This window comes from Salmo salar, chromosome 15 (genome assembly GCF_965601325.2).
Source record: "Salmo salar chromosome 15, fSalSal1, whole genome shotgun sequence".
Lineage (NCBI taxonomy): Eukaryota > Metazoa > Chordata > Actinopteri > Salmoniformes > Salmonidae > Salmo > Salmo salar.
In genome coordinates, this window is record NC_138305.1 from 73,832,553 (window position 1) to 73,901,937 (window position 69,385).

General features: G+C 43.2%; 2 protein-coding genes across 2 annotated transcripts; both read left to right on the forward strand.

Moving 5' to 3' along the window:
* Positions 1-6,711: 6,711 nt before the first annotated feature.
* LOC106572240 (immunoglobulin superfamily member 21) lies at positions 6,712-31,170 on the forward strand. The gene is made up of 10 exons (XM_014146260.3): positions 6,712-7,057; positions 10,749-10,861; positions 11,347-11,468; positions 11,654-11,772; positions 12,132-12,247; positions 22,094-22,634; positions 27,146-27,246; positions 27,618-27,810; positions 27,902-27,940; positions 28,041-31,170. Exons 1-10 carry the CDS (start codon positions 7,003-7,005, stop codon positions 28,118-28,120), a joined length of 1,479 nt encoding a protein of 492 aa, XP_014001735.1. The 5' UTR covers positions 6,712-7,002; the 3' UTR covers positions 28,121-31,170.
* A 549-nt stretch (positions 31,171-31,719) lies between these two features.
* LOC106572239 (short-chain dehydrogenase/reductase 3) lies at positions 31,720-38,201 on the forward strand. Its single transcript, XM_014146259.3, has 6 exons — positions 31,720-32,348; positions 33,645-33,791; positions 34,530-34,649; positions 35,248-35,486; positions 35,828-35,953; positions 36,197-38,201. Exons 1-6 carry the CDS (start codon positions 32,097-32,099, stop codon positions 36,279-36,281), a joined length of 969 nt encoding a protein of 322 aa, XP_014001734.1. The 5' UTR covers positions 31,720-32,096; the 3' UTR covers positions 36,282-38,201.
* The last annotated feature ends 31,184 nt before the right edge of the window (positions 38,202-69,385 follow it).

The window sequence follows — 69,385 nt, forward strand, 5'->3', positions numbered from 1 at the left end:
ATGATGGAGCCCTGTCCCACCGAAGAGGATTCGGAAGAGAACGCTGCTGCAAAGAACACAGCCAGCTCTGGCAACACCATCTGTGTAGGCCTGCAGGATGGTTAGTGAGTCATCATGTACACTGTAGTACAAACAAAAATGGCAGACTTTTTTATGCTGCACCTTATGGATTTGTTTATCCACTATTCCCCATCAAGGAACCAACAAATCAGGAAAAACGTGTCAGGCTTAACATTAAGTATTCAGCTCATTGTGGCATGTATTGTTCATAGCAATGCTAGTAGAAACCGGAACGTAGCAGCACAAGTGACCACACACAACTCTATCAGTAGAATTCATGTTTGCTCATGTTATTGTCATTGTCATGTACCTAATATTTAAATGCCCTTGAGGTCACCCTATTTCTCATTATCTCCATTTCCCAGCATCCATGTGTATTTTAGTGTGGAAACTGCCACCCAGTGCCTTCTGACCTTCTCCCACCCAGACAGTTGTCCAGTTCTGTGCCTGAAACACTCTGCCTCTTTCCTGTGCGCTTGGCTGGGGTACGGAAAAGTTGCCGTTTACGCTCGGAAGAGTATAATCATACCATTATATAACCATACCACCAATTATACCACCAGTATAACCATTTTCTCGTATAATCAAGGTAATCAATGACAGGTTACAAACAAACATAAAAATTAACATGATGGGTCTATTGCAATGAGCATTGGCCAGTGTACTAACACAAGGTCATCTCTGGTTAAACCATACATTTTATTTTTGTTTGTTTTCGTTTATTTAACTAGGCAAGTCAGATAAGAACACATTCTTATTTACAATGACGGCCTACCAGAAGGCAAAAGGCGGGACTGGGGCTGGGATAATTGTTTTTGTTTTGTTTTTTAAATATAGGACAAAACACACATCACGACAAGACAGACACCACAACACTACATAAAGAGAGACCTAAGACAACAACATAGCATGGCAGCAACACATGATAACACAGCATGGTAGCAACACAACATGACAACAACATGATAGAGTCTTTGAATGAAGAGATGGAGATAAAGCGGTCCAGTTTGAGTGTTTTTTGCAGCTCGTTCCAGGCGCTAGCTGCGGCGAACTGAAAAGATGTGTGTGCTTTGGGCGCTAAACTCACCCGCACAGGTGATCTCAATTGTAACCATCAATTGGCCACGATTTAACACTCCCTAAAGCGGATGTGACTGTGGGCAGTGGCCCCATCCACACCCTCCTAATCCTGGAGAACACTTTGTGAGCCAGTTGTGCCAACTTCATCACAGTCATCCAGGGCTCCAGCCTCCACCTCCAGGTGGGCAAAACACATCCTTCTATACACCCTCATTTACACAGGGCTGAAGGAAAGGGGGAGAGATAGGAAAAGAATAGAGACTATGGCCTTTTCTCAATTAGATTTGCTCAATTCCTTCGTCCTCGCTCCTCTGTTCTCTCCCGCCTCCTTTTGAAAAAGGTCAAAGGTAATCAAGGAGAGGCGGCAAGGAGAGTGAACTTGGACGAAAATGCGCTTGTATGAAATGAGAAGGTTCTTCTCCACTTGCGTCATCAGGCAAATTACATTTACAGGGGTGGATCCCAAAATAAATGTGTAAAGTGATGAAAACTAATTAGGTTATTTGTGCAAGACATTTCATAGATAAAAGGGCAAGTAACATATTGTTTTTAAATGTGTGCATGCTTTTCTCCTCCAACAATACAACAGCTGATTCAAAGGGGGTGTGGCAGATATCAAAACTCCTCTGCGGTAGGATACACTTGTGCTTCTTTGCCAAAAGGAGGCTATCGAGGAGGGGAGGACCATCTTTCGTTTTCCTGCTAACGAAGTGACACACTCCTCGACCACTTATCGGTTTCCGTATGACAGAGGAGAGAGGACGGAGAAGAGAGGATGGAGGACAGACTTTTGCCCAAATGAGAAAAGGCCTATATGACCCTGGGAAGGATAGGTTTTAATACTGTATGATACTGTAGCTAGTATGAAGAAGAGACATGCATTGACAACCTCACACAACCTCTCCTCTCTGTCTCTCAATCATAACACCTCTCTTTCTCACTCACTCTGTCACTCACTCACTCTGTCTTACTCATTCTTACCCCCCCTTGAGGTTCGAGGCATACCTAGAGCACCTACACGAGATCACTAACACTTCATGATGACAGAGGTGAGTGCTACGGGACAATAGTCATTTAGTTCAGTTACCTTTGCATTCTTATGTACATGAACAATGGTGGCCATCTTGAAGCATGTGGGGACAGCAGACTGGGAAAGGGAGAGATTGAACATGTTCGTAAACACACCTGCCAGCTGGTCTGCGCATGCTCTGAGGACACAGCTAGGGATGCCGTCTGAGCCGGCAGCCTTGCGAGGGTTAACACGTTTAAATGTCTTACTCATGTTGGCCACGGAGAAGGAGAGTGGGCCGTGTCGATGGCACTGTGTTATCTTCAAAGTGGGCATAGAACGTGTTAAGCTTGTCCGGAAGCAAGACGTCGGTGTCCGCAACGTGGCTGGTTTTTCATTTGTAGTCCATGATTGTCTGTAGATCCTGCCACATACGTCTCGTGTGTGAGCCGTTGCATTGTGACATTTTGTCTCTATACTGACGTTTTGCCTGTTTGATTGCCTTACGGAGGGAATGACTACTCTGTATTCTTCCATTTTCCCAGTCACCTATCCATGTCATGCGGATGTACACGGCCGTGACTACATTCAAAGTAAATTCTCTTGGGAGATAATATGGTCTGCATTTGATTGTAAGGGTATTCTAGGTCGGGTGAACAAAAGGACTTGAGTTCCTGTATGTTATCACAATTACACCATAAGTCGCTAATCATGAAACATACACCCCCGCCCTTCTTCTTCCCGGAGAGATGTTTATTCCTGTCGTCGCTATGAACTGAGAATCCAGATGGCTGGACCGACTCCAACAGTATATCCTGAGAGAGCCATGTTTCCGTGAAACAGAGTATGTTACAATCCCTGATGTCTCTGGAAAGAAACCCTTGCCCTGATCTCATCAACTTTGTTATCCAGGGACTGAACATTAGCGAGTAATATACTCGGAAGTGGTGGATGGTGTGCGCGCCTCCTAAGTTGGCGCTGTTTTGGGTTCGGCCTCTGGAATCAGTTCAATTGCCCTGGGTGGTGCGGAAAAACGATCCGCTTTACAACAAGTCATATTCCTTGTTGTAATGCTGGTAGTGCTGGTGAGTTACCGCCACTCTGATATCCAATAGTTCTTCCCGGCTGTATGTAATAAGACATAACATTTTCTGGGCTAACAATGTAAGAAATAATACATAAAAAAAATACTGCAAAGTTTCCTAAGAACAATAAGCGAGTCCTCTACTGATGTAAGTTAGTGTGTGTGTGTGTGTGTGTGTGTGTGTGTGTGTGTGTGTGTGTGTGTGTGTGTGTGTGTGTGTGTGTAATATCAAATCAAATCAAATCAAATTTATTTATATAGCCCTTCGTACATCAGCTGATATCTCAAAGTGCTGTACAGAAACCCAGCCTAAAACCCCAAACAGCATGCAATGCATGTGAAAGAAGCACGGTGGCTAGGAAAAACTCCCTAGGAAAAACTCCCTAGAAAGGCCAAAAACCTAGGAAGAAACCTAGAGAGGAACCAGGCTATGAGGGGTGGCCAGTCCTCTTCTGGCTGTGCCGGGTGGATATTATAACAGAACATGGTCAAGATGTTAAAATGTTCATAAATGACCAGCATGGTCAAATAATAATAATCATTGTAGTTGTCGAGGGTGCAACAAGCACGTCCGGTGAACAGGTCAGGGTTCCATAGCCGCAGGCAGAACAGTTGAAACTGGAGCAGCAGCACGGCCAGGTGGACTGGGGACAGCAAGGAGTCATCATGCCAGGTAGTCCTGAGGCATGGTCCTAGGGCTCAGGTCCTCCGAAAGAAAGAAAGAAAGAGAGAATTAGAGAGAGCATATTTAAATTCACACAGGACACCGGATAAGACAAGAGAAATACTCCAGATGTAACAGACTGACCCCTCCCATGGACGGCATGGAAGAACACTAGTACGCCAGTGACTAAGCCCCTGTAATAGGGTTAGAGGCAGAGAATCCTAGTGGAGAGAGGGGAACCGGCAAGGCAGAGACAGCAAGGGCGGTTCGTTGCTCCAGCCTTTCCGTTCACCTTCACACTCCTGGGCCAGACTATACTTAATCATAGGACCTACTGAAGAGATAAGTCTTCAGTAAAGACTTAACGGTTGAGACTGAGTCTGCGTCTCTCACATGGGTAGGCAGACCATTCCATAAAAATTGAGCTCTATAGGAGAAAGCCCTACCTCCAGCCGTTTGCTTAGAAATTCTAGGGACAATTAGGAGGCCTGCGTCTTGTGACCGTAGCGTATGTGTAGGTATGTACGGCAGGACCAAATCGGAAAGATAGGTAGGAGCAAGCCCATGTAATGCTTTGTAGGTTAGCAGTAAAACCTTGAAATCAGCCCTTGCCTTAACAGGAAGCCAGTGTAGGGAGGCTAGCACTGGAGTAATATGATCACATTTTTTGGTTCTAGTCAGGATTCTAGCAGCCGTATTTAGCACAAACTGAAGTTTATTTAGTGCTTTATCCGGGTAGCCGGAAAGTAGAGCATTGCAGTAGTCCAGCCTAGAAGTAACAAAAGCATGGATACATTTTTCTGCGTCATTTTTGGACAGAAAGTTTCTGATTTTTGCAATGTTACGTAGATGGAAAAAAGCTGTCCTTGAAACAGTCTTGATATGTTCTTCAAAAGAGAGATCAGGGTCCAGAGTAACGCCGAGGTCCTTCACAGTTTTATTTGAGACGACTGTACAACCATCCAGATTAATTGTCAGATTCAACAGAAGATCTCTTTGTTTCTTGGGACCTAGAACAAGCATCTCTGTTTTGTCCGAGTTTAAAAGTAGAAAGTTTGCAGCCATCCACTTCTTTATGTCTGAAACACAGGCTTCTAGCGAGGGCAATTTTGGGGCTTCACCATGTTTCATTGAAATGTACAGCTGTGTGTCGTCCGCATAGCAGTGAAATTTAACATTATGTTTTCGAATGACATCCCCAAGAGGTAAAATATATAGTGAAAACAATAGTGGTCCTAAAACGGAACCTTGAGGAACACCGAAATTTACAATTGATTTGTCAGAGGACAAACCATTCACAGAGACAAACTGATATCTTTCCGACAGATAAGATCTAAACCAGGCCAGAACTTGTCCATGTAGACCAATTTGGGTTTCCAATCTCTAAAAGGCTTTGTACATTGTAAGGATTTTCAGAGCTCTCATAAACAGATATACACTATGGTACATTCCTCTACTACCTTGGTGGTTAGATCTCTGGATGGAGTCTAGTGGTGTGCTGCTGCTTCAAACTGTCTGACATGTTTCAGGCCCTGGGGCCACGTCGTAGTCCCATCTGAGGGAACTCTAAACTCTTAACATGCACTCTTCCAACCAGATGCTGCTTCAGTCTGGCAGATCTAGACCAGGAGGTCTTGTCAAATGTGATTTGAGGAGGCTCACCCAATATGACTTTGTATATCTTTTAAGCGTGTTCTTAGAAAAGGGATAATTGACAATTAATTGAAAAGTGACAGTTATGAACATAAGATTGGATTTGCTTGTTGTCTTTCTAATTCACTCATTTCGCCAATGTATCATGTGTTTTGCTAACACAGAACACGACAGCTAGTGGTATTGTATAGGCAGGGTGTATGGGGGCATGTGTATAAATGACTTATAAACCATTTACAACCCCTTAATTACTGCAGTGGGCTAAATCATTGTGATTCTTGGTAGTCTTAAAAAAAGTATACACCTCACACACATATTTATGGGCTTAAAAAAAAGAGTCAGATATAGAGTTGAAATGTATTGAATTTTTAGTTTACATCCCAATATTACACTTTGTATACATCACAGAAGACTGAAATATAACAACACTGTTTGACATAGAAAGATCGGATTTGTCCGTTTTTTTTTTTTACAATAAGCTTTATTAATTATGAAATTATGAAAAATATTAATACAATTCCACCCATGAGGCCAAAGAGGGCGCTTTTGGTGATTGACTGCAGGACAGGGGTACAGTGTACATTAATGGAAAGTGTTACCAGTGAACTTAATGTAAATGATATGTACAGCACACCACTGATATGTATCCCACTTTTGGGAGAAAGGGAATTCGACATATACAATTTGTTATAAATCAACTTGATGATCAACATACTCTGTGTAATAATGTCCTGTCCTTTTATTCTGCGAGAATTGTTTTAAATGTCCTGGTTTCCATTTCAATAAACACACTGTTTATTGAAGGAACTTATTTGAAGGTACTTATTGGACAGTGCGTTTTACAGTATGTCACGTTGTTATTGGAATAAATAGTTCATGGTCTTCAAGCTCTTCATTTTTGCTAATTTGGGATTTTTGCAAACTCAGTGAATGACTTTGGGGAGGTAGTTGAGGTACAAGCTAATATACTGTTATCTTGGACAGAGCGGCTACATGCCTTTTTCCCCTCATCGTATGTCCCTATTTTATACTGTAGCCAACGTTTTATTTAATTGCCTGCAAATAGATAATCGAATGAATAATGAGCTATTTTGCCTATATTTCATAGCACTAACATAGGGCAACTGTCTGTCTCCTGATAGGATTTGGCGCGCCTATCTGTTCTTGTGTGCGCGCTCTTAAACGTGTGGCGTGTGTTGAGAGAGTTCATTCAAATCTGTTCCTTTTTTTAATCCTCTGACTATTCAGGAGTTAATAACGGGAAGAGGACATATTTTTCTCACTGCTCGCTTGACAGAAACAGAAAAGTAGGTCTACGTTCCGGTGCAGAATGAAGCGTTCCGAAAGGGCACCCGACCCCGTGCCGCAGATACGGTGGATGACACATTATCGGTGATTTTTTGCCTAAAAGTAGATGGAATGTAAACTTGACCTCACACACTAACGGGGAAGATGAGTTGTGCTTTTTCTCAATGTCTCATCGTATATATTTTGGATTTAGCAGTTGGTAAGTCTGTTTTTTATACTCTAAGGAGCATTTTGTTCTTATTAGCTAAAACGTTTTTATTTTATTTTTAAAGCTCAATGCAGTAGACTATTTCACCTAAATATATATATATATATATATATATATATATATATACCCACATACAGTACATATATAGATACACATATATATATACTCTGAACAAAAATATAAAACACAACATGTAAAGTGCTGGTCCCATGTTTCATTAACTGAAATAAAAAAATCCCAGAAATGTTCCATACACAGAAAAAGCTTATTTCTCTCAAATGTTGTGCACAAATGTGTTTACATCCCTGTTAGTGAGCATTTTTCCTTTGCCAAGATAATCCATCCACCTGACAGTAGCGGCATATCAAGAAGCTGATTAAACAGCAAGATCATTACAATTGTGCTGGCGACAATAAAAGGTCACTTTAAAATGTGCAGTTTTGTCACACAACACAATGCCACAGATGTCTCAAGTTGAGGGAGCGTGGTGACTGCAGGAATGTCCACCAGAGCTGTTGCCAGAGAATGTAATGTTCATTTTCTTTACCATAAGCTTCCTCTAACGTTGTTTTAGAGAATTTGGCATTACATCCAACTAGCCTCACAACCGCAGACCACATGTAACCACGCCAGCTCAGGACCTCCACATCCGGTTTCCTATCTGAGGGGGGGGGGGTCTGGTGGGGGTGCTGAGGAGTATTTATTTCTGTAATAAAGCCCTTCTGTTGTCCATTTTTTTGTTGTTGATTGGCTGGGCCTGGCTCCCCAGTGGGTGGGCCTATGCCCTCCAAAACCCACCCATGGCTGCACCCCTGCCCAGTCATGTGAAATCTTTGAAATGGTTGCATGTTGCGTTTATATTTTTGTTCAGTATATATATATATATATATATATATATATATATATATATATATATATATATATATATACACACATGCAGACAGACACATACTTATGTGATAGGCTATAGCTCTAAACCCTGCAGAATTAACTTTCCAATGATTATAGGGTGTAGATGTTCTTTGATTACATGTTTGAAACTCATTACACAGTAGCCTAGATTGCTGCAAACAGTGTCAAGTCATTGACAGCCATCCAAAAGGATTAGTTGAAGATCTTTGTCCTTGAGGAGATTTGCTTCAGTGTCTGTACATTGAGTGCTCATATTAATACATGTTTGATGTAAACGATAGTTGCCTGCTGCCAGTGAGGACATGATGTCACAATCCTAGTTACTCAATCCAGATTTTTGATTGATTATCTGAGGGATAAAGGCTGTTTGTTTGGCTGACCCATTTTACAGGTAATCTGTCCTCTAAAATGATTAAATTGCACTGCCCCAAGGCTCTAGGCCCTAATACAATGCCAGCAACCAAAACACTGAGGATATGTATTATTTCAAGCATCTGTGTGTGTGTGTGTGTGTGTGTGTGTGTGTGTGTGTGTGTGTGTGTGTGTGTGTGTGTGTGTGTGTGTGTGTGTGTGTGTGTGTGTGTGTGTGTGTGTGTGTGTGTGTGTGTGTGTGTGTGTGTCTGGGTCTTTAGTCTTGCTTGCCAGACGAATGGCACTCCACCTCCAGCGGCTAGTGAGATCAACTTGGTCTGTGAGTGGGAGAGAGTAAGTGAGAGATAGTCATCTCCTTGCTGCCTTTCTGTCTGTGCTTTATTCACCCCCCCCCCTCCCCCCCCCCCCCCCCCCTTCCCATTTGCAGTAGCTGAGTTAATGCTTGTAGGGATCAACCGCACTATGCCTTGAGTGAGCCCATTTTCAGAAGAATCAAGACTCACAACAACGCCAGGCTCTAATTCTCTGATCACCATATAATCTAATACGACCCTGATTTGGATTGTAGATTTTTAGTGGAATGGCCGCTTTAAGAAATGTCGACGGACATCATAAAAACACCTGAGTTTAAAAAAAATGTGCCTTCACCTACAGGACTCACGCTTACAGAGTTCAGTGTCAGCTTTCTTTGCTCCAAGGAGCTGCTGTTTATTTTTTATGTTTTTAATGTGAGTATGTAGCACAAGACCCTCCAGCCCTCTCCTCCCATCCATGTAGTATCTGGAGCAGGACGCAGAGCGATGTGCCGAATGGCTGGGTCTGTAGATGAAAAGCTGGGGGATTAGCGGGAAAAACATGGTGAAAAATAATCCACCATGATGTCAGGGTGTAGAGGCCAAGGTGGGAGGGAGGGGCTGGAATGCTACACTGGCATTATTATATAACACCGTGGCTACGTTTACACAGGCAGCCCAATTCTGATCTTTAAATTTTTTTCACTAATTAGTCTTTTGACCAACCAGATCAGCTCTATCTGATGTGAAAGGACCAATTAGTGGGATAAAAAAAATCTGAATTGGGCTCCCTGTGTAAAAGCAGCCTATTTGGTCTTTTGACCAATCACATCAGATCGTTTCACATCAGATCTTTTTTCAGAGATTATCTGATTGGTCAAAAGACCAATTAGTGAAAAAAGTATCAGAATTGTGCTGCCTGTCTAAACGCAGCCTACAACACTCACAATATTTACTTAATGTAAAGCTAGTTGAGATTCTTTCTGCCACAGAATGTGCTTATGAAAGTGCAAATGAAAACATATCATTCATTAGTGTATAAATTCTCAGAGAATGAGGTCGCTACTAGGTTTCTGTGGCCTCAGATGCCTGTGCAGGATAGAGATAGAGATTAGTGCTTCTAAGCACTATATCCTCTCTTGACTTGTTTAGGAGACAGGTTGGCTTTTAATTCATCATTCTGACCTTTTTACAGAGCCACAGCACTTAGCACACACTAAGACCACACCAATGGAAGAAAAAGAGTACCATCAACATGCACTAGTGGTGCCACTGCTTTTAACATGCATCCTTTGTCCCCTCTCTTGTCCACATTCTGATTGTGCCAACCATTTAGACAGGTGTAGATGATTAAGAGATGCAGTATGATCTGATTGTGATCAGATCTTCCTGACCACCTCCGGAGGTAGTCAGGCACGCATTGTGTCTGGATATCTTACAAGTGTAGACAGATCTGGACAGTGAAACCATTTAAATCATCAATATACCGCCCTATAAAATCATTGACAGGTGTTACCATTGACAATATGTCTTCAAATAAATTATATTTTGAAAGAAAAGCTGTGAAATAATTTGCATACAGGGAGGGACCATGAAATTTGGTCACAATGCGGACACAGTGGACGGATAAGAAACATTTTAATACCATGTGAAGACACATTTCTGAAAATGTGTGTAAAATCAACACTGCAATTAATGAATGAACAAGCCAATAATTCATCATTAAAGTAAAGGGGAAAAAAGTGTGTACATTATATTGCTATCCCAACCTGTAATTGCCCTCATGAGACAAAATAGATGATGCTTTGGCCACATTACCTTGATAATGCACTATTAATAATCCATTACAGCTAGCCGGTAAGGTTTGATTCCCAATGCTACAGAGAGAGGGAGGTATGGTCATTTGAGAAGTATAGTAACAATCTTTGATTTTGCCATTAGGAATCATAAAGTTGTTCTATTCTATGTCTAATGAATGCCTATAGCATGTTTTGCGCTGGTCTATGCTATGGGTTTCATAGAAGGGAGTGGACTATACATTGTGGGGAGAAATGTGTGTGGAAATGTGTGTAACAGATATTTTACTTATTGTCTTTGAATCACAGGCTATTTAACGGTCACTCTTGAGTCCCTCCCTCCCATTGTCATTGGAGACACGGTGACACTCAAGTGCAATTTCAGGACAGATGGCAACCTGCGAGAGATTGTGTGGTTTCGGGTGAGTAGGGTTGCCTTGGTTTCCCTGAATGAACCGTGTGGTTGTTTGCAACAGCACATATCTTGTGTTTACTTCCATGAGATGCTTTTGACTAGACCGACATTGTTATCTACTGTTTTCCATTGACACTTCAATTAAAACACTGACACACGCATCAAAGCTTTGTTCAGAAGAGACAGAGCGTTAGATACAATACATAACAAGCTATCTGACTTCTGAAGAGCTACTAGGTTTGATAAGGTTTGTTAAATTATTATTATTATTATTATTATTATTATAAGCTCCTTGTGAAAATTCACTTCAAATTCCCATTAACTCCCCACTGTGAAATTCATATCTAACTAAACTGATAAAAGAAGAGGCTTCAAAGCTCTCTGGGCTTCATGAATTGGAAAATAATAACTGTGTGCATTGATAGTTTTGTATAGAAAGCTTGTTTATTATTGACATGCCCAGGGTGTGTGATGTATTCTTTAACTTTCTAGGTGACAGAGGGTGGCAGTGCCAAACAGAAGATCTTCACCTACGATGCCATGTTCAACAGCAACTTCTCCCATATGGAGGATTTCCGCAGACGAGAAGACCTGGTCTACCAATCAACTGTCCGGTAAGCTTGACCAGTAGTCTGCAGCCTCAAGAAAAAGAGCATTGGTCAGTGTTTTCACTTGCAAGTGTAGGCTTATCTTGCCTTTTTTATTTGATCTTATAAAGGCTTTGAGTGCATGGAAAAGTGCTGTAAAACTCCTATCTTGTACTTGTGTTATCTTCCTGGGTTTGCTGTTGTGTTGCCAGGCTCCCTGAGGTGCAGATGGAAGATGATGGACCATATGAGTGCCATGTGGGGATCTACGACAAAGCCTCTAGAGACAGGGTGGTCTTAGCCTCAGGCACCATTGTGCTCACTGTCATGGGTACAATTTAAGAGAATTCATGTTATATAAATATGATCATGTGGTATTGGATAGGATTTTGTGGATGGAAGATTTTGTAGCCTTTGTCCTGCATCCACGATTCTTTTGCGTTTTAGCAGTTTTCATTACCACCGCTACTAGCATTTCTATCACCTGCCTCCCTCTACTGTTGAGATATAGGAAATGCACAGAAGACTACTTTCTGTCATCAAGTACAGACATGAAAAACATGTTTTAGTTAAGTTGCCCTTTGGAACATACTGGGGGGGGGGGGGGGTAACTGAAAATACTAGACAAAATTTGCCTATATGTGGATGGTTTTGTCGTTTTAGTACCAGGCTCCTTCTTTTCCTCCATAGTGCCTCCTAAATCCATTTCTGTAGTGGCAGCAGACTGCCCGGCCCCCTTCAATCGCTATGAGGCCCAGAACTTCACTCTAATCTGCATCGTCATGGGAGGAAAGCCAGCCCCTATGGTGAGTTTGCCCACATGCTAGCTGAGGAACGCTCAACTCCGTTCTCTTCTTATATCGAGGCAGAGTTGAGTTTTGATAACTGGTACCGCGATTTGCTAGCAACAACATTGACCCCCATCAGTCAATTCTTGTAAAAATTTAAATTCTGAAAACACTTACTTGTACCTATTGTAATGAAACAGCAGGGAGCAGGTCTCGAACTCTCGACCTTCTAGCCCGAAGTCCAGCGCGCTATCGACTGTGCCACAAAAGCATGCTCAAGCGGTAGAGTCGATATCCGCGTGATATCCGCGCTTATAAACCCAGGGTCGTTACACTATGTTTGTCCTTTACAGCTGGGGAGGCGCTCAAGATGGTGGCATAGGAGGTCGTAAAATGTCTAGCTGAGGAACAATTTCAGGGTTTCTCACAAAGTTTATAAATGTAGACTGCAGTTGCAAAACTAAATAAATATATATAGCCATACCGTGTAGCTATTTTGAATAAGTTTAATTAATCAAGCCATTTAAATATTTTGACGATTTCCAACGAACAAGTTAGCTACTGTAGTTATCGAAAAGTTTCAGCTAGCAGCATGGAGTCAGGACATAACCAAATTGTTCCTGAGATAATGGATGTTGCGACTTTCAAGGAGAAAAAGGAACTGCTGAAACTCATTCAAATGGTTGTAGTGTAGAAAAGGGGGGTGAATGTGATTCATACCCGAATACCCCAACCAAGGAGCAACTTTCAAAGAGGCAGAGAAGTGAACCATCATCAATGAGCCAGCTACAGGACAACATTGTCCGCATCCTCACGGCTAACATCAAATAGAGCGCAGATGACATCATGGACTTTGTGAAAAAGAACACTTTCACCATCGTTAACCTGAAGAAAGCGATTGATTACCATGCTGAGGAAGTAAATACTCTGAAGCAGCAGTACGCAACACTGAAAACTCAGGTTGCAAAGCAGGAGATGAAATTCACAGAAATAGAGTCAAAGGTTAACGAGACTGGCCGGTACAGTCAGAGATGGAATCTTCAAATTTATGGAATCGCAAAAAGAGAACATCAAAGCAAAGGTGAAGGACTTTTGCAGGTCAACAGTCCCAGAGGCCAAGTGGAAGGTTGTTGCAGCTTTGCAACCTGCGTTTTCAGTGTTGTGTACTGCTGCTTCAGAGTATTTACTTCCCCAGATGGTGCCGGAGAAGAAGGCAGACGTTTTACGTGCCCCCAGCAAATTGTGCTTTTTGTTCGTTTATTTGCGTTGTTTGTAACATATTTTTTTACTTATTTTGTACATAATGTTGCCGCTACCGTCTCTTATGACCGAAAATAACTTCTAAACATCAGGACTGTGATTACTCACCAAGGTCCTTTTTTTCCTTTCATGACTCTGACGAGCCCGACGCAAAGGTTATACTGCTTCCTCGGGAACAGGCCCTGATCCCTGTGATCTGCGTGAAGAGAAGGTGGAGAAAGAGAGGCCGAAGGTCGGGCTGCCTTCTGAGAATTCGTAGGTGATCGAATAAACCCCCACTTCCCTCCAATTATGCTAGAAAACGTGCAATCTTTGGAGAATAAAATTGACGAGTTACGCAGAAGATTAAACTACCAACGGGACATTAAAAATGAATAACATCTTATGCTTCACGGAGTCGTGGCTGAACGACAACAATATCAACATACAGCTGGATGGTATACAATGTACCGGCAGGATAGAACAGCGGCATCTGGTAAGACAAGGGGCGGTGGTCTATGTACTTTTGTAAACAACAGCTGGTGCACGATATCTAAGGAGGTCTAGAGCTATTGCTCACCTGGGGTAGAGTATCTCATGATAAGCTGTAGACCACACTACCTACCAAGAGAGTTTTCATCTGTATTCTTTGTAGCTGTTTAAATATCACCACAGTCAGAGGCTGGCACTAAGACAGCATTGAATGAGCTGTATTCCGCCATAAGCAAACAAGAAAACACTCACCCAGATGTGGCGCTCCTAGTAGCCGGGGACTTTATTGCAGGGAAACTTAAATATTTTTTACCAAATTTCTATCAACATGTTAAATGTGCAACCAGAGGAAAAATAACTCTGGCCCACCTATACTACACACACAGAGACGCATACAAAGCATAATTTTATCCTCCTGATTCCTGCTTACAAGCTAAAATTAAAGCAGGAAGCACCAGTGACTAGATCAATAAAAAGTGGTCAGAGGAAGCAGATGCTGAGCTACAGGACTGTTTTGCTAGCACAGACTAGAATATGTTCCCGGATTACTCCGATGGCATTGAGGAGTACACCACATCAGTCATTGGCTTCATCAACAAGTGCATCGATGACGTTGTCCCCACAGTGCCTGTACGTACATACCCCAACCAGAAGCCATTGATTACAGGCAGCATCCGCACTGAGCTAAAGGCTAGAGCTGCCGCTTTCAAGGAGCGGGACTCTAACCCAGAAGCTTATAAGAAATCCCGCTATGCCCTCCAACCAACCATCAAACAGGCAAAGCGTCAATACAGGATTAAGATCGAGTCGTACTACACCGGCTCTGACGCTCGTCGGATGTGGCAGGGTTTGCAAACCATTACCGACTACAAAGGGAAGCACAGCTGAAAACTGCCCAGTGACACGAGCCTACCAGGCGAGCTAAACTACTTATATGCTCACTTCGAGACAAATAACACTGAAACATGAATGAGAGCACCAGCTGTTCCAGAAGACTGTGTGATCACGCTCTCCGCAGCCGATGTGAGTAAGACCTTTAAACAGGTCAACATTCACAAGGTCGCAGGTCCAGACGGATTACCAGGATGTGTACTGCGAGCTTGCGCAAACCTACTGGCAAGTGTCTTCACTGACATTTTCAACCTCTCCCTGTCCAAGTCTGTAATACCAACATGTTTCAAGCAGACCACCATAGTCCCTGTGCCTAAGAACACTAATGTAACCTGCCTAATTGACTACCAACTCGTAGCACTCACGTCTGTATCCATGAAGTGCTTTGAAAGGCTGGTCATGGCTCACATCAACACCATCATCCCAGAAACCCTAGACCCACTCCAATTTGCATGCCGCCCCAACAGATCCACAGTTGATGCAATCTCTATTGCACTCCACAATGCCCTTTCCCACTAAGGACCCTGGGACTAAACACTTCCCTCTGCAACTGGATCCTGGACTTCCTGACGGGCTTCCCCCAGGTGGTAAGGGTAGATAACAACACATCCGCCACGCTGATCCTCAACACGGGGGCCCCTCAGGGGTGCGCGCTCAGTCCCCTCCTGTACTCCCTGTTCACTCATGACTGCATGGCCAGGCACGACTCCAACACCGTCATTAAATTTGCCGATGACACAACAGTGTTAGGCCTGATCACCGACAATAACGAGATAGCCTATAGGGAGGAGGTCAGAGACCTGGCCGTGTGGTGCCAGGACAACAACCTCTCTCTCAATGTGATCAAGACAAAGGAGATGATTGTGGACTACAGGAAAAAGAGGACCTAGCACGCCCCCATTCTCATTGACGGGGCTGCAGTGAAGCAGGTTGAGAGCTTCAAGTTCCTTGGTGTCCACATCACCAACAAACTAACATGGTCCAAGCACACCAAGTCAGTCGTGAAGAGGGCAGGACAATACCGATTCCCCCTCAGGAAACTGAAAAGATTTGGCATGGGTCCTCAGATCCTTAATAGGTTCTACAGCTGCACCATTGAGAGCATCCTGACTGGTTGCATCAATACCTGGTATGGCAACTTCTCAGCCTCCGACTGCAAGGCACTACAGAGGGTAGTGCGAACGGCCCAGTACATCACTGGGGCCAAGCTTTCTGCCACCCAGGACCTCTATACCAGGCGGTGTCAGAGGAAGGCCCTAAAATTGTCAAAGACTCCAGAAACCCTATTCATAGACTGTTCTCTCTGCCACCGCACGGCAAGCGGTACCGGAGCACCAAGTCTAGGTCCAAGAGGCTTCTAAACAGCTTCTACCCTCAAGCCATAAGACTCCTGAACATCTAGTCAAATGGCTACCCAGACTATTTGCAGTGCTCCACCCACTCTCACCCCATCTTTACACCGCTGCTACTCTCTGTTGTCATCTATGCATAGTCACTTTAATAACTCTACCTACATGTACATCCTACCTCAACTAACCGGTGCCCCCGCACATTGACTCTGTATCGGCACTCCCTTGTATATAGTCTCACTATTGTTATTTTACTGCTGCTCTTTAATTACTTGTTACTTTTATCTCTTATTCTTATCCATATTTTTTTTTAAACTGCATTGTTGGTTAGGGGCTCGTAAGTAAGCATTTCACAGTAAGGTCTACCTGTTGTATTGGGCGCATGTGACTAATAAAATTTGATTCGTATTAGATATTAGAACCATGAGTGTGTTATGAATACGTTTGGAAGTTACTGGGAACTGATGAATTTTGATTTAAGGGTTTTGGCTTTTTCAAAGGGGAAAGAAATGACTTGTGACAAGAGAGAGAAAGAATATAACATCATAAAGGGAATAATGGATTATACAACAACAACAAAAATGATCTAACTAATCAGGAATTACTGGAGCTATCATCACTGCAAATGCAGTTACTGTATCTACGAGGAAAAGGCCCGGGGAGCGTTTGTAAGATCAAGACAAAAATGGATGAAAGAGGGAGAGAAAAATGCAAAATATTTCATTAATTTAGAAAAAAGGGCAGGCGAAATGTCTTCCGTATGTAAATGAATGATCAATAATTCTCCCAATGAAAATCCAAAAGAAATCTCTCAGTTTGTTGCCCAGTTTTATCAGAATATTTATACATCAGCCCAGTCAACTTCCAATATGGATTCTTTCTTAGACAATGTATCAAACACTGCTCAGAAGATAGATCATGATTTCAGGGATATTTGTGATGATTAGTTATCAAAATTGAGATAAAATATTGTATTTTAAAGCCTTAAGGACAATAGATCCCCTGGAAAGTATGGTTTAACAAGCAAGTTCTATAAAACATTCAATGATCGATTGATTTCTTTCATTTGTGCTATGTTCCAAGAAAAAGGGGAGTTACCGGCTTCCTTAAAGCACAGTGTAATTACTTTGATTCCCAAACCTAATAAGGATTAGCCTGTTGAATAATGATGGAAAGTTATTTGTCAATGTATTTGCTAAGAGGTTGAAACATGGCTTACATCATATAATTGATGAAGAACACTATGGTTTTATGCATGGCTGACACATTAGTAGTAACCTCAGTTTGATCTTAGATATGATTGACTATAATGACCTCATCCTTGATAGTTTTCGCATGTTTGTTGATTTTTATAAAGCTTTTGACACTGTAGCATATGAGTTTATGTTCAAAGCAATATGTTTTATTGGGTTTGGTTTAGTGACTTTTTTTTTAAGCAGTCCAAACTTTATACAGTAGTTGTACTAGCTCTGTGAAATTATCTCACTGGACATCCCAAATATTTTATATTGGGCATGGCATTAGGCAGGGCTGGCCAATTAGCCCATTTGTATTTTAATTGGTTACTCAAATTATGGCTCTTCATATAAAGAAAGGCAATTTTCAAGGTATTTCAGCAGGAATTTAATCTATGTCAACTGGCTGATATCACCATATTTTTGAGAGACCGGAATTAGTTTTCTAAAGCAGTTTCCTGTATTGAAGAGTTTCAGGTTTGAAAATGTATATCAATAAGTCAGTCTTATTTCCACTCAAGGACTGTGTTTTACAGGAAGTATATGGTATCCCAGTTAAAGATAAGGTAACTTATCTTGGAATTGTTGTATGCAAGGATGAAAAACAAAGGAGTAATTTAAACTTTAACCCAATTATTGAGAAAACAAAGAAGAAATTGAAACTCTGGTTACTGAGAGATATTTCATAATATGGTCAGGTTTCATTGTCCAAAGCTGACGGGTTATCCAGGTCGGTTTATGTCTCTCTATCACTTGACTTACCCCCTAAAATTGAGGACTTAGATAAGATTCTTTATCATTTTATTTGGAGGAACAAGCCTCACTATCTTTGGAAAGATATTCTCAGTAATACCCAAGCACAAGGAGGTCTTGAGGTTTTTGATTTCAATACTCTAAATACAGTTGAAGTCGGAAGTTTACATACACTTAGGTTGGAGTCATTAAAACTCGTTTTTCAACCACTCCACAAATTATAGTTTTGGCAAGTCGGTTAGGACATCTACTGTGTGCATGACACAAGTCATTTTTCCAACAATAGTTTACAGACAGATTATTTCACTTATAATTCACTGTATCACAATTCCAGTGGGTCAGAAGTTTACATACACTAAGTTGACTGTGCCTTTAAACAGCTTGGAAAATTCCAGAAAATGATATCATGGCTTTAGAAGCTTCTGATAGGCTAATTGACATCATTTGAGTCAATTGGAGGTGTACCTGTGGATGTATTTCAAGGCGTACCTTCAAACTCAGTGCCTCTTTGCTTGACATCATGGGAAAATCAAAAGAAATCAGCCAAGACCTCAGAAAAAAAATTGTAGACCTCCACAAGTCTGGTTCATCCTTGGGAGCAATTTCCAAATGCCTGAAGATACCACGTTCATCTGTACAAACAATAGTACGCAAGTATAAACACCATGGAACCACGCATACCGCTCAGGAAGGAGACGTGTTCTGTCTCCTAGAGATGAATGTACTTTGGTGCGAAAAGTGCAAATCAATCCCAGAACAACAGCAAAGGACCTTGTGAAGATGCTGGAGGAAATAGGTACAAAAGTATCTATATCCACAGTAAAACGAGTCCTATATCGACATAACCTGAAAGGCCGCTCAGCAAGGAAGAAGCCATTGCTACAAAATCGGCATTAAAAAAGCCAGACTATGGTTTGCAACTGCACATGGGGACAAAGATCGTACTTTTAGGAGAAATGTCCCCTGGTCTGATGAAGAACAGAACTGTTTGGCCATAATGACCATCGTTATGTTTGGAGGAAAAAGGGGGAGGCTTGCAAGCCGAAGAATACCATCCCAACCGTGAAGCACGGGGGTGGCAGCATCATGTTGTGGGGGTGCTTTGCTGCAGGAGGGACTAGTGCACTACACAAAATAGATGGCATCATGAGTACGAAAAATTATGTGGATATATTGAAGCAACATCTCAAGACATCAGTCAGGAAGTTAAAGCTTGATCGCAAATGGGTCTTCCAAATGGACAGTGACCCCAAGCATACTTCCAAAGTTGTGGCAAAATGGTTTAAGGACAACAAAGTCAAGGTATTGGAGTGGCCATCACAAATCCTGACCTCAATCCTGTAGAACATTTGTGGGCAGAACTGAAAAAGCTTGTGCGAGCAAAGAGGTCTACAAACCTGACTCAGTTACACTAGCTCTGTCAGGAGGAATGGGCCAAAATTCCCCCAACTTATTGTGGGAAGCTTGTGGAAGACTACCCGAAACGTTTGACCCAAGTTAAACAATTTAAAGGCAATGCTACCAAGTACTAATTGAGTGTATGTAAACTTCTGACCCACTGGGAATGTGATGAAAGAAATAAAAGCTGAAATAAATCATTCTCTCTACTATTATTCTGACATCTCACGTTCTTACAATAAAGTGGTGATTCTAACTGACCTAAGACAGGGAATATTTACTAGGATTAAATGTCAGGAATTGTGAAAACTGAGTTTAAATGCATTTGGCTAAGGTGTATGTAAACTTCCGACTTCAACTGTAGTACTTTCAAAATAAATAGGACTCTGAAGTATATTAAGAACCAGAACAGTATTTGGAATGTCTTCCCTAAGTAGTTATTTGACTCTGTTGGTAGTTTAGAATTTCTGCTTCGGTGTAATTTTGATGTTGATAAAATCCCTGTAGAATTGGCCGAATTCCATAATCAGGCACTTTTAGCTTGGATGTTATCAAATAAACATACATTTTACCCAGACAGATACTTTCTATGAAACAATCAAAGATATTTTTAAATTCTATGTCTCTATTTTTGTAACTGATTTGGGAATAAAATAATTTTGGTTGACTAGTTACTGAATGAGGATGATATCTCTCATATGGAGAATTTGTTGCTAAATGTATAATTCCAATAACCCGGAAAAAATATGCAATTCTTTTTGATGCGATTCCAATGGGGGGGTTTGTTATACTTTTTTTATTCCTCTGTGGTTGATGTAAGTAGATTTAAATGAAAATAATATATTAATTAGCAAAATTAACATCCTCAAAGATAAATGTTGTAATAAACAGATTAGGAATATTGTCTGTGATACTACATTTCCCTCAGCAAGATATTATTAATCTATGGTGATATACAATGGCGGAAAGCATGGGAAATTCCTAACAATTATTGTATCATTAACAAGGTAAAGGAAGTTTCATTTAAAATGTTACATAGAATTTATCCTGTGAAACATGTTTTAGAAAGATGTAAGCTGAATATTGACTATAATTGTGATTTCTGTGGAATGGAGTGTCACGACTTCTACCGAAGTCCATGCCCCTCCTTATTCGGGCGGTGCTCGGCGGTCGACGTCACCGGTCTTCTAGCCATCATTGATCAGTTTTTCATTTTCCATTGGTTTTGTCTTGTCTTCCTACACACCTGGTTCCAATCCCATTCATTACATGTTGTGTATTTAACCCTCTGTTTCCCCTCATGTCCTTGTCAGTGATTGTTCGTATGTTATGTACTCGTGTATTTTGTATCGGTGTGCGACGGGTTATTTTTACCCATGTTATTTTTGTATGTTGGTTTTGGAGTTCGTTTTTTGTTAATAAAACTACTCCAGTTTAACCAAGTTGGTTTCTCCTGCGCCTGACTTCCCTGCCACCTACACACACGACTATGACATGAGGAAGGATACCATTTTTTATTTGTTCTTTAACTGTATTTATACTAGATCTTTTGGGATTGACATAAAGAACTTTGTTACAAAGAAAACATGACCGTTTGTACAACTTAATGGTTTTGATATAATTTATTTAAGAAATTCTGACGTTGATAAATTCAACTGCTAATAATATTAGGTAGATGTAATACTCACACATGCAAATAAGCTAATTCAAAATGTTCGTTTTTTTTACTTTATAAATGAATTTCAACAATATGGCACTACTTAACTAAAATGGAAAACAAAAAGGCAATTAAAACTTGTATTTATGAATACGATTTCTTTGTTTAGGATTCCTGGCCATGTAAAAAGTTTATGTATGCTTGTGACATTGTAAAAAGTTTGTATATATGCTTGTTTGCATGTGACTATTCCTCTTTTGTTTGTTGATATTTGTTTGTTAATATAAATAAAAATGTCCTCATTGCATGTGGCTCCTTGGGACATCCTAACCTTACCTTAACTGTAACCATAACCTTACCTAACCCTAACCTAAACTCTTACCTTAACCACTTAAAATGGCAACTTCAATGGGGTAGGGACTTCCCAAGGATACTGGATAGCACAGATCTAATTTAATCTCAGTTTAAGTAGTACGAGCAATGAGGAAAAAGTTAATGGTTGTATTTGCTAAATGTTTTTATTAAAAGTTTGAATTTCAGGACCCCGCAAAAGGGCCGCAGTTTTAAAGGATGAACATAGGTACAGGTAAGCGTTTTCATAATTGACATTTTTACAAGAATCGACTTATGGTGGATCAATGTTGTTGCTAGCAAATCCCGTGACCAGTTATCAAAACTCAACTCCGCCTCGATATAAAAGAAGAGTTGAGAGTTCCTCGGCTACCCACATGCAAACTACCCAAAAGTACTCCTACTAGAATATATTTTGAAGTAAGAACACTCACTGCACTGTTGAAATGATTAGTGTTCTTGGTTGTTACGGGCTCTTATGATGTCGTTCTCCTCTCAGGTGTACTTCAAGCGTGACAGCGAGCTGATCGAGGTGTTCCCCTCTATTATGGAGGGTGGTGGGGGCCAGTCCCAGGGAAGGGGCCTGGCAGGTCTACGGGGCTCTAGGCCCCTGATCAGCAGAGATCTGGATGACACCAAGCTGAAGAAGTCCCTCTCCCTGCTGGACCAGGACCAGGGGAAGCCCCCCCGTCTGGACCATGACACCCCTGGGACCAGAGGGACAGGGAAGACAGGAGGGGCCGGGGAGGAACCAGGGGCCCTGGGGGAGCCTGGCGATGTGGAGGGGTCTGAGCCCAGCCCCACCACCACGGAGGTGATCCCAGAGACGGTGGTAAGCCGGGAGTTCCCCCGCTGGGTGCAGAGCACAGACCCGCTCTACTACTTCCAGCACAGGCGGCAGGTCTCCAGCGATGGCACCATGGAGGTCAGAGCCATGCTCACCTGGAGCCTCAACCCCCAACTGGACAACGACGCCCTGTTCAGCTGCGAGGTCAAGCATCCAGCTCTGTCCATGCCAATGCAGGCTGAGGTCACTCTGTGTGGGTACCAGACCAGAGCATGCCCTTCCACTTTTTACCTTCCTCAGATACCATGCTCCCAAACCGGTTTGACCATGAAAATCAGCTGAATACCAAATACAATGTCTCCTTGAAAACAGAAAGAATATGTAGGGGATAATCAACGAGGGACTATGCGTTCAATGGAAAATAATGAAAGACGTGGAAGGTGTGTTCCACGACTTGCACGGAGTTGCATTATTTTACAGAGAACGCATAGAGCCCAGAGTTGATTATCCCTTTTATACAATGGCTATAATTTAATAAATTTGCCGCTAGAATGTGTTCAACATCCACTGAAGTAGCTAGCATTACAAGTTTACTAGACAGCTACAGTAGTTACTGTGGTAACCAAACAAACAGACTTGCCAGTTTAACTAATCAAATCATCTGTCCTAGCTTGCCGTTATGAAAATCTAATTCAACAATACCAATGCTTTCAATTCGACTTTTGCTTTCAAAAGCAGCTCAAATTTACAGTGGGCTCCAAAATTACTGGCACCCTTGACTGGCAATGCACAAACAATACTTTAAAAAATATAAACAATATAATTAGAGAGATAAACTCAAAATACCAACATGTGAGAAATACTGTACTTTATTAATGTTTCAATGGAACCAATCAAAATAATTTATTGATTTAATTAAAAATCAGTGTCCTCCAAATCAAGGTTTCACAATTAATGGCACCCTTAAAGACTTTTGTAAATAACATTTACTAAATTAAACCACAAATTAAATTCCACTTATTTAAGTTTATCTAAGTCTTAAGGAACTATATTGAGCCATTACATCACTTCCTGTTTCACTAGGGTATAAAAATTAGGTAACACACATGCATTACCAGTAATTTTTGAGCCCACTGTAGAACATGTAAGAATGAACTATTGCCATTGAATTATACGGTGCAAATATACTGTGTAGGGAAATAATGCACACTCTAGAATGCCCTTCAAGCCAATCAGAAATAAGTGTTCAACAACGCCATGGTATAATTAAGCAATAAGGCCCAGGGTCTGTATCTAGGCACTCTGCGTTGCGTCGCGTTAAGAACAGCCCTTAGCAGTGGTATATTGGCTATATACCACAAACCCCCGAGGTGCTTTATTGCTATTATAAACTGGTTAACAACGTAATTGGAACAGTAAAAAGTATTTTTTTAATCATACCCGTAGTATACCATGGCTTTCAGACAATCAGCATTCAGGGCTCGAACCACCCGGTTTATATTCCAAAATAATATATTTCCAAAATATTAGTTAAAGTTCAAATGCACTATAGGTTTACATTTTTTCCTGAATGAATGGAAAATGTCCATGGTGTCTGAAAACTCTGAATTTAGAGAATACGGCATCTGAAAACTCAAAATTTAGGGAATATGGCTCCCGTGTGGCGCAATTAGATTCCGGGCTTTATCAAAACGGACGGCAATAATTAAGAATCCCATAGAGCGGCGCACAATTGGCCCAGCGCCGTCCGGGTTAGGGTTTGGCCGGGGTAGGCCGTCATTGTAAATAAGAATTTGTTCTTAACTGACTTGCCCAGATAAATAAAGGTTAAATATATATATATATATATATATATATATATATATATATATATATATATATATATATATACACACACAACCCTACTCAGAGATAATGCATTCAGTAATGGCAGAAAACAATCACTTACCAGCCCAAAGCATCAGCTAACTACAGGAATATACAGTACTCATATGCTTTAGCTCAGGATCCAGCAGCAGCCAGCGACTATTTAGAGGCAGTGACTCACGTAATGAGGATGATCCTTAATGGAGTATTTGTTCAGAGCATCCATTAGTTCTCCTTAGAAACGTATTAGAAATCTCACTGCAGATCAGCTATTTTTTTACACCGTTACATATGTAATCACATAAGCACACACACACCTACCCACACTATGTTCTGTATGCAGTACAGCCACAGGCATCAGTTTATGATGAATGCATGGCAAACCTCATATCAGTAAGTATGAGTGGATTACTAGATATAGTGGAGGTTTTTCATCATCAAAAACAGCTATTCCAAGACTGTCATGCTCATATACAAAATGGACTCATAGGCTGAAAGCTTTGTGCACGGTATACAGAAAATATATACTGAACAAAAATATGAGCGCAACATGTAAAGTGTCACATGTTTCATAAGCTGAAATAAAATATCCTCAAAAATTTCCATATGCACATAAAGCTTATTTCTCTCAAATTTTGTGCACAAATTTGCCTACATCCCTGTTAGTGAGCATTTCTCCTTGGCCAAGATAATTCATCCACCTGACAGGTGTGGCATATCAAAAAGCTGATTAACTTCGGGCTAGACGTGCAGCTTGCGACACACCTCGACAACATCCGGTGAAATTGCAGAGCGCAAATTCAAAAATACTACATTCGTAATATTAAACATTCATGAAGATACAAGTGTCTTACATAATTTAAAAGCTTAACTTCTTGTTAATCCAGCCACTTTGTCAGATTTAAAAAAGGCTTTACAGCGAAAGCATACCATGCGATTATCTGAGGACAGTGCCCCGCATACAAAAGCATTAAAAACATTTTCCAACCAAGCAGATGCATTGTGAAAGTCAGAAATAGCGATAAAATAAATCCCTTACCTTTGAAGATCTTCATCTGGTTGCAATCACAAGGGTCCCAGTTACATAACAAATGGTCCTTTTGTTCGATAAAGTCCTTCTATATATTCATTCAATAATCCACCTGTTTCCCCTCGTTCAAAATGCATACAAAATGAATCCCAAACGTTACCAATAAACTTGGTCCAAACATGTCAAACAACATTCCTAATCAATCCTCAGGTACCCTAATATGTAAATAAACGATTTAAGACGGAAAATAGTATATTCAATACCGGAGATAAATAACCAAGTGCACGCCCTCACTGGAGCGCGTCACAAACATTTTCCAACCAAGCAGATGCATCACGGAAGTCAGAAATAGCGATAAAATAAATCGTTTACCTTTGAAGAACTTCATCTTTTTGCAATCCCAAAGGTCCAGTTACACAATGAATGGTCATTTTGTTCGATAAAGTCCTTCTTTATATCTCAAAAATGTCTGTTTATTTGGCGCGTTTGATTCAGAAATACACCTGTTCCAACTCGCCCAACATGCCTACAAAGGAATCTAAAAAGTTACCTGTAAACTTGGTCCAAACATTTCAAACAACGTTTCTAATCCAACCTCAGATACCCTAATATGTAAATAATCGATCAAATTTAAGATGGAATAAACTGTTTTCAATACCGGAGAAAAACAACGAGGAGTGCGCACTCATTAGCACCCACCAAAAGACTAGAGTCCTGCTGAGTGACACTTAGAAAGAATACGAATACTTAAAGACTGTTGACATCTAGTGGAAGCCATAGGAACTGCAATCTGGGTCCTAATAATTAGGCTTTCCCATAGAAAAGCATTGAAAAGTCCAATGACCACAAAAATAATGTTTCCTGGATGGATGGTCCTCGGGGTTTCGCCTGCCAAATCAGTTCTGTTATACTCACAGACATTATTCTAACAGTTTTAGAAACTTTTGAGTGTTTTCTATCCAATACTACCATGTGCATATCCTAGCTTCTGGGCCTAACATGCAGTTTACTTTGGGCACCTCAGTCATCCAAACTTCCCGAATACTGCCCCCTAGATTTAAAAAGTTAAACAGCATGATCTTTACACAAGTGCACCTTGTGCTGGAGACATTGAAAGGCCACTCTAAAATGTGCAGTTTTGTCACACAACATAATGCCACAGAGGTCTCACGTTTTGAGGGTGCTCGCAATTGGCATGCTGACTTCAAGAATGTACACCAGAGCTGTTGTCAGAGAATTGAATGTTAATTTCTCCACCATAAGCCACCTCCAACGTCATTTTAGAGAATTTGGCAGTACGTCCAACCGGCCTCACAACCACAGACCACGTGTAACCACGCCAGCCCAGGACCTCCACATCCGGCTTCTTCACCTGCGGAATCGTCTAAGACCAGCCTGATAAACTGACAGCTGATAAAACTGAGGAGTATTTCTGTCTGTAATAAAGCCCTTTTGTGTGGAAAAAGTAATTTTGATTTGCTGGGCCTGTCTCCCAAGTAGGTGGGCCTATGCCCTCCCAGGCCCACCCATGGCTGTGCCCTTGCCCAGTCATGAAATCCATAGATTAGGGCCTAATTTATTTATTTCCTTATATGAACTGTAACTCGTTGAAATTATTGCATCTTGCGTTTATATTTTTGTTCAGTATAGATGACTTGCTGCATTTATTCTTTTGTAAATCGTTTTTGACAAATAAGGGAAAAAAATAAAAGTGATTTGTTACTGACTGCAGTGACTGTAAGCCACTGTGGATAAGAGTGTCTGCTAAATGACCAAAATGTAAATGTGACAATTTTGTTAAAATATTAAGGATTAGATCAGATAAAAAAATATGTAACATTGATTGTTTGTATTTTATTTCCCTTTAGCTGCTCCCAGGGGCCCCAAACTCTCCATGTCGCCTGGTAAGGCTAAAGTAGGAGACACTGTCCGCATTACAGTTCAGGGCCTCCAGATCTCTTCCACGGGGGTGAGTACATGAGAAGTGCTATTTGCACCAATAAGTGCATTCAACTGTAGTAGGAAAGAACCACATATCACAATCATTGAAAGCGAACCTTCTTCAAATATATAACACTTCACCAACAGGTGTCGCTCTATGACTATAGAATACAGCTAACTGGTAGATACATTTGGATGAAAGTCATTCAGCGTGTTTGATGGGATCAGTTTGAGTATGGCGGGCTGGCAAGGCACATAATCGATAATCTTGATCACAGAGTAATTATTTGGGATGCAAGGTGATTTGTGCATCAGTGATTATGTGTAGTCCGGCTGTAATGTAGTCAATCTCATGCACACATTATTTACAAAGGATGCTTTTCCCCATGCACTCTTCAGAATATGGTGTTCCCCGAGCCACTGTTCACCTGGACCAGGGTGGGAGGTCATTTGCTGGACGGGAGAGAGGACCATAATGGGAGGGAGCTGGTGCTTGAGAGAGTACCGGCCGAGCTCAACGGCTCCATGTTCCGATGCACTGCCCAGAACCCTCTGGGATCCACTGACACACACACGCGGCTCATCGTGTTTGGTGTGTGTGTTCTCTATGTCAAGGGTTCTCTATGTCAAGTTACCCCCTCTCCTCATCCATATGACTTACTTTATTTTCTCTGTTTTTACAGAAAACCCCAGACTTAAGAAGGGGAGACAACATTTTGTTGGTATGCATAGAGGGAATGGACAAAAGGAAACTCAATTCTTTGCAAGGTCAACGTAAGTCATTCTACTAAAGATGAAGTAACACTTATTTATTTCTATTAGCAGATGCAGCCTATTGCAATGAGGCACTGGAGCTGACCACCATGCTGTTAATGTTAGCCGTGACATGGGAGATGACGTGAACAGCAAAATGGACCCCTGCCCTTCTCCAGTCTCACTAGTCTCTTGAGCCTCTCCTCTGTCACTCACTTCCCCATCTGCAGTTTATTTTTTAATTTTTTTAATTTCACCTTTATTTAACCAGGTAGGCTAGTTGGGAACAAGTTCTCATTTGCAACTGCGACCTGGCCAAAATAAAGCATAGCAATTCGACACATACAACAACACAGAGTTACACATGGAATAAACAAAACATACAGTCAATAATACAGTAGAACAAAAGAAAACAAAAAGTCTATATACAGTGAGTGCAAATGAGGTAAGTTAAGGCAATAAATAGGCCATGGTGGCGAAGTAACTACAATACAGCAATTAAACACTGGAATGGTAGATGTGCAGAAGATGAATGTGCAAGTAGAGACACTGGGGTGCAAAGGAGCAAGATAAATAAATAAATACAGTATGGGGATGCGGTAAGTAGATAGATGGGCTGTTTACAGATGGGCTATGTACAGGTGCAGTGATCTGTGAGCTGCTCTGACAGCTGGTGCTTAAAGCTAGTGAGGGAGATATGAGTCTCCAGCTTCAGAGATTTTTGCAGTTTGTTCCAGTCATTGGCAGCAGAGAACCGGAAGGAAAGACGACCAAAGGAAGAATTGGCTTTGGGGGTGACCAGTGAGATATACCTGCTGGAGCGCCTGCTACGAGTGGGTGCTGCTATGGTGACCAGCGAGCTGAGACAAGGCGGGGCTCCACCCAGCAGAGACCTGTAGATAACCTGTAGCCAGTGGGTTTGGCAACGAGTATGAAGCGAGGGCCAACCAACGAGAGAGTACAGGTCGCAATGGTGGGTAGTGTATGTGGCTTTGGTGACAAAACGGATGGCACCGTGACAGACCGCATCCAGTTTGCTGAGTAGAGTGTTGGAGGCTATTTTATAGATGACATCACCGAAGTCGAGGATCGGTAGGATGGTCAGTTCCACGAGGGTGTGTTTAGCAGCATGAGTGAAGGATGCTTTGTTGCGATATAGGAAGCCGATTCTAGATTCAATTTTGGATTGGAGATGCTTAATGTGAGGAGAGTTTACATTCTAGCCAGACACCCAGGTATTTGTAGTTGTCCACGTATTCTAAGTCAGAGCCGTCCAGAGTAGTGATGCTGGACGGGCGAGCAGGTGCGGGCAGTGATCGATTGAATAGCATGCACTTAGTTTTACTTGCGTTTAAGAGCAGTTGGAGGCCACGGAAGGAGAGTTGTATGGCATTGAAGCTCGTCTGGAGGTTAGTTAACACAGTGTCCAAAGAGGTGCCAGAAGTATACAGAATGGTGTCGTCTGCGTAGAGGTGGATCAGAGAATCACCAGCAGCAAGAGCAACATCATTGATGTATACAGAGAAGAGAGTCGGCCCAAGAATTGAACCCTGTGGCACACCCATAGAGATTGCCAGAGGTCTGGACAACAGGCCCTCCGATTTGACACACTGAACTCTATCATAGAAGTAGTTGGTAAACCAGGCGAGGCAATCATTTGAGAAACCAAAGCTGTCGAGTCTGCCAATAAGAATATGGTGATTGACAGAGTCGAAAGCCTTGGCCAGGTCGATGAATACGGCTGCACAGTAATGTCTCTTATCGACGGCGGTTATGATGTCGTTTAGGACCTTGAGCGTAGCTGAGGTGCACCCATGACCAGCTCTGAAACCAGATTCATAGCGTAGAAGGTACGGTGGGATTCGAAATGGTCGGTAATCTGTTTGTTAACTTGGCTTTGGAAGACCTTAGACAGACAGGGTAGGATAGATATAGGTCTGTAGCAGTTTGGGTCAAGAGTGTCACCCCCTTTGAAGAGGGGGATGACCGCGGCAGCTTTCCAATCTTTGGGAATCTCAGACGATACGAAAGAGAGGTTGAACAGGCTAGTAATAGGGGTTGCAACAATTTCGGCAGATAATTTTAGAAAGAGAGGGTCCAGATTGTCTAGCCCGGCTGATTTGTATGGGTCCAGATATTGCCGCTCTTTCAGAACGTCAGCTATCTGGATTTGGGTGAAGGAGAAATGGTGGGGGCTTTGGCGGGTTGCTGTGGAGGGTGCCGGGCAGTTGACCGGGGTAGGGGTAGCCAGGTGGAAAGCATGGCCAGCCATAGAGAAATGCTTATTGAAATTCTCAATTATAGTGGATTTATCGGTGGTAACAGTGTTTCCTAGCCTCAGAGCAGTGGGCAGCTGGGAGGAGGTGCTCTTATTCTCCATGGACTTTACAGTGTCCCAGAACTTTTTTGAGTTAGTACTACAGGATGCAAATTTCTGTTTGAAAAAGCTAGCCTTAGCTTTTCTAACTGCCTGTGTATATTTGTTCCTAACTTCCCTGAAAAGTTGCATATCCCGGGGGCTATTCGATGCTAATGCAGAACGCCACCGGATGTTTTTGTGCTGGTCAAGGGCAGACAGGTCTGGAGTGAACCAAGGACTATATCTATTCCTAGTTTTGAGTGGGGCATGCTTATTTAAGATGGTGAGGAAGGCACTTTTAAAGAATAGCCAGGCATCATCTACTGACGGGATGAGGTCAATGTCATTCCAGGATACCCCGGCCAGGTCAATTAGAAAGGCCTGCTCGCAGAAGTGTTTTAGGGAGCGTTTGACAGTGATGAGGGGTGGTCGTTTGGTCGCATACCCATTACGGATGCAGGCAGTGATCGCTGAGATCCAGCTACTGTTGCTGAAGCCCTGTTCACTTTTCATAAAAGCAGCTTAGGAAAATAAAAACATTCATTCTACATACATTCTAACTTTCTAAGCTTTTATGTTGTCATTCTGCCTGCCTAACTGCTTCTTCCCTTTTGTTTTTTTCAACATCCTATGACCCACCATCACAGTGGTTATGTTTTATGGTAGACCCCAACCTGTGTTAGAGGTAATTTTAACCGAGTTTATGTGGGCTGGCCCGCATTAGATGCTTTTTCCCCATCTCCCTGTTATTTGAAGGTCAGAACACATACAATATGACATGTTTTTGACATATCTTGGACAGCAAGTCCTTGGATAAAATAAATGTTTGGTTGGAAGAAATGTCCTTGAAATGTATTTTTGTTCAGAGTCATAGATAAAGAGCGATATGTTTTTTCTCTCGATTTGCTGAAATGCTTGCAATTCTTTTAAGAGAAATGTACAGTCTGCGGTAATGGTCCCTACTTCAATACACAGCCCAGTTTCTTTTACCGACACCAAATCTGAGTCAAGGTGCCAATGTGACCAAACAGGTATTGTTTGAATATGTGCTGTCCTGGGAATAGAGATATATGATGGAACTTGAGCCTACAATCAGATGAGAGTTCAAAATGATCTCATGTTGAATATTGTCACCTTAAAACACGATCTTTATGGCATTACTGATGTATCACCAGAGTAATCAAACACAAGGCAATTTCAATTATAGGCTACAGATAACACATAGGCTACTTCTATATAGTTATGACAGCCTATTGGCAATTCATAACATAAAGATAGTGGTGGTTGTAAACTTGATCATGTAACCCCTGTACCCTGCAATTCATACTTTTTCCCCATGCGACTTTCTTCTCTCGCAGCTCTCTTGGGGGTGGAGAGAAGTAAAATGAGCAACAGCCGTTAACGCACAGTTAAATCGGAGGGACTTTAATCTCCAACAACTGTCAATCAACATTAATGGACTATATAAAGCCGTATTATCGTCATACCGGTAGTCAGACAGTGCTGGGATTGAAAAGGCTGAGCATAGTCGAAGTCGTAAAATCCAAATTGTGTTGGTTGGCGCACGCAATGTTGGCATTGGCTCTCAATGTCAGCTATTGTCACTGCATGTTCGTACTGTGCCTATTATAACAAAGACTTATGTGTCAACCTCTGATATTCAAACTCGAGTGATGATAATTCTGTCGTAGAGGGGTAGTGTTATGGAGAAGACTTAAAATTCCAACATCTGGCATCCACGCACTTTGGGAAGGTGTGCATTGCCTATGTGGATACTCCAATTGTATTCTCAGAAAAGGGCATCTTTATACCTCAAAGTCGTAATGGAACTAAATAACTTGGGACACGCTTTGCTTTTCCCGTTCCACATCCTCTTCTGCATATTAAAAGCATGCTTTGGGTTGTTGCTCCCGAGCAGACGGAAGGACCTACGTGGAGAGGTGGTGCTGATCACCGGCGGTGGACGGGGCATCGGTCGGCATTTGGGGAAAGAGTTCGCAAAACATGGGGCAAAAAAGGTAAACAATCACTGTGCGCTATTATGCATTTGTGCGTCATTACGCATATCATCAATATGATAAACGCACAATTAAAAAGCAATCCACTGCCAAATAGTCATATCCACCACTGTAGCGTGCTCACATTTTGTACAGCTTGTATGTTATCTTATTTAAAAAAAAATAGAATATGAACAAGACTCCATTAACATTTTACCTCATGTGAAAGTTGGGGAGAAGAAATAGTTGTTTGGAGATGTTTTATTATTTATGTTCTATTTGATTCAAGCATAACGTCAAAATCTATTGTATTGTTGTATAACTTATAGTATAGCTTCAGTTCTATTAAAAACTTGAGTCAATCAGTCACTCTCGGTGTGTTTGTTTTCCATGTGAAATGTAATTGGGAAAGCACAAGTACTCACTAAAGTAGGCTAGTGGAACGGAGCCTGAACTCCTCTCGCCCCCTAGCTGACCTGGGGGATGTATGATGTGTAGTGTGTTCCCTTCCCCATTCATTTTATTGTAAAGGCACACAAACACAGGTGTTTCCTCAGTCCCTGTGCTTTACAATGGGTTGATGACAGGTTGGGCGGTTGGCTCCGTAGTGCTACAATGATATTTGACTTTTTAACCTCAACTCTAGCCTCTCTGGGTCCCCAGTGACTGTTGAAGAAAGTTCACTGACAGGGTAGTGGAAGGCACAGTTCGGTTCAGTGAAAATATTCCTTTTATCACCGAAGCATTTGTCATTGTTGTAAAATGATCTGATGGTTATCTCTGTCTGTCCGTGTGTCCGTGTGAGAGTCTGGTGAATGTGTATGTGCGTGCGTGTCTGTCTGCGTTTGTGTGCATGCGCGCGTGTCTTGCATGTGTTTGTGTGTGTAGTGGGGCCAGTAGCTAGACATCCAAGGTTATCAGTGTACAGGGGCCCCTCTGGGGACGGATATTAGATCTTTTGTCTTTGGTTTTCACTCCAAAACTGAAAATCAATGAACTTGTGTCTGCTCAAAATCTCTAGCCAATGCCTCCTCCATGAGCAATTCAAGATATAGCACTTTGCAATGCACAGCAATCTCAAACAGATGGGAAAGATGTTAACGTAATAGAATATAACTTCATACCTTGAATCTACTGTAGGCTACCTGAGCACTGGTTTAAGAAATTCATGCAATGATCATTAATCTACAAAAAAAAACATTTTTCTTGCCGCCCAGAAAGCATATGTGTTTATTTGTGATTCCTACAAGATGACACAAGTCCAAATATGCGTTCCCAGTCTCAGGCCAATAGACTGTTCTTTTTTACCCTTGTCAGGTGATCCTGTGGGGCCGCACTGAGAGGTGTCTGAAGGAGACCTGCGAGGAGATCTCTCTCACCACCGGAGTCGAGTGCCACTACTTCCTGTGTGACGTGGCCAATCGCGAGGAGGTGTACAAGCAGGCCAAGGTGGTCCGAGAGAAGGTACAGTAGAGATAACCTCCGAGATACTGTAGCCCCACCCAAATGAACAACACAGTTCCTATGTCAATTTAGATAACAAACACATGACTGTGTTAAAAATGGTCTACAGTCCAACCAGTCTTTCGAAGGTTGCCTTTGGGATCTCTTCCACTGTACAGTGTTTCACAGGGATATATGATGTATCAGCTTCAAGAGATTCTCTGGTACTTTTGTATACTTTTTAGCCAGTAGTTCTGAAAGTAGAGCTCATAAGACAAAAGTAGTCCCTGAAAATTGCATACTACGTCACGTATGTGCAGATATATGCACCACGTCATGGCTCTCTCTCTCGCTCTGCTATGTGTACATCTTCCTACCTGTCACTCAAATGGCGAGGGCTAGAACTCAATTTTCTAGGGGGCTGGCCCACGTGAGGGAAAATGTAGGGAAAATGGCACAGCTTCCAAAAAAACAGTCGCTTTCAAACTAGGGATTTCGTGGCTAATTGAGGTAAGACAGCAATTCGGCTTATAGATAATGCATGTATGAACTACACATTGACACATTCAGCCCAAAGCTGGAGGTTTAAAAAAACACTTAGTCACCAAAGTTCCAGAGCATGTCTTTAACTTAACAAGGATTAAAATAAGACATAATTGTCACTCACTTATCAGTCTTGCAATTTAATACGAAGGGAAACAAAGTAATAAAACAAAGAGGTAAGCCTTTTAACAGAATATGTTTATTTTTGTCTCTTAGGTAGGCGACGTCACCATTCTGGTGAATAACGCAGCAGTGGTTCATGGGAAGAGTCTGATGGACAGTGACGATGATGCCCTGATGAAGACTCAACACATCAACACACTGGGCCAGTTCTGGGTGAGTGTTGAAAAATAGATTTCCTTTAGATAAGTATATTGATACAGGAAAGTACTAATTCGTTATGGCTTGTATTATGTATTGAAGCATTTTATGAATTTTGATTTGTTTCAGTTATTTGAAATATAAGGGTTATCTTTCTACATATGTTGATACCACAATGTATGAAGGGGAGAAGTTATGTTTTTAGTACTCTATCTACTACCTATCTATTACTGGTCTCAATATGACTCCCTGTTGAAATAAAGGTTAAATAAAAATAATTAAGAAAGAATCAAAAGATCTGAAATCAAATGCTGGTACCTGAGAAGGCTTGCTGACACTGTTAAAAGGATCTCATGATGTTGGAGTTTGTCTTCTGATTTGCTCTGATGGGATGTGGAACAGGTTCGGTTCCCCAATTCCCTCTGAGTGCTGCAACTCCTCTCTTATTCTTGCGAATTCCTGAAGGTAGGAAGGGAACTCATTTTGAGAGAAGCGTGAATGAACAGCTTGGGAATAGTGAGTGGAGCAGAACAATGGGCAGACGGTCACATTTCTCTCTGCCTCTCTCGCTCGAACTCTCTTTCTCTCTCTCTCCCCCTCTCCCTCTCTCCAGACCACCAAAGCTTTCCTACCCCGCATTCTGGAACTTTGTCATGGCCACGTGGTGTGCATCAACTCCATTCTGTCCCTGTCCTCCATCCCGGGGGCCATAGATTATTGCACCTCCAAGGCATCGTCCCTGGCCTTCATGGAGAGCCTGACCCTGGGCCTGCTGAACTGCCCCGGGGTGGGCTGCACCACCGTGCTCCCCTTCCACACCAACACAGACATGTTTCAGGGCATGAGAGTCAGGTGAGTGTGCCTACCATGGGATACCATACATTGGAACTACCACACAATGAGTCTACTATACATTGGAACTACCATATATTGAGTCTACCATATATGGCATTCTAGTTGTTTTACAGTGGGTCAGCCAGTAAGCACAGTCAGCACACAGAATTGACACATGGACTGAGATAGAGGTTCCATAGAAAGCAATGGATGGAATGTCTACACGGACCAATCCCATTCACACATCAATAACAGGAAGAATGAATCAATATTCTGAAAGAAATTCACCAATATGACTTACAGGGTTAAATAAAAGTGAGAGTGTGAAGGTAAAGTGTTGTGATGTGTTCATCCCCCAGGTTCCCTCAGCTCTTCCCACCGCTGAATCCTGAGCTGGTGGCCCAGCGGACGGTGGACGCAGTCCGGACCAACACGCCGTTCGTCTACTTACCATGGACAATGCACGCTCTCGTTATCCTCAAGAGGTAGGGGAACCGAATCCCAGGCACGACACCAGAGTAGCCGACTACTAAGTTAGATAGATGAGGCGGTGACACTGGGTCTTCTGAGTGCCAACAACTGTGTTAGCCCTCTGAGCTAAAGCCCTAGGGATAAGCTTGGGGAGCTAACACAAGTCTTCAGGTCTCAGATAAAGTTAGTCTTCATCTAAGTGTGGTTCAAGGATCTACCTCTGTTAGATAAACATGCTCCATTCTCTTCTCCAACAGCCTCCTGCCTCAGGCGGCCCTGGAGGAGATCCATCGCTTCTCAGGGTGCTACACCTGCATGGACACCTTCAAGGGACGGACATAGGAATGGAGGCCAGGCACGAGTACTGCCCTGGTCGTTCTTGAATTGCGATGGCATTCGCGTCACTTGCCTTTGCAACCATGAAAAACACATTTAAAATTACATAGTTACACATTATAAATGTTTTTGTATATATTGAACTGTTTATAAATGGTAAAACATAATGCAAGTCCTTTATCCTGCAGAACTGTAGGTTTAGGCATTGTTTAAAGTACTTAGGGTAAGCAAATTGGCTTGTCCCACTAGTGATGTGTAGAATTGTAGTGTTTTAGAGATACTGTATCTATCTATTATTTTGAATGCTAGAAAGTGAACTAAACTATTTAATATATTGTATAGATCAATTAAAACAAAGGCTATTTAAATACCTATTTTCTTCACTAGTATAACGTGTCCCTCAGTTTCATGTCATTGGTGTTATCGCCTTGAAAATCACGCATTACAAAGATCAACAAGGACTCCAGTGGCAAACTGTTATCGGGGAAGGGTCTATATTAAAGAGAACTCTTAGCTAATCACACCATTTTAGTATGTCATAAATTGAAGGATTCCATTGTGTCTAAATCCAGTGTCAGCTGGTATTTAAAGGGAAAAAACATTGTGAGCAAAATAATTAATCATATTACTTTTAAAGGATTGTTCACTTTAGATTTAAGCATTTGTGGCCTCCATGTTAGAAAATCCGTATTCACCTAAAATGTCTCATTGGTGTTACCATCATTGGTGTTAATAATCCAACTGGTGGCACAATGTTAACCTAATGGTAAAACATTTTTAAAGTCATTAAGCTACCATATTAGTTTATTTAGAATGGGAAAATGTACCCAAATACATAAACTAGAAAAATGAAGTTAATTTTCTCCAATGCCATGCACAAATGCCACTGTAATTCAAGAATTACCTGCTCATCTGCACATCAGAAGCATTAACCTCGTGGCTTGGCACTAAGAACTACACAACAGCTTCCCATCTAAAAATGAAATTACAGTTGCTAATGGTAATGTATACAGGGCCTTCAGAAAGTATTGATGCCCTTGACTTATTCAACAATTTGATGTTTTACAGTCTGAATTCAAAATGGATTAAATCCCAAAATTATCTCTCACGCATCTACACACTACTCCATAATGACAAAGTGAAAACATGTTTGAAAATGTATTGAAAATTAAATAAGTATTCACACCCCTGAGTCAATACATCACCTTTGGCAGTGATTACAGCTGTGCGGCATTCTGGGTAAGTCTCCAAAAGCTTTGAACACCGGGATTGTAAAATATTCGCACATTATTCTTAAAAAAATTCTTCAAGCTCTGTCAAGTTGGTTGTTGATCGCTAGACAGCCATTTTCAAGTCTTGCCATAGATGTTCAAGCCGATTTAAGTCAATACTGTAACTAGGCCACTCAGGAACATTCAATGTCATCTTGGTAAGCCACTCTAGTGTATATTTGGCCTTGTGTTTTATGTTATTGTCTTGCTGAAAGGTGAATTTGTCCCCCAGTGTCTGTGGAAAGGCAGACTGAACCAGGTTTTCCTCTAGGATTTTGACTGTGCTTAGCTCTATTTAGTTTATTTTTATCCTAAAAACTCTGTAGTCCTTGCCGATGACAAGCATACCCATAACATGATGCAGCCGCCACCATGATTGAAAATATGAAGAGTGGTACTCAGTGATGTGTTGGATTTGCCCCAAACATAATGCTTTGTATTCATTCATTTGCCACATTTTTTGCAGTTTTACTTTAGTGCCTTATTGTAAACAGGATGTATATTTTGGAATATTTTTTATCCTGTACAGGCTTTCATCTTTTCATTCTGTCATTTAGGTTAGTATTGTGGAGAAACTACAATGTTGTTGATCCATCCTGGCTTCTCCTATCACAGCTATTAAACCGTTTAAGTCACCATTGCACTCATGATAAAATCCCTGAGCGGTTTCTGTCCTCTCTGACAACTGAGTTAGGAAGGACGTCTGTATCTTTGTAGAGACTCCGTGTATTGATACACCATTCAAAGTTCAATGTCTGCTTTTTTTAAAAAACCTCCTTGATCTTTGTGGTTGAATCTGTGTTTGAAATTCACTGCTCGACTGAGAGACCTTACAGATAATTGTCTGTGTGGGGTACAGAGAGGAGGTAGTCATTCAAAAATCATGTTCAACACTATTATTGCCTACAGAGTTAGTCCATGCAATTTATGTGACTTGTTAAGCAAATTTTTACTCCTGAACATACTTAGGCTTGCCTTAACAAAAACAGAATTCCCATGTTGACAATAGGGGGTATTGTGTGTAGGCCAGTAACACAAAATCTCAATTTAATCAATTTAAAATCCAGGCTGTAACACAAGATGTTGAAAAAAGTCAAGGGTATGAATAATTTCTAAAGGCACTGGTTGTCATAAAGGGTCTCTCTACCTCTATTGATCTCTGGGTAATTAGTAAAAAAAATGTGTTACTTTCCCCTCAGTTCTTTTATTTTAATTTAAACCTTATTTTACCAGGTAAGTTGACTGAGAACATATTTATTTACAGCAACGACCTGGGGAATAGTTACAGGGGAGACGAAGGAGGATGAATGAGCCAATTGGAAGCTGGGGATGATTAGGTGGCTATGATTTTACATTTTAGATTTTAGTCATTTAGCAGACGCTCTTATCCAGAGCGACTTACAAATTGGTGCATTCACCTATAATATCCAGTGGAACAACCACTTTACAATAGTGCATCTAAATCTTACTTTATCCTATCCTAGGTATTCCTTAAAGAGGTGGGGTTTCAGGTGTCTCCGGAAGGTGGTGATTGACTCCGCTGTCCTGGCGTCGTGAGGGAGCTTGTTCCACCATTGGGGTGCCAGAGCAGCGAACAGTTTTGACTGGGCTGAGCGGGAACTGTGCTTCCTCAGAGGTAGGGAGGCGAGCAGGCCAGAGGTGGATGAACGGAGTGCCCTTGTTTGGGTGTAGGGCCTGATCAGAGTCTGAAGGTACCGAGGTGCCGTTCCCCTCACAGCTCCGTAGGCAAGCACCATGGTCTTGTAGCGGATGCGAGCTTCGACTGGAAGCCAGTGGAGAGAGCGGAGGAGCGGGGTGACGTGAGAGAACTTGGGAAGGTTGAACACCAGACGGGCTGCGGCGTTCTGGATGAGTTGTAGGGGTTTAATGGCACAGGCAGGGAGCCCAGCCAACAGCGAGTTGCAATAATCCAGACGGGAGATGACAAGTGCCTGGATTAGGACCTGCGCCGCTTCCTGTGTGAGGCAGGGTCGTACTCTGCGAATGTTGTAGAGCATGAACCTACAGGATCGGGTCACCGCCTTGATGTTGGTGGAGAACGACAGGGTGTTGTCCAGGGTCACGCCAAGGCTCTTAGCACTCTGGGAGGAGGACACAAGGGAGTTGTCAACCGTGATGGCGAGATCATGGAACGGGCAGTCCTTCCCCGGGAGGAAGAGCAGCTCCGTCTTGCCGAGGTTCAGCTTGAGGTGGTGATCCGTCATCCACACTGATATGTCTGCCAGACATGCAGAGATGCGATTCGCCACCTGGTTGTCAGAAGGGGGAAAGGAGAAGATTAATTGTGTGTCATCTGCATAGCAATGATATGAGAGACCATGTGAGGATATGACAGAGCCAAGTGACTTGGTGTATAGCGAGAATAGGAGTGGGCCAAGAACAGAGCCCTGGGGGACACCAGTGGTGAGAGCACGTGGTGCGGAGACAGATTCTCGCCACGCCACCTGGTAGGAGCGACCTGTCAGGTAGGACGCAATCCAAGCGTGCGCGGTGCCGGAGATGCCCAGCTCGGAGAGGGTGGAGAGGAGGATCTGATGGTTCACGGTATCAAAGGCAGCAGATAGGTCTAGAAGGATGAGAGCAGAGGAGAGAGAGTTAGCTTTAGCAGTGCGGAGAGCCTCCGTGACACAGAGAAGAGCAGTCTCAGTTGAATGCCCAGTCTTGAAACCTGACTGATTAGGATCAAGAAGGTCATTCTGAGAGAGATAGCAAGAGAGCTGGCCAAGCACGGCGCGTTCAAGAGTTTTGGAGAGAAAGGAAAGAAGGGATACTGGCCTGTAGTTGTTGACATCGGAGGGATCGAGTGTAGGTTTTTTCAGAAGGGGTGCAACTCTCGCTCTCTTGAAGACGGAAGGGACGTAGCCAGCGGTCAAGGATGCGTTGATGAGCGAGGTGAGGTAGGGGAGAAGGTCTCCGGAAATGGTCTGGAGAAGAGAGGAGGGGATAGGGTCAAGTGGGCAGGTTGTTGGGCGGCCGGCCGTCACAAGACGCGAGATTTCATCTGGAGAGAGAGGGGAGAAAGAGGTCAAAGCACAGGGTAGGGCAGTGTGAGCAGGACCAGCAGTGTGAGCAGGACCAGCAGGATCGGATGTCGTCAACCTTCTTTTCAAAATGGTTGACGAAGTCATCCGCAGAGAGGGAGGAGGGGGGGGGGGGGCAGGGGGAGGAGGATTCAGGAGGGAGGAGAAGGTAGCAAAGAGCTTCCTAGGGTTAGAGGCAGATGCTTGGAGTTTAGAGTGGTAGAAAGTGGCTTTAGCAGCAGAGACAGAAGAGGAAAATGTAGAGAGGAGGGAGTGAAAGGATGCCAGGTCCGCAGGGAGGCGAGTTTTCCTCCATTTCCGCTCGGCTGCCCGGAGCCCTGTTCTGTGAGCTCGCAGTGAGTCGTCGAGCCACGGAGCAGGAGGGGAGGACCGAGCCGGCCTGGAGGATAGGGGACAGAGGAAATCAAAGGATGCAGAAAGGGAGGAGAGGAGGGTTGAGTAGGCAGAATCAGGAGATAGGTTGGAGAAGGATTGAGCAGAGGGAAGAGATGATAGGATGGAAGAGGAGAGAGTAGCGGGAGAGAGAGAGCGAAGGTTGGGACGGCGCAATACCATCCGAGTAGGGGGAGAGTGAGAAGTGTTGGATGAGAGCGAGAGGGAAAAGGATACAAGGTAGTGGTCGGAGACTTGGAGGGGAGTTGCAATGAGATTAGTGGAAGAACAGCATCTAGTAAAGATGAGGTCAAGCGTATTGCCTGCCTTGTGAGTAGGGGGGGAAGGTGAGAGGGTGAGGTCGAAAGAGGAGAGGAGTGGAAAGAAGGAGGCAGAGAGGAATGAGTCGAAGGTAGTCGTGGGGAGGTTAAAGTCACCCAGAACTGTGAGAGGTGAGCCATCCTCAGGAAAGGAACTTATCAAGGCGTCAAGCTCATTGATGAACTCTCCAAGGGAACCTGGAGGGCGATAAATGATAAGGATGTTAAGCTTGAAAGGGCTGGTAACTGTGACAGCATGGAATTCAAATGAGGAGATAGACAGATGGGTCAGGGGAGAAAGAGAGAATGTCCACTTGGGAGAGATGAGGATTCCAGTGCCACCACCCCGCTGGCTCGATGCTCTAGGGGTATGCGAGAACACGTAGGCAGACGAGGAGAGAGCAGTAGGAGTAGCAGTGTTATCTGTGGTGATCCATGTTTCCGTCAGCGCCAGGAAGTCTAGGGACTGGAGGGTAGCATAGGCTGAGATGAACTCAGCCTTGTTGGCCGCAGACCGGCAGTTCCAGAGGCTGCCGGAGACCTGGAACTCCACGTGGGTCGTGCGCGCTGGGACCACCAGGTTAGAGTGGCAGCGGCCACGCGGTGTGGAGCGTTTGTATGGCCTGTGCAGAGGAGAGAGAACAGGGATAGGCAGACACATAGTAGACAAGCTACAGAAGAGGCTACGCTAATGCAAATGAGATTGGAGTGACAAGTGGACTACACGTCTCGAATGTTCAGGAAGTTAAGCTTACGTTGCAAAAATGTTATTGACTAAAATGACACAGTACTGCTGGCTGGTGGAGTAGGCTAGCTAGCAGTGGCTGCGTTGTTGACTTTGAACGTGTAGCTGGCTAGGTAACCTCGGTAGTTTCAGTACTACACCTTGTCATGATACAAAGCAACTTTGTAGCTAGCTAGCTAACATAACACTAATCAAGACGTTCCTTGTAGTGTATTTAGTTTCAACAATGCTGCTCGTCGGTAATAGTTGGCTAGGTTAGGAAAAATGGCGTCGCGGGGGACGGAAATAGCTGGCTAGCTAACCTCGATGGCTGGCTAGCTAACAATTATCAATTAACAATTATCAAGCTATGACAAAGACAACTAGGTAGCTAGCTAGGTAACACTGCACTAGTCATGATGGTATGACAGACAGATTGGGAATTTATCCAGGACACCAGGGTTTACACCCCCACTCTTACAATAAGTGCCATGGGATCTTTAATGACCTCAGAGAGTCAGGACACCCATTTAACATCCCAACAAACAACAGCACCCTACACAGGACAATGTCCCCAATCACCGCTTTGGGGCATTGGAATCTTTTATTTTTTTTGACTGGATGAAAGAGTGCTTCCTACTGGCCCTCCAACACCACTTGGTCTCCCATCCAGGGACTGACCAGGACCAACCCTGCTTAGCTTATGAGGCAAACCAGCAGTGGGGATGCAGGTTCTCCCCTATTGTGTAAAATTCTGTATTAAATACTTATTATACATGTATTATTGTGTGATGTGTGTGCGTGTAGCTCGATCCAGTCTTCTCCGTGTGCTTGTTCATGTTCTGCCAAAGCCTCCAGCCATCTCATGGTCAACATTCCTGTGCTGCAGCCCTGCCAATTGTGAGCTCATTGTTCGCTTTGTTAGGGTTGTCATAACACTTTCTCAGCTCCAAAGGAAAGTGTACCGGAGAAGCTCCTTCCATTGGAAGACCCATGGTTTAAGGGGGACACAGGCAATACAATCAACATTTTGAGAATCATCATTCATCTGACAAACAGGAAAAAATCTATTTGATCCTATACTGTACCTACTGAACACACTTACTGGTACCCGCTTTCTTCATCTTTCCCTCTCAGCTCCATCTTTTAATCTTCTTTAGTGCGGTTAAAATCTGGAACACAGAGACCAATATTATAAATTTTTCTACGTTCTGTTAATAACTTGCCTTGCTAAGTAAGGGCAGTCATTCAGGTTAAGTTTTAGTGGTTATTGTGGTTAGCGTTCAGGTGTAGATATTGAACATTCAAACTTACGCACAATGACGTATCCAAATCTTGTTCAAAGAACTCTCGAGAGCAAAAAACGGTCAAAGTTATTTGATAAAACAAATTCACTTGGTCATATTTATGTGCACAAATGCAGGGGAGGCTCATCCATTACTATAATACTACTTTGGCCAATTAGATACAAAAGTGATAAGGTGATTGTTTGTTTTAGACTAGTAACGTTTCAGAATGTAATGGGCCAACCTCTGAGTGTGTGTTGGAGAAGACCGGTCAAATCTCAGGGGGCGAGTTCATAGCAAGGTTAGCCAAACAACAGATGTATTTGAGGAGGTGGTTGGACAGACTGAAGATTCCCTCTGTACTGAACTCTTCACCCTGAGGCCTTGGAAGGCAGGCAGCTCTCTTGAGTGGAGGCTCAGGTGGACGAGAGGTGCATCAATTACCAATCTTTAACATTCACAAAATTCTTGTCCGACTTGTGAAACTAGAGGAGAAGTGGGATGCTGCAGCATGCAAGGAAGGGAGCAAACAGCATACACCATGGCACATGACAGACAATGCACCAATAAAAAATGTCCATCCTCCTAGTTAGGCTTTAGATACATTGACTTGGGTTCTTCTAAAGTTGGTGCCGCTGCCCTCTGTAAAGAGAGAGAGATTTTACTTGCCACTACCTCATTTCTCTCTTGATGCAAATGAATTGTGAAACCCCTCCATTACTACCAATTACCTCGGTATGCAAAGGCTTCTCGCAGGCTTTATGTGAGCGAGCGAGGCACTGAACTCAGGGCCTCTCTCTCTCTCCGTAACATAGGTTCTCTTACAACATTCATATAACATTCATCTGATATTCCAATGTAATGAAAATTCATCCGCGTAATTGTCCAAGCTCTATTTGTATACATTTTCATAATCACATGGCTTCTGGAATCAGACAGACTTCAGAGCCTGCATCCAATCATTGCTCAAACACACTGAAACCCTGGCCATGGATTTGATTGAGCTGGCTTTAAAAGACTTCAGCAACTCCAGCGAAAAAGGCAGGGAAGTCCAAACGTGCAAGGATCGTGTCTCACAGTTCCGGGAATCTTTTAATTCAACATTTTCTGTCTGTTAAGATCACTGCAGCTTCATGGGGGCTCAATAGGGGTTTGCGGTCTGATCCGTTGCAAAGACTCTTTCTAAACCTCCTTAAAGACATGCTCCGGAAGTATTTTTTAAACCTCCCACTTTGGGCTGAATGTGTCAATGTGTAGTTCATACATGCATCATTTATGAGCAGAATTACTGTCTTACCTCTATTAGCAACAAAATCCATAGTTTGAAAGCAACTGTTTTTCTGGAACCTGTGCTGCGACATTTTCTCTATGGGCCATTCCCCTAGCAATTCGAGCTTAACCAATGACTTTTTAGACAATAGGCTAAGAAGTAGGTCAGGGGTGGGCAAACCTTTTTTGTCTGGAGGGCCACAACAGGATTTGTAAATTTAATGGACGGCCGCAGAGATTTTTATATCTTTTATTTACCTTTATTTAACCAGGTAAGACCCATTGAGGTTAAAAACCTATTTTGCGAGAAGGCAAAACAGGGAAATAGCAGCGTGTACATAGAATATGACAGAAAAATACAAAATACACACAAAAGACAACGTGTTACAAGTAACAGATACAATTGAAGATTAGAAACAACTGCAGCTATCAAAACAGGCAAGGACACTAACTCCCCTAACTTTAATATCTTTTGACGCATGTTCCAGGATGAAGGGCATTATTGGAAAAATATTGTTTCCCCATCTCAGTTCTACCCTTAGGAAGAGACAAGGACAGCAGCGACTGGGAACGAAGACTGTATTGAGTGACAGATCTTGTCAGTAAGGAACAGAGATACAAAGGGAGTTGTCGTATCAATGCTTTGTACACAAACATGTACCAGTGCTTTAGCCTCCTGTCCAACTCAATTTGCGAGCCAGAAAAAGGGCATATATTTGAATATATACAGTGAGGGAAAAAAGTATTTGATCCCCTGCTGATTTTGTACGTTTGCCCACTGACAAAGAAATGATCAGTCTATAATTTTAATGGTAGGTTTATTTGAACAGTGAGAGACAGAATAACAACCAAAAAATCCAGAAAAACACATGTCAAAAATGTTATAAATGGATTTGCATTTTAATGAGGGAAATAAGTATTTGACCCCCTCTCAATCAGAAAGATTTCTGGATCCCAGGTGTCTTTTCGATCGAGCGGGGAGCCACCTAACGGGAGGCCCCCCGGTACCTGTATAAAAGACACCTGTCCACAGAAGCAATCAATCAGATTCCAAACTCTCCACCATGGCCAAGACCAAAGACCTCTCCAAGGATGTCAGGGACAAGATTGTAGACCTACACAAGGCTGGAATGGGCTACAAGACCATCGCCAAGCAGCTTGGTGAGAAGGTGACAACAGTTGGTGCGATTATTCGCAAATGGAAGAAACACAAAAGAACTGTCAATCTCCCTCAGCCTGGGGCTCCATGCAAGATCTCACCTTGTGGAGTTGCAATGATCATGAGAACGGTGAGGAATCAGCCCAGAACTACACGGGAGGATCTTGTCAATGATCTCAAGGCAGCTGGGACCATAGTCACCAAGAAAACAATTGGTAACACACTACGCCGTGAAGGACTGAAATCCTGCAGCGCCCGCAAGGTCCCCCTGCTCAAGAAAGCACATATACATGCCCGTCTGAAGTTTGCCAATGAACATCTGAATGATTCACCTCTGAGGAAGCACAGTTCCCGCTCAGCCCAGTCAAAACTGTTCGCTGCTCTGGCACCCCAATGGTGGAACAAGCTCCCTCACGACGCCAGGACAGCAGAGTCAATCACCACCTTCCGGAGACACCTGAAACCCCACCTCTTTAAGGAATACCTAGGATAGGATAAAGTAATCCTTCTAACCCCCCCCCCCCCCCCTTAAAAGATTTAGATGCACTATTGTAAAGTGGTTGTTCCACTGGATAGCCAGTGGAACAACTAGCCAGTCTCCAGACCTTAATCCCATAGAACATCTGTGGAGGGAGCTGAAGGTTTGAGTTGCCAAATGTCAGCCTCGAAACCTTAATGACTTGGAGAAGATCTGCAAAGAGAAGTGGGACAAAATCCCTCCTGAGATGTGTGCAAACCTGGTGGCCAACTACAAGAAACGTCTGACCTCTGTGATTGCCAACAAGGGTTTTGCCACCAAGTACTAAGTCATGTTTTGCAGAGGGGTCAAATACTTATTTCCCTCATTAAAATGCAAATCAATTTATAATATTTTTGAGATGCGTTTTTCAGGATTTTTTTGTTTGACTGATCATTTCTTTGTCAGTGGGCAAATGTACAAAATCAGCAGGGGATCAAATACTTTTTCCCTCACTGTATATATAGATCCATTATACAGTATTCACACCCAGTGGCGATTTTAGCATGTAAATGTTGGTGGGGCAAGCTCCCCCACAAAAATGTTTATGCATGCCAGAAAAGCCACTACACTACACAACACTAAACAATACATCAATTGCACTATAACGGTGACAAATGGTGCCCGCAAACTGCTAGGGCCTACATAAAGCTATCCCAACAGCAGAGTCCCAACAGCAGTACCAACATCTTACCACTGTTACACCTGGCTATCAACGGAGCCTTGTCTGGCAGCGAAACAGTTCATTCAGCCTCATTTACTGCCCTTTAAAAAACATAGCTGATATGGCTGACATGCCTTAACAAATGTGGTTTCTACCTACAATTTAGATGTACAAACTATGGCATAAGGGGACGACGACTGGAAAAGAGGCAATCCATAATTTCGATTAAGACATTAATAAGCGAGCTAGGACAGACGTAGTCAATATAACTATTGTTCAGCACTTTTGTTCAGCACTTTGAAATGTACAGCGACACAATTCAGAACATGAGCCGTTCTTCCAGTATTCTGCCTGTACACCAAGTCAGAACCATAGGATAAATAGAGGGGGAATATAAGAAGACAATGAAAGCTCGTACAATATCCGATGATGACATTTCTCTAAAACAGGCTATAGGCAAAATGTGCACCACCAAGTTAGAACAGTAGGCTAAGTTATGAGGGGGAAAGGGACCAAATTATTAGGGTGAGGCACATGGGCTACTAACAGCTTACTACACAACATACACTTAGGATTACTTTCTTAGCTACAGTATACATATCTTCCTGGAATATTACATAATTTATGCAGCAGCATACAATACATTTTTGGACTCACCTTGTTGTGCTGTGCTCAATTGAACAGGAAGGTGGCGCGGAGGTCCTTCATGGGAAATTTTGTTGTCAAAGTCTGTCATTCTCTGGATTTATGGTGCTTTCAAGACAACTGGGACCTCGGAAAAAAATAATGCTGCATCATGATGTCAGTGATCTTCAGGTCAGAGCTCTAGAAAAAGGCCCGAGTTCCCAACTTGGAATTCCGAGTTGGATGACCGTTCAAAACCTATTTTCCCAGTCGGATCTAGTTTTTTTCAGTGTTCCCAGTTGTCTTGAACTCACTAAAGTCTGAGATAACCCAGTTCAGAGTTTCTAGTTGTTTCGAATGTTGCAGGAGTCATGCTGGATTGACAGCAATGCCAATGTTGAATGTTTATCCTTTAAAGCTTGGAAAGGAGACCCTTAAACCCAGACGTGCACCACACACTCACTCCACTAAATAGCAGGCTAGTGATTGCTTTGCAATGCTTGCAGTTAGCCACTGATTCCTCCAAACCACTCATTGTTGAATTTGCGATTTCCAACTTGTTGTGTAATGTTTATGTCCAATGGCCGATGAGCACCAACATGTTTTATCTATAATTTATTTTCATATGACAAGGATTGAAAAGGATTTGCCAGTAGATTGTCGACTTCATTCATGATGACTGCTAGCTTGCTAGATAAGATTTTGAAAGTATGATGTTGACATGATCAGTCCATTCAAAGCTATGGTACATATAACGTGATTTGACATAATTTTATCTGTTGCCAATGACCTTGAGCCTTCTTGGATGGGCACTTCTAATGTAAGTCTATGGCAGCCCCCAAGGGGGTTGAATTTTCTAGCTCTCCCTGTAGATTTTGCGGTGACGTAGTGTACCCATGACTGACTGAACACTGTGCCAAATCACGGCACACGTAGAGAACATTACCAACCCCTGCACTCCATGTTTTCAGCTGGCTGCCCCACCACCACAGAAAGCACTGAGTTAGGCTGAAACACCTACATTTTGGAGCTGCCTTACTCAAGAAAGAAAAAAAGAGACCATGTTTGTATGCGGCTTTATTAACTAATTATTCTTTTATTATTTTACATTGTTTGCAAACTGATGTGACACGTATTAATGCCAAAATAACATGCGAAACAGGCAACAACACTTTTTTATTTTAGCGCTGAATGACACGTCGCCACTCTTCACACCCCTTGACTTTTCCCACATTTTGTTGTGTTACAGCTTGAATTTAAAGTGGATTCAATTTCGATTTTTTTTCTCAACTCGCAATGTCAGTGTAATTTCATTTTTATACATTTTTACAAATTATTTAAAAATTTAAAGCTGAAATGTCTTGAGTCAATAAGTAGGGCCCTCTCTGTAGCTCAGTTGGTAGAGCATGGTGTTTGCAACGCCAGCATGGTGTGTGCAACGCCAGCATGGTGTGTGCAACGCCAGGGTTGTGGGTTCGATTCCCATGGGGGGCCAGTAAAAAAAAGAAAAATGCATGAAATGGAATGTATGCATTCACTACTGTAAGTCGCTCTGGATAAGAGTGTCTGCTAAATGAGTAAAATGTAAGTATTCAACTCCTTTGTTAAGGCAAGCCTAAGTAAGTTCATGAGTTAAAAACTTGCTTAATAAGTTGCATGGACTTTTGAAAGACTACCTCAGTTGAGTAGTGCATTTCAAATGCAGATTCAACCACAAAGACCAGGGAGGTTTTCCAATGCCTCACAAATAAGGACACCTATATATTAAAAAAAAAGCAGACACTGAATATCCCTTTCAGAATGGTGAAGTTATTAATTACACTTTGGATGGTGTATCAATACACCCAGTTCCTACAAAGATAAAGGAGTCCTTCCTAACTCAGATTTCACAATGAGGCCAATGGTGTCTTTAAAACCGTTAAAATAGTTTAATGGCTATGATAGGAGAAAACTGAGGATGGATCAACAGCATTGTGGAGAAACGGAATGGAGCTAAGTACAGGCAAAATCCTAGAGGAAAACCTGGTTCAGTCTGCTTTCCACCAGACACTGGGAGATGAACTCACCTTTCAGCAGGACCCAAAACACAAGACCAAATCTACACTGGAGTTGCTTACCAAGAACACAGTGAATGTTCCTGAAAGGTCAAGTTACAGTTTGACCTAAATCTACATTAAAATCTATGGCAAGACCTGAAAATTGTTGTCTAGCAATGATCAACAACCAATTTGACAGAGCTTGAAGAATTCTGAAAATAATAATGGGAAAATGTTGCACAATCAAGGCATGGAAAGCACTTAGAGACTTATCCAGAAAGACTCACAGCTGTAATCACTGCCCAAGGTATGGGTACTTATGTAAATTAAATATTTATGCATTTCATTTTCAACAAAATTGCTAAAATGTCTAAAAACATGTTTTAGTTTTGTAATTATGGGGTATTGTGTGTAGATGGCTGAGAAAAAAAAATCTATTTAATCCATTTTAAATTCAGGCTGTAACACAACAAAATGGGGAATAAGTCAAGAGATATGACTACTTTCTGAAGGAACTGTATATCTGCTAAAAGGCATATATAATTTATAATTTCAGTGAATAGGGCCTTATTGTTCTGTGACCCAAATATAAACAATGTACAATAACACCCATAGAATTAGGAATTACAATATCAGTAATATAATAGGATCTCTACGATAACTCCACCATAAAGAACTTTAGAACCATTCACCTTGTTGGCATGGCGACTGCTCCATCACAAAGGCAGAGCATGTCCCCTTGGGAGGGAGTCAAGGAGACAAACAAGCCATGTACTAGCCCCCAGCTAGGGGGAGACCGCATGCCTCCACCGACTTGTCAATCAAGAAGATGGATGGTGGAGCACAGGCCAAGAACTTCAGGTGAGTCAACTTCAGTAACAGCTTAACGGAGACTGAGGTAAGAGAGCACAACTTGTAGTCATCATTGAAATTGGGTCAAATTTGCTCTTTGCGTTATTATTGTATTAGATGAGGGGAAAAGGAAACCGCACACTGCTCTTGATAGTATCACTGATCTTTAATAAGCTTACGTATCGGCCTCGCGGCCTTCGTCAGAGCAAAAAGCTCTGACACGTAAGATCAGTGATACTATCAAGAGCAGTGTGCGGTTTCCTTTTTCCCTCATCTTGTCCAACTGTTACCATGCACCTGCAAAAAAGATTGCTCAGATGTGCGAGTGCCTTTTGAATTTCGTTATTATTGTATTGAAATTATTGAATAATGAAGTACTCCTTTCTGGGTGGGCTGAAAGCCCCCAAACATATCACTGCTACTGCGAAACTGGGGGAGGTGCTGTTAAAAACCCTCAAATTATTTTGACACACTCCAGCTATTAGTGAGCAAGTGTATTTTAGACACAACTGCAAAATCAAGTAGATTGCAATTCAAGAAGTTGGTCTGATGGGTGCACACTGATGTCATTGGCTGGAACAATAGAGGCGGCATGTATTGTTGTCGCTACCTTCTCGCCCTTTGTGATGTTGTCTGTGCCCAAACATTTTTGTACCATGTTTTGTGCTGCTACCATGTTGTTGTCATGTTGTGTTTCTACCATGCTGTGTTGTAATGTGTTGCTGCCTTGCTATGTTGTCTTAGGTCTCTCTCTGTGTACTGTTGTGTTGTCTCTCTTGTTGTGATGTGTGTTTTGTCCTATATTTATATTGTATTTATTTTTTATTTTTAATCCCAGGCCCCCGTCCCCGCAGGAGGCCTTTTGGTAGGCCGTCATTGTGAATAAGAATTTGTTCTTAACTGACTTGCCAAGTTAAATAAAGGTTAAATAAATAAATAAAATAGAGGACATAAAAGGGAAGGCCCATCCCCTCACTTGCGCCATGTCATGAGATACCTGGACCCCCTATCGAGATGTGCCATTTGTTAAGTAAATCAGGTGATTAATGAGGTCCTAGAGAGGCTGGAGTGGGTCTTTGCACTGTCTCTGCACAAATTAGAGACAGCACTTTTGACTGCAAATGAAAGTTAGATTGTGCCTTTAATTTGGGTGAATAAACAATAAGGGTGCACTAGATATGGAAATCATGACATTTGGTTCAGTAACAAGCACAGACGGTCTATAGTATTGAGTACTGCAGTTGTGGTGCTTTATTATAAGCAAAGTCATCCATTCACTCTCCTTCCTCCTCCATAGGTTCAAGTCCTCCACCTTTCACAAGCTTTGGAGTGTAAGGCCCCTGGTCTGATCACAGTAGATAGAAACTGAATGTATTAGGAACACATTCCCCAACACCTAGAGCTCTCAGAAGAAATAGGTTAAAAAGTACAAGGAAAGTTATTCAATAAAAGGGTGACCAAAACCATACAGATGCCCATGATTGTAAAAGGCTAGGGACTTGAGTGGCAGCTCCCTCGACTGCCTTCCCTGTGCGGTGGGTGTGGCGCAGGTGGAGAGCAAGAGCAGCCAGTGTGTCCCAACTAAGTGTCAGTGCAACTAATTCAACTCGAAAATACTTTTATACACAAAATATAAACAGTTTAAAGGCAGTTTTGTACAGCATTTCACTTCATATAAACCTCCATAATTGTTATTATATTTTTTCTCCACCCTGGATATGTACATAGCTATAGTGTTATTTTGGTATGTAGCTATATGTACATAGGTGTCTATTCACAAACATATATAACACTACTCGTACGTGTACAGCTACTGAAATATAATATAAGTATTATCTTAGAAACATCTAAGTAAAATAAAACATATCAAATCAAATTCTATTAGTCACATGCGCCGAATACAACAGGGTATTTACGAGCCCCTAACCAACAATGCAGTTTCAAAAAAATATGTATAAGAATAAGAGATAAAACTAACAAGTAATTAAAGAGCATCAGTAAAAAATAACAATACATGCAGGGGGGAGGGTGTGCCGGTACAGAGTCAATGTGCGGGGGCACCGGTTAGTTGAGGTAGTATGTACATGTAGGTAGAGTTATTAAAGTGACTATACATAGATGACAACAGAGAGTGGCAGTGGTTTGGAGAGGGGAGGGGGAGGGGCAATGCAAATAGTCTGGGTAGCCATTTCACCAGATGTTCAGGACTCTTATGGCTTGGGGGTAGAAGCTGTTTAGAAGCCTCTTGGACCTAGACTTGGCACTCCGGTATCGCTTGCCCTGTGGTAGCAGAGAGAACAGTTTATGACTAGGCTGGCTGGAGTCTTTGACAATTTTTAGGGCCTTCCTCTGACACCGCCTGGTATAGAGGTCCTGGACGGCAGGAAGCTTGGTCCCAGTGATGTACTGGGCCGTTCGCACTACCATCTGTATTACCTTGCGGTCGGAGGCCGAGCAGTTGCCATACCAGGCAGTGATGCAACCAGTCAGGATGCTCTCGATGGTGCAGCTGTAGAACCTTTTGAGCATCTGAGGACACATGCCAAATCTTTTCAGTCTCCTGAGGGGGAATAGGTTTTGTCCTATTCACGACTGTCTTGGTGTGCTTGAACCATGTTAGTTTGTTGGTGATGTGGACACCAAGGAACTTGAAGCTCTCAACCTGCTCCACTGCAGCCCCATCGATGAGAATGTGGGTATGCTCGGTCCTCTTTTTCCTGTATTCCACAATCATCTCCTTTGTCTTGATCACGTTGAGAGAGAGGTTGTTGTCCTGGCACCACACGACCAGGTCTCTGACCTCCTCCCTATAGGCTGTCTTGTTGTTGTTGGTGATCAGGCCACCACTGTTGTGTCATCGGCAAATTTAATGATGGTGTTGGAGTCGTGCCTGGCCGTGCAGTCATGCGTGAACAGGGAGTACAGGAGGGGGCTGAGCACGCACCCCTGAGGGGCCCTTGTGTTGAGGATCAGAGTGGCGGGTGTGTTGTTACCTACCCTTACCACCTGGTGGCAGCCCATCAGGAAGTCCAGGATCCAGGTGCAGAGGGAGGTGTTTAGTCCAAGGGTCCTTAGCTTATTGATGAGCTTTGAGTGCACTATGGTGTTGAACGCTAAGCTGTAGTCAATGAATAGCATTCTCACATACAGTGGGGGAAAAAAGTATTTGATCCCCTGCTGATTTTGTACGTTTGCCCACTGACAAAGAAAGGATCAGTCTATAATTTTGTTGGTAGGTTTATTTGAACAGTGAGAGACAGAATAACAACAAAAATATCCAGAAAAACGCATGTCAGAAATGTTATATATTGATTTGCATTTTAATGAGGGGAAAAAGTACTTGACCCCCTCTCAATCAGAAAGATTTCTGGCTCCCAGTTGTCCTGTATACAGGTAACGAGCTGATATTATGAGCACACTCTTAAAGGGAGTGCTCCTAACCGCAGCTTGTTACCTGTAAAAAAGACACCTGTCCACAGAAGCAATCAATCAATCAGATTCCAAACTCTCCACCATGGCCAAGACCAAACAGCTCTCCAAGGATGTCAGGGACAAGATTGTAGACCTACACAAGGCTGGAATGGGCTACAAGACCATCGCCAAGCAGCTTGGTGAGAAGGTGACAACATTTGGTGCGATTATTCGCAAATGGAAGAAACACAAAAGAACTGTCAATATCCCTCGGCCTGGGGCTCCATGCAATATCTCACCTCGTGGAGTTGCAATGATCATGAGAACGGTGAGGAATCAGCCCAGAACTACACGGGAGGATCTTGTCAATGATCTCAAGGCAGCAATAAAACCATTTGTAACACACTACGCCGTGAAGGACTGAAATCCTGCAGCGCCCGCAAGGTCCCCCTGCTCAAGAATACATATACATGCCCGTCTGAAGTTTGCCAATGAACATCTGAATGACTCAGAGGACAACTGGGTGAAAGTGTTGTGGTCAGATGAGACCAAAATGGAGCTCTTTGACATCAACTCAACTCGCCGTGTTTGGAGGAGGAGGAATGCTGCCTATGACCCCAAGAACACCATCTCCACCATCAAACATGGAGGTGGAAACATTATTCCTTGGGGGTGTTTTTCTGCTAAGGGGACAGGACAACTTCACCGCATCAAAGGGACGATGGACGGGGCCATGTACCGTCAAATCTTGGGTGAGAACCTCCTTCCCTCAGCCAGGGCATTGAAAATGGGTCGTGGATGGGTATTCCAGCATGACAATGACCCAAAACACACGGCCAAGGCAACAAAGGAGTGGCTCAAGAAGAAGCACATTAAGGTCCTGGAGTGGCCTAGCCAGTCTCCAGACCTTAATCCCATAGAAAAACTGTGGAGGGAGCTGAAGGTTCGAGTTGCCAAACGTCAGCCTCGAAACCTTAATGACTTGGAGAAGATCTGCAAAGAGGAGTGGGACAAAATCCCTCTTGAGATGTGTGCAAACCTGGTGGCCAACTACAAGAAACGTCTGACCTCTGTGATTGCCAACAAGGGTTTTGCCACCAAGTACTAAGTCATGTTTTGCAGAGGGGTCAAATACTTATTTCCCTCATTAAAATGCAAATCAATTTATAACATTTTTGACATGCGTTTTTCTGGATTTTTTTGTTGTTATTCTGTCTCTCACTGTTCAAATAAACCTACTATTAAAATTATAGACTGATAATTTCTTTGTAAGTGGGCAAACGTACAAAATCAGCAGGGGATCAAATACTTTTTTCCCCCACTGTAGGTGTTCCTTTTGTCCAGGTAGGAAAGGGCAGTGTGGAGTGCAAGAGATTGCATCTTCTGTGGATATGTTGGGGCTGTATGCAAATTGGAGGGGGTCTAGGGTTTCTGAGATGATGGTGTTGATGTGAGCCATGACCAGCCTTTCAAAGCATTTCATGGCTACAGACGTGAGTGCTACGGGTCGGTAGTCATTTAGGCAGGTTACGTTAGTGTTCTTGGGCACAGGCACAATGGTGGTCTGCTTAAAACATGTTGGTATTACAGACTCGGACAGGGAGAGGTTGAAAATATCAGTGAAGACACTTGCCAGTTGGTCAGCGCATGCTCGGAGTACACATCCTGGTAATTCGTTTAGCCCTCCGGCCTTGTGAATGTTGACCTGTATAAAGGTCTTACTCACATCGGCTGCGGAGAGCGTGATCACACAATCTTCCGGTACAGCTGATGCTCTCAATTGGTGCTGGTCCTCTCAACTGTAGTGGTTTGCAAGCCCTGTCACATCCGACGAGCATCAGAGCCTGTTTAGTATGTCTCGATCTTAATCCTGTATTGATGCTTTGCTTGTTTGATGGTTTATCGGAGGGCATACCAGGATTTCTTATAAGCTTCCGGGTTAGAGTCCCGCTCCTTGAAAGTGGCAGCTCTAGCCTTTAGGTCAGTGTGGATGCTGCCTGTAATCCATGGCTTCTGGTTGGGGTATGTATGTATGGGCACTGTGGGGACGACGTCCTCGATGCACTTATTGATGAAGCCAATGACAGATGTGGTGTACTCCTCAATGCCATTGGAGGAACATATTCCAGTCTGTGCTAGCAAAACAGTCCTGTAGCTTAGCATCTGCTTCATCTGACTACTTTTTTATTGATCTAGTCACTGGTGCTTACTGCATTAATTTTTGCTTGTAAGCAGGAATCAGGAGGATAGAATTATGGTCAGATTTGCCAAATGGAGGGCAAGGGAGAGCTTTGAATGAGTCTCTGTGTGTGCAGTATAGGTGGGCCAGAGTTATTTTTCCTCTGGTTGCACATTTAACATGCTGATCGAAATTTGTTAAAACTGATGTAAGTTTCCCTGCATTAAAATCCCCGGCTACTAGGAGCGCCGCCTCTGGGTGAGCGCTTTCTTGTTTGCTTATGGCGGAATACAGCTCATTCAATGCCATCTTAGTGCCAACCTTTGACTGAGGTGGTATGTAAAACAGTTACGAAGAATAGGGGGGTTTATTTGATCGCCTTCGAATTCTCAGAAGACAGCCCCTCTTTCTCTTCATCTTCTTCACACAGATCACGGGGGTCGGGCCTGTTCCCGAGGGAGCCGTATATCCTCCGCTTCGGGCTCGTCAGAGTCGTGAAAGAAGAAAAAGGATTCTGCTAGTCCGTGGTGAGTAGTTGCAGTCTTGATGTCTAGAAGTTATTTTCGGTCATAAGAGACGGTAGCCGCAACATTATGTACAAAATAAGTACAAACAACGCAGATAAACGAACAAAAAAACACAATTGGTTGGGGGCAAGTAAATCGTCTGCCTTCTGCTCCGGCGCCATCTTACATTCATCGTATTGTGTTCTAAATATACAGAAGTCGTTAAAACACCCGTTTGCAAAAAAAAAATTCACTGTTAAAATTGTGTGCTTCTTGGGATGTCGGACCCTCTAAGTCTAAATTATGTTGCGCTACTGAACCAAGTGCAGCGGTGGCCAATCCGGACCCAATTTTTTTCCTCGCCTGAGTAGCATCAATACACTGCCAAAAATAAAATGAAACCATCTAGTGTTCAGAGAAATAACAACACAATGTCAAATACAGGTAGCCTAGTCAAATAATTAACATCCAATCACATTAACCATTACTCTCTTGCGGGAAACCTTCACTCTTTCGCAGACATTTAGAAATGAAACATGACAATTTGAAAAATAAGTTTTTAAAGCGAGAATAAAGATGACATTCGAGTAGTAAGACATGTATAAAAGCAACAGATACCATTAATAAATAAGAAGGGGCTAGAAGTGTCTTATGTGGTGAGCTACCGAGTGGCTAGGACAGGCAAGCTCCATACTATTGTGGAGGACTTCATTTCTTCCTGCTGCCGTCGATATGGCTGGGACAATGCTGGGGGAAAAGGCCCAAAAAACTATACAGACAATGTCTTCATCAAACAACACTGTTTCACGACGCATCAGTGACATGGCAGGAGATGTTTTGAAACAATTACTGCTTCGTATTCAAGCCAGTGAATTCTATGCGTTACAGCTGGATGAGTCAACAGACATGGCGGGCCTGGCACAGCTCCTGATATATGTCCATTACGTTTATGGGGGGTCAATTAAGGAAGACATCCTCTTCTGAAAACCACTAGAAACCAGGACAACATGAGAGGATATTTTTAAAGTACTGGACAGCTTTGTGACATCAAATGGACTTGTGGTCAAGATGTGTTGGTGTCTGTACTGATGGCGCAAAAGCCATGACAGGGAGACATAGTGGAGTGGTAATGCGTGTGCAAGCAGTTGCTCCCGATGGCACTTGAGTCCCCTGCAGCATCCACCGAGAGGCTCCTGCTGCCAAGGGAATGCCTGACAGCTTGAAAGACGTTTTGGACACTACAGTGAAAATGGTTAACTTTGGTAAAGCAAGGCCCCTGAACTCTCGTGTATTTTATGCATTATGCAATGATATGGGCAGCGATCATGTAACGCTTTTACAACATACAGAAGTGCGCTGATTATCAAGGGGCAAAGTATTGACACGTTTTTTGAATTGAGAGATGAGCTTAAAGTTTTCTTTACTGAGCATCATTTTCACTTGTCTGACCGGTTGCATGATGACATGCCTCCAGTCCACTTACCGATAGCTGAACAAGAGAGCCTCATTGAAATTGCAACAAGCGGTTCTGTGAACATTTTATTTAATCAGAAGCCACAGACAGATTTCTGGACTCGATCAGAGTTTCTTGCCTTGGCAAATTGCGCTGTTAAGACACTGATGCCCTTTGCAACCACCTATGTGAGAGTGGATTCTCGGCCCTCACTAGCATGAAAACTAAATACAGGCACAGGCTGTGTGTCATTTACGAGTGCAATAGAATGCAGTCTTCAGTCTCATAAGTTGCTGCTCATAGTAAAGGCTCTTGGCATAGTTGATTTCTTGAGAGATTTTCACAGCAAGATTCTCGCTCTTCACATGAACCTATGTGGACATTAGGGAAAATGATACTGATTTAGCATTGTAGCAACCTATGAAAATCCTTAGCAATATTAGCAAAGTAAATACTTTTGTTTCTGAGGGAAAAAGTAAAACAAATACATAATGTTTGGACTTTATAGGCTAGAATGTGCATAAATAAATGAAATAATAATACAATTATTAAGACCATAATTCATTAACACTATAGAAGAGTTCTTATAGGGTTGTGGAAGCCTTACCATAGGCTTCTGTTGGGAAGGGCCTGGCATGGCTATGCCACTGCTGGTGCGCTCTGACTTCTTGGTGAGCTGCACATACACCTTCCAATGGTCCTTTGAGACCAGGCAGTGGTACAGGTGGTTTACAAATTCAGCAGGTTTGAGGAAGTAAACCATTTTGGAAGATATGAGCACACACTAGGTGTTGATGGGCTCCACAGCAATGAAGGTAAGTGGGGAGAGACGAAGGGCGAGAGAGAAAGATATTTAGAACTCAAGACTTGTTTGGCAAAAATGCGTGAGGTAGAAAGGAGGAGCGCAGACCTGAGTTGATTTCCTGCCGAAGCTAAGAAGCACTTGCTTCACAGTAACCACTGAGTGTAATTTCCTAACACTAACATTTTATTTATTACAGACAACGTGTTTAGCAGATGTTATTGCGGTTGTAGCGAAATGCTTGTGTTTCCAGCTCTAACAGTGCAGTAATATCTAACAGTAATATCTAACAATTTCACAACAATACACACACATCTAAAGTAAAGGAATGGAATTAAGACAGTAGAATAGTATAGAATAGAGTATATACATATGAGATGGGTAATGCAAAATATGTAACCATTATTATAGTGACTAGTGTTCCATTATTAAAGTGGCCAGTGATTCCAAGTCTTTGTATATAGGGCAGCAGCCTCTAATGTGCTATTGATGGCTATTTAACAGTCTGATGGCCTTGAGATAGAAGTTGTTTTTCAGTCTCTCGGTCCCAGCTTTGATGCACCTGTACTGATCTCGCCTTCTGCAGACCGCACCACACTCTGGAGAGCCCTGCGGTTACGAGCGGTTTAGTTGGCGTATCAGGTGGCGATACAGCCAGACAAGATGCTCTGTAAAAGTTAGAGGGTTTTAGGCGCCTTCACCACACTGTCTGTGTGGGTGGAACATTTCAGTTTGTCAGTGATATGTACGCTGAAATACTTGAAGCATTCCACCTTCTCCACTGTTGTTTCAGGAAGCCCACGATCAACTCCTTTGTTTTGTTTACGTTGGGTGAGAGGTTATTTTCCTGGCACCACACTCCCAGGGCCCTCAACTCTTCCCTGTAGGCTAGCTCATCTTTGTTGGTAATCAGGCCTACTACTGTGGTGTCGTCTGCAAACTTGATGATTGAGTTGGAGGCGTGCAAGGCCACGCAGTCATGGGTGAACATGAGTACAGGTGGGGGCTGATCACGCATCCTTGTGGGGCCCCAGTGTTGAGGATCAGCGAAGTGGAGGTGTTTTTTCCTACCTTCACCACCTGGGAGCGGCCCGTCAGGAAGTTGCACAGGGCGGGGTTCAGACCCAGGGCTTCGAGCTTAATGATGAGCTTGGAGAGTACTATGGTGTTGAATGCTGAGCTATAGTCAATGAACAGCATTCTTACATAGGAATTCCTCTTGTCCAGATGGGATAGGGCAGTGTGCAGTGCGATGGCATCGTCTGTGGATCTATTTGGGTGGTAAGAAAATTGAAGTGGGTCTAGGGTGTGATCCTTGACAATAAAAAATAAAATAAAAAATGTAACTAGCCAAGTCAGTAAAGAATAAATTCTTATTTACAATGACGGCCTACCCTGGACAACGCTGGGCCAATTGTGTGCCACCCTATTGGACTCCCAATCACAGCCGGATGTGATACAGCCTGTATTCAAACCAGGGACTGTAGTGACACCACTTGCACTGAGATACAGTGCCTTACACCGCTGCGCCACTCGGGAGCCCTAATGCACTTCATTATGACAGAAGTCAGTGCTACAGGCGATTGTCAATTAGTTCAGTTACCTTTGCTTTCTTGGGTACAGGAACAATGGTGGACATCTGGAAGCAAGTGGGGACAGCAGACTGGGATAGAGAGAGATTGAATATGTCCGTAAACACTCCTGCCAGCTGATCTGCGCATGTTCTGAGGACTCGGCTAGGGATGCCGTCTGGGCCGGCAGCCTTGCGAGGGTTAACACGTTTAAATGTCTTACTGACGTCGGCCACGGAGAAGGAGAGCCCACAGTCCTTGATAGCGGGCCGTGTCATTGGCACTGTGTTATCATCAAAGCGGCGAAGAAAGGTGTTTAGCTTGTCTGGAAGCAAGATGTCTGTGTCCGCGACGTGTCTGGTTTTCCCTTTGCAGTCCGTGATTGTCTGTAGACCCTGCCACATACCCTGGCACACATGCATGAGCCGTGTAAATACATGCACACACATGCTAACATAAACAAACATGGTGTGAGCAGCAGTCCCATTGGAAGAGTGAAGTGTGGGCCAGAAAGCCCAGAGTCTGAGCTGAGTATTTGGCTGGTTAACACCTCTAGGGTCAGAGGTAAGGGGCTAGAGACAGGGTTCTGCTGACTCTCTGGATTTATTAGCCTGTGAGGTGACAAATGCTCTCAGGCCCAGCAGAGATACCGGATACAGACTAGTGCCCCGTCTGTGCCAGGGATTTCATGTCTCTTTCTCACTCCAGAGATACTAAATATGTATTAATGAACTTAAACGTACATTTAATTCGAAATTAAACAAAACTTTTTTCCATGTGACGCAATATTAATCAGAGATGGCTGTTTCTCCAAACCTTCAGCTGTCTTTTTCAAACACCTTCAGCAGGCTTTTGTTCCAGCCCATCACTAACTCACCTGACTCATCAACTCATCGTGGTCTAAATGAAATACTATGATGAGTGGAATCAGGTGTGTTAGAGCTGGGCTGGAAACAAAATCCTGCACAGACTGTGGCCACTGTGACTGGCCAGATTGTGGCTTAACTCTGGAAGCTCAGAACAGGAGTGTGACTCACAACTCAGAGTGGATGTTGTCAGTGAGGTGGAAGAGCTGCTCCTGTCCGTCGGCTTGGGTGGAGGAGAAGCGGGGCTGCAGGCCCTGGGGTCCCTTACAGCAGCGCGGCTTCCTCACCCGCAGCACTCTCAACCTTCAACACAGGATGGAGAACACAGAGCAGCGTCAGCAGTAGTCAGTATAGCTGCTAAATACAGAGGATCAATATAACAAAAGCTCAGCATAGCAGCTTTAAAAATACACAACGTCAACATAACAGCTTAGCACAGCAGCTTTACATAGCAGCCAAATACAGAGTATCAATATGTTAGGTCAACATGGCAGCTCAACACAGTGCGTAAGGTGGTATATAGAATACTAGTTGAGACTGATTCCAACTGGAAAGGACCTGTGAGGCTGTTGAGAGGTGAAGAGGTCACACAGTGCCTTAGTGCCAGCCTGCCGGTGCCAGGACCAGGTCTGGTCTCACTTCCCCTTCAGACGACCCCCCCCCCCTCCATTCCCCCCCCCCTCTTTTTTTTTCCTGGCTGGACTGGGCCCGGCTGGAATTCCCACATCTGGCTTGAATCTTCCCGGGCTGCAGTCTTTTGATTAGGGACCAATGGGGCTCAGTGAATTTACAAAGACGGTACTGTGCTGCTCTGCTTTACTGGGCTGGGATGCGGGGGTTTGCTTTTCTTGGGGCGAGACAGGTTCCAGGATGTCTGCAGCTGGAGCCGCTGCTAAGGTGGAATGGGAGCTTGTGGGAAGGCTGGGCGCCGGGAACCAGGCGGCTGTAGGGCTCCTCTGGCTGGCTGGCTGGCTGGGTAGGTAGGTGGGTGTGTGTGTGTGGACAAAGAGACGGAGAGAGGCGCCGGCCGATGTCAGCCACAGGTGAAAAATTGGGGGGGAAAGCCACAGCTCAACAGCTTCATATCAGTGTGAATAGCGTAGGACAAGCCAGGTCGACTAGAATGGCAGTGTAGCTTTGGGTCAAGCTCAGGGGCCTGGAGGAGGACCAGCCTGCTGTCAGGAGTTCAGGCCCTAGCCCAGCACAGAAACACACACTACCCTACTCCAGCCGTTTTCCTCCAGGAGACAGCATTGCCCAGTCTCCCACATTGCCCCTGGCCCTAGGCACTTCATGTAGTTCAGAGAGGATCGGATGGATAGTTACTGCATATACAATATGCTAATAACTCCACTATGCCATCTAGAAGGCTGGGTTTAATTTGTGCTGTATTAGTTACACACTTCTCCCATTTTCTCAAGTGCCTAGGAGGCTAGGGGTATTGGTGAGATTGGGCAGAAAGAAGTGTGGGCTGGGCAAGATGAACACCGAACAAAATTTGTCTCAAGTGTGTTTTGTTATGGCATGCACGGCAGAGAGGTATAGTTGGTTAAAAGAAGATATACACTACCGTTCAACAGTTTGGGGCCACTTAGAAATGTCCTTGTTTTTGAAAGAAAAACACATTTTTTGTCCATTCAAATAACATCAAATTGATCAGAAATACAGTGTAGACATTGTTAATGTTGTAAATGACTATTTTAGCTGGAAACGGCTGATTTTTGTTCCAATGGCATGTTGTGTTAGCTAATCCAAGTTTATAATTTTAAAAGGCTAATTGATCATTAGAAAACCCTTTTGCAATTATGTTAGCACAGCTGAAAACTGTTGTTTTGATAAAGAAGCAATAAAACTTGCCTTCTTTAGACTAGTTGAGTATCTGGAGCATTTGTGGGTTTGAGTACAGGCTCAAAATGGCCAGAAACAAGTAACTTTCTGAAACTCGTCAGTCTATTCTTGTTCTGAGAAATGAAGGCTATTCCATGCGATAAATTGCCAAGAAACTGAAGATCTCATACAACGCTGTGTACTACTCCCTTCACAGAACAGCGCAAACTGGCTCTAACCAGAATAGAAAGAAGAGTGAGAGGCCCCGGTGCACAACTGAGCAAGAGGACAAGTACATTAGAGTGTCTAGTTTGAGAAACAGACGCCTCAAGTCCTCAACTGGCAGCTTCATTAAATAGTACCCGCAAAACACCAGTCTCAACATCAACAGTGAAGAGGCGATTCTGCGATGTTCTTTTGCCCATCTTAATCTTTTCTTTTTATTGGCCAGTCTGAGATATGGCTTTTTCTTTGCAACTCTGCCTAGTAGGCCAGCATCCCGGAGTTTCTTCTTCACTTAAAAAAAAAAATGTGAATCACATTTTTATTTGGCGTAACCCTGGGGGAATACCTGGTCTAGAAGATACAGAAGTTTATAACTTGCAATGCTGGTGGAATAACCCCCATCCTCTTAGAGATGTGGAATGGTGATCATGCTAAAACACATTCCGTACCAGTGTGTAGATGGCTTGTGGCGAGACACCTCATTAGCATGTCTGTCTGGTATTTCTTACGCAGGGTTGACAAAATAAAACAATTCCTCTCCTCTCACTTTCCATCCCTGTGGTTTCACTGTCAAATCTCTGCTGTTGTCATGCTCATTTTCAATGTTGGGATAGAAAGAGAATAGGTGGACTTGTGTTTGTTTTGTGCATACTGTAGATTTTTCCCTGGTTCAGTTGAATAGATTGAATAAGTGTCTAAATCTGATGCCATGACTCTGGACCTTGGATAATAAATTAATAACATATCTAACAGATCACCAACAACGCTACCTAGGTCAATTATGTCCTGTAATGTGCTGTATATAGTTCCCATTTGTGGGTTTTGAAAATGTGGGTCTAATGTTCTGTTTCTCCTCATTGCAGTGTAGTGTATTTGTAGTGAAGGAATGTCTGGGACTGGGTTGACAGTGTGCTGAGGGGGTGTGAGGAGTGCTTCTCTCCCCCTTTGTTTGGGAATTGTAATTGAGCTGGCTCTAGAGGGCTGCCAGGACCGAGGGAAGGGGAGTGTGTGTGTGAGAGAGAGAGAGTGAGAGTGTGTGTGTGTGTGTGTGTGTGTGTGGGGGGGGGGGGGGGGGGGGGTTCATGAGCAGGGCAGAAGAGCAGGGGAGTGCAGACCATCCAAAAACTTCTGCTTCTCATTGACTTGTTTGTTTCCTGGTGTGCGTGTGTTCCTGGAGACGTGATCTGAGCAGTCATACAGAGGGTAAAGGGAGAGAGCTTCATGTACTGCGGGCTGTCTAAGTGTTTTTCCGGACTGCCTATGTCCAAACGGTGAAAATAAAGTACAAATCTATATACTTTTGGGGGGATAGAAAAACGTTTTCAGTGTAAACTTAAATGACTAAAACCAGATATAAAGTATGTAGAAAAGAGAATGGAGCTATATATTTTTAAATAAGTTAATCTTTGAGAACGAACAATCACCGAAATAAAAGCTAGACAGTCAGGGAGAATCTATAATTTCAAAAATGATGCATTCAGGAGTATTTTTGTCATGGCATGCGCCGGGCCCTCATTGAATTAGTTATAAAATGTTTGAGTCCCTCATAGCATAAGCCATGGAAATTAGCCATTGAAATTAGATTTAAAACTGCACACTTTTCTCTCCGCCACATAAAAAAATTTGTGGAAATTTGCTTTCAAACGGCAAAGAAAATTCACTGCGGCCAACAGGATCACCTCTAAAATCCCAAGCCAATGGCCACTCCCCCTAAGCCCCATTTTTATCCAGAAAAAAACATGCACAGTGTAGAAGGTTATGTGATGAGAAACTCAACCACAGTAGGGAGAACTGTCTGTAAACCCCCCATCATTCCCTTAGATAATTTCACAGCTTTTCTTCAGTACGCGATGGTATCACATCAATATCACTGCTTGATTAATAGGCATGACAGTGTCAGGGGGAGCATATGTGTGTGTGAGACTATGCAAGTCTATTGGTATGTGCAAGTGAGAGTTAAAGTATAATTCTGTGTGTGAAAACGTAAGTGTGTGTGTTTAGTCTCTACCTGTGTGAGTGTGTTATGAGTGGGTGTGATAGAGTGGTCAGAGTGTCCTTTGTGACCCATGATTCTAGCACATTCTCTCGGGTGAACTCTGGCTGAACTCGTGGACACACTGTGGCAGGCACGCTTCGGATTCCCCCTCCCTCATCCTCCTTTCTCTCCTCTCTACTCCTCTCCTTTCCTTCTCTTCTCCCATACCTCCCCTCCTCTCCCGAATAGCGCCTCGCTAGTACAGAAACAGTTCATCTGCAGGTCTCTTCGCTTTCCCTGTACACACACACACACACACACACACACACACACACACACACACACACACACACACACACACACACACACACACACACACACACACACACACACACACACACACACACACACACCCGTCACTAATCAACCCCTCACATGTGAGCACACACACACCTCCCACACACACAGAAACACAGACACAGAAACACACACACTCTTTCACAGTCAACAAGCCTATACATGCACGTCCCCCCCCCCCCCTCCACACACACCTCCCACAGTGACACGCATGAGTGCCATCTGTTATCTTTACCATTCCAAGTACACAAATAGTACCGTCCGCCTGGCCTGCCTAATGTATACACACACTGTACGCAAATGCTGAACAAAAGGCTTGAACTCCCAGACCGCCTGTGTAATATGACCTGCCTGTGGCTTTAAAACCAGTGAGAGCTGGAAATTGAGGGCAGAGAAAGGCTCCACTGTAACAGTGCTGAGCCCACTCAGTAGATGTCACACTGTGTGTATGTGTGAGTTAAAGAGACTGGCTGTGAGGACCGTTACCTGCCCTGCCGCGCCAATATATATTCTAATTAGGGGAGAGGCTTGACCCAGCGTCGAGCCAGCCGACCCCTTTAAAAACGGCAGGTGGCATTTACAAGCACATCTGGTGGGTTTAGTTGGTGCGCACACACAGGAGTATGTGTGAATTTTGGTCTCCAGGCAGAGCTTTATAATGCAGCCTCTCAAAGCACAAGAGGGTCTCGGAGTGGTCACACAAAAATCCTGAAGAAATAGATGAAACCCTGTAACAATTGATCGACCCTTACAACCGGATGCATCTGGTTTTCAGGGGAAATGGAAAGAGAGCCTGTGACGCGACTTCCGCTTTTGGACGTTAACAAGGCAACACTCTATCGTAACTCCTCTTCCACATTTACTTGATTGGTTGAACAGTGCAGAAGAGAACCTCTACCGACAGTATTTTTATCTTGTCAGGACCAGAAAGAAAGAAACGTCGGCTACGTTTGGTCAGGGTTTCCCAAACTCAGTCCTGGGGCCCTCCCCCCCTTGGTGCACAATTTGTTTTTTGCCTTCGCACTACACAGCTGATTCAAATACACAACTCATCAACAGCTTTGATTATTGGAATCAGCTGTGTAGTGCTGGGGGGGGGGGTCTCTATGCTTATGGGGGTAGGCATTTGGGATGGAGATAAAAGAGATTGATGTTTAGCGGAGGTGTGTCTACAGCAGTGTTTTCCAGAAGTACCTGGAGTAGCCAGCAAAATAGAAAAAAAGTAGCCAGCCAGGCTTCCCCGGGCTGGGGGGGTTCCGGAGGCGTTTGCCCCCCTGGGTTATATAATTTTTGCCAAACTACCTATATTTTGGTGGCCTCTGGTACATTCTAATGGCTTGATTCCATCCGAAATGCACAGCGAAATTATTTAATACCTTATAAAAATGTACCTCCCAGATTGGAAAATTCGTTGTGGTATTTTGGGAGGTTACACTTTCTTCTGGAAAGGTTACCCTCCTGGTGGACAACATCAGCACAGTGTGGGACTGGCAATTAAGAACAGCCTTCTACCCAGCCTCACTGAAACACCTGTCGGCATAAGTGAAAGACTCATGTCTCTCCGTATCCCCCTAGCCAAGATGTGTTATGCTATTCTTCTCAGTGCATATCAATCAAATTCAATCTATCAAATTTATTTAAAAAGCCCTTCTTACGTCAGCTGATGTCACAAAGTGCTGTACAGAAACCCAGCCTAAAACCCCAAACAGCAAGCAATGCAGATGTAGAAGCACACACCAACGTTACCATCTGAAAATGAGGCAAATGACTGCTTCTACCAGTCACTAGATGAGGCCCTTCACCACGTCCCCAGGAATGACAAGATCTTTCTGCTGGGTGACTTCAACGCTAGGGTGGGACAGAACAACAGGATATGGAGTGGAGTGCTGGCTAGGCATGGTGTTGGCCAGGTCAATGAGACTGCTGACTCTGTGATGAGCACAATCTCATTGTCACTAAACCTTGTTCCAGCAGAAGAACAAATATAAATCATCATGGATGCACCCACGCTCCAAACACTGGCACCTGATTGACTACGTCATAGTGAGATGTTCTGACACTAATGATGTCCTGCTGACACGTGCCATTAGGGGCGCAGAATGCTGGACAGATCACCATATGATACTGGCTAAACTCCAGGTGAGAATACTCCAGGTTACTTGTGCACCAGAATGCTCCACCAGTACATTACTTAGGTTTGGGACCGGGAGATCGTCCCCCAACAGTGGCAGGATGCAAACATTGTCACCATCTGTAAGAACAAGGGTGACAAGTCCATCTGTAGCAACACCTGGGAGATATTCCTTCTGGTTTTTGCCCGGCAAGGTCCTGGCCAAGGTGATGCTACACAGGCTGGTGAACAACATCACAGAGAAACTGCTGCCAGTCACAATGCGGCTCTAGAAAGAACAGGAGTACGGGCAACTCCAGGTGAAGTGCCGTGAACAACATCAGGACCTTTTCATGGCCTTTGTCGACCTCTCCAAGGCCTTCGACACTGTGAGCAGGGAACTACTATGTGGCATTCTACTAAAATTTGTCTGTCCAGACGAATTTGTCAACATCCTTTGCCAGTTACACGATGGCTCGGGTGGCCATAGGAGGGCAGGAGTCAGTGACTTTGGAGTAAGCATCATATGAGGCAGGGGTATGTGCTGGCACCGGTACTCTTTAAGATCTTCCTCCTGTGTGTCACCCAGCTTCTCCACAAGGATCTTGAGGACAGCAGTGGTGTTGCGGTAGACTTCACGCTGGATGGAAACCTATTCAACATCACGAGACTCCAAGCAACCACCAAGGTTTTGACGGAGCGGGATCTTGAGTTGCAGTATGCTGATGACTGCTCGTTACCCACACTCCGGAAGACCTTCAGTCCATCCTTGTAGAGGCTGTGAAGGTCTATAGCAAGATGGGCCTGTCTATCAACACCACCAAGACAAAAGTGGTCTGCCAATGGAGATCCAGTCTTCTTCTTCCACCCACCATGCCTGTCTTCACCATTGAACACAAATCACTGGCAATAGTTCCGTCCTTCAAATACCTGGGCAGCATTCTCTCGGAGGACTGCAGCATCGACCTCGAAATAGGATCAAGCAAGCATCAGCTGCCTTCGGGAAACTCAGATGCAGGGTCTTCCAAAACAGTCACTGTCTATCAAGCTGTCTGCATCCCCACATTTTACAACTGTGAAGCAATTCCACATAAGATACCTGCAGCGCATCCTGGTGCAACCGTGTGCCCCATACATAAATATACTGCTCAAAAAAATGAAGGGAACACTTAAACAACACATCCTAGATCTGAATGAAAGAAATAATCTTATTACATACTTTTTTCTTTACATAGTTGAATGTGCTGACAACAAAATCACACAAAAATAATCAATGGAAATCCAATTTATCAACCCATGGAGGTCTGGATTTGGAGTCACACTCAAAATTAAAGTGGAAAACCACACTACAGGCTGATCCAACTTTGATGTAATGTCCTTAAAACAAGTCAAAATGAGGCTCAGTAGTGTGTGTGGCCTCCACGTGCCTGTATGACCTCCCTACAACACCTGGGCATGCTCCTGATGAGGTGGCGGATGGTCTCCTGAGGGATCACCTCCCAGACCTGGACTAAAGCATCCGCCAACTCCTGGACAGTCTGTGGTGCAACGTGGCGTTGGTGGATGGAGAGAGACATGATGTCCCAGATGTGCTCAATTGGATTCAGGTCTGGGGAACGGGCGGGCCAGTCCATAGCATCAATGCCTTCCTCTTGCAGGAACTGCTGACACA

Excerpts from the sequence above, each read along its gene's own strand:
- LOC106572240 (XM_014146260.3), top strand. The coding sequence starts at position 7,003 with ATGAGTTGTGCTTTTTCTCAATGTCTCATCGTATATATTTTGGATTTA. Across the intron at positions 7,058-10,748 it reads TATTTTGGATTTAGCAGTTG|GCTATTTAACGGTCACTCTT; the intron begins GTAAGTCTGTTT and ends TTTGAATCACAG. Across the intron at positions 22,635-27,145 it reads GCAGGCTGAGGTCACTCTGT|CTGCTCCCAGGGGCCCCAAA; the intron begins GTGGGTACCAGA and ends ATTTCCCTTTAG.
- LOC106572239 (XM_014146259.3), top strand. The coding sequence starts at position 32,097 with ATGTGGATACTCCAATTGTATTCTCAGAAAAGGGCATCTTTATACCTC. Across the intron at positions 34,650-35,247 it reads ACACACTGGGCCAGTTCTGG|ACCACCAAAGCTTTCCTACC; the intron begins GTGAGTGTTGAA and ends CCCTCTCTCCAG. Across the intron at positions 35,487-35,827 it reads TTTCAGGGCATGAGAGTCAG|GTTCCCTCAGCTCTTCCCAC; the intron begins GTGAGTGTGCCT and ends TTCATCCCCCAG.